The 65620-nt window shown below is 51.5% G+C and overlaps 1 protein-coding gene across 1 annotated transcript; it reads right to left on the bottom strand.

The window, feature by feature from the left end:
• Positions 1-490: 490 nt before the first annotated feature.
• Doc2b (double C2 domain beta) lies at positions 491-29798 on the bottom strand. The gene is made up of 9 exons (XM_051157979.1): positions 29265-29798; positions 17634-17713; positions 13334-13408; positions 11970-12079; positions 11694-11820; positions 8194-8351; positions 3132-3213; positions 1929-2025; positions 491-948 (listed from the first exon to the last, which is right to left on the bottom strand). Exons 1-9 carry the CDS (start codon positions 29635-29637, stop codon positions 812-814), a joined length of 1239 nt encoding a protein of 412 aa, XP_051013936.1. The 5' UTR covers positions 29638-29798; the 3' UTR covers positions 491-811.
• Between the last annotated feature and the right edge of the window lie 35822 nt (positions 29799-65620).

Raw genomic sequence — 65620 nt, forward strand, 5'->3', positions numbered from 1 at the left:
GGGTTTGAATAGCCAAGCTCTGTTTCCTTAGACTGCGTGTACACATCCCCAAGCCCAGCTCCTGCCTAAAAACCTAATGCTGTCCAGAGCAATCCTGGGCCCTCCTGGATCCTGTCCCTGTCCCCGGGACCCCCTTTTCAGGCCTCCTACTGTCTGTATTTGGCTTTCGCTTAACTTTAGAGCCACAGCAGCCTTTTCAAGGCCCTGCTGAGCCCTGAAGCCTCCGGGATGCCCCCGGCCTTCAGCAGTCAGCTGTACTCACAGCCCTTGCAGACAACCGGTTGGTCTTGGTATGCCTCACCCCTTTGTGGCAATGTGTATATCCAGTTCCCCTGCTAGCAGGTATCCCCCTGCCCCAGGGCCTCATCTCGTCCTATCTGCCCATCAATCCTGGCCAGATCAGTTGGCTACCCTGTCTGTCCTGTTGTCCTGGGCTCTTCCTCAGTGGTCTCCAGGAAGCCAGAGCACCACACCCCTATTTCTGCCACCCCCTCACCTCCAATAGGTCCTCACCCTAGATAGCCCTTCCTCTGGGCGGAACTGAGGTTGACTCCTCCCAGCTCCAGTCCACCTGGGCGCCAGGGGGCTGAAACAGGTTTAATGTGTGTCTTCCTTGTCCTTCGGAGGAGGAAGAGGAGGCCCGGGTGCTCCGTGGCCTCCAAGCAGGGGCTGCAGTAGCTATGTCCGAGCAGGCGACCTGGATCTTGCCCGTTTGAGGGCCATAGCCCTTGTTGGCAGCTGAGAAAGCCCAGGGCTGGAGACCTGTGTGAGCCGGGTGGCATGGGTGGGTGGCAGCAGATAGGACAGCCAGTCAGTCGCTGAGCACAGCCCCTGGGAGCTCGTTGGTGAGCGTGTGCCAGCGCTCAATCCTCTTGTCCTTGTTTTTCAGGCAGTCAAACCAGTGCTTCAGGCGCTCTCCCTTGGCGTTGATGCCCAGAACCACTCCACCTGCGGAAGAGGCGAGAGGGGCAGCCTGGGTACAGGGACCCCAGTGTCTGGGCCCTCTCTCCTGCATAGCCATGTGTAGACAGTGCCTGGCTTCCAGCTACCCCCTGCCCACTTGACCCAGAGTTTGATGTTCCTTCCTCTACTAGAGACCACAACAGCGTGGGGCAGGGTTCCCTGGCACTCATTGAGGGTTGAAAAGAGAAACGAAGTACTCCAGTGCCCACTGCGCACCAATATCATGCCCACCGGAAACTTGTGGTCACCTAGGCTCTGAGTCTAGCCTTGGGTGCCCACCGTCATGCTAGGTCACCACAGAGTGGTGAGGCCTTCCCTGGCTTCCTTCCCTCTCTGGGCCTGTCTTTTGTCCCATGAGTACAGTTTGGAGAGTGTCCAAGGTCCCAGTCACTAGGGATAAGAGGTTCTCAGGCTCAGCGGGGCGCGTGGTGGTGCACTCTTTTAATCCCAGCACTCAGGAGGCACAGGCAGGCAGATTGCTTGTGAGTTCGAGGCCAGCGTGGTCTACAAAGTGAGTCCAGGACAGCCTAGGCCACACAGAGAAACCCTGTCTTGAAAAACCAAAAAATAAAAAAATAAAATAAAATAAATAAAATGGGGGGAGAGGCGGCTGGAGAGATGCCTCAGTGGTTAAGAGCACTCACCGCCTGCTCTTCCAAAGGACCAGGGTTCAATTCCCAGCACCCACATGGCAGCTCACAAACTGTCTGTAACTCCAAGATCTGACACCCTCACACCAACGTACATAAATTAAAATTAAATAAAATATTAAAAAAAAATCTTTAGCCAGGCGTTGGTGGCGCACACCTTTAATCCCAGCACTGGGGAGGCAGAAGCAGGCAGATCACTGTGAGTTTCAGGCCAGCCGGGTCTACGAAGCTAGTCTAGGGCAGCCAAGGCTACACAGGCTCCTATCTGGCAAGGACAGGCACACAGCAAAGCGACATTTCCTTTGTATTCCTTACCGATGAAGTCGTTGGATTTCCCAATGTCATAGTCCCAGACAGTGACCTCCAGGGTCTTCTTGGCCAGGTCTCCGTGCTTGATCTCGTAACAGAACTCCTGCTGGCCAGAGGAGTGTGTTAGAGCCAAGGCCACGCGGGGGTGTGCTGAAGGTCGGTATGTGCCTCCAACCAACCTGCCCACTTCTGCCTGATGGGAGCCTAAGCAGGCTCCTCCCTCCATCCACCCGCCCTTCAGTCCCAGATGCTGCAGAGAGCCTGGCTGCAGCTAACTGTCCAGTAAAGAGTCTTTGTTGTCCTTCCCCCTGTCCTCTGGGACTGGCCTTGCTTCCCAATCACCTGCTACCCCGCCTCCTGGGAAGCTGTGGCCGTGTCAGGCCCGAGGCACTCTGCTTTTCCCCGCCACCTTACTCAGTGGAAGACCCCGCCCCTCATCTCCCAGTCTGTATCCCACTCTCTGCTCTGAGGACCCCTGGGCACCCACTTGTCCTGTCCTGCCTGTCTTCCCTTTAGGCACTGTGTCATGACCTTCCCATCTACAAAGTTGACTCTTGAAAACTGTGCAATTGAGTTACAAACAGAAATTGCAAAAAAAAAAAAAGCGGATGCAGTATTTTAGTAAGTTCATGGTACTGCAATCACTGTATTCACAGCTCTCTTGCCACATCTACTGGGATGTCTTGAGTCCTCACGACGCCCCAAGGTTATCTCCCCATTTTGCTTACATCTCTGGTTCCAACCCTGTCGTCCAGAAGGAAACTTAGGAGTCCCCCCCCCTCCCCCCCCCCCCCCCGTCTCTCTTTCTCTCTCTCTGGTTTTTTGAGACAGGGTTTCTCTGTATAGCTTTGGCTGTCCTGGACTTGCTCTGTAGACAGGCTGACCTCGAATTCACAGAAAACCCTGCCTCTGCCTCCCTGAGTGCTGGGATTACAGGTGTGCACCACCACACCGGCTTTCCTTCTACCTCCATCAGCATCAGCGTTCTAGAAGGTTCCTTATTCCCATGAGCTTCTCCATTGCCAAGCAGTCTGGTGGAGCCTTACCCACCATGGCTAAGGGCTCTTCTGCCAGCTGCTCCCCACTCTCTCTTACCACTTCCCTGTTCCCACTGTGCCCCCTTTAAAACTCAGGTCCCTCCAGACCCCCCACCCAGCCCAGGGGAATCCCAAAGCTCCTCATGAAGCCGCCCGCAGCCCGTGGCCATACCTCATTGAACTCTGGGTTTAGCGTTTTTTTTTTCACGGCCGTCTTATGCTTGGATTTCTTGTCTACATCTGGCTTCAGGTATCTAGAGTGATAATTGGGGACAATCAGAGGCGGGGGTGGAGGGGGGTGGGGGGGTTGCGAGCTGCAGAATGTACAGTGCTACGGGGCTCCACCCTGGAGCACCTTTGTCCTAACCCTGGAGTCCCCAGCCTGTCCACCTGGGGGCAACACTCAGGCAGCTGCACGATTGCCCACACACACCTGCGTCCCCAGGAGAGGCTGCCGTCTTTTCTCTGGAAACCTGATCTTTACAAAGCTCGAACCTCCCACAGGAGAGCCAGTTTTGTAAAGCAGAGTTTGCCTCTTGTTCTGGAATTGTCGCTTTTTTGGGGGGTGGGGTGGGGTTGTGTTGGTATGGGGGCATTGTGGTGCTTGACACTGAACCTAACGTCTCACGCAAGTAAGGCAAATGCTCTACAAACTGATCTCAGCTCATCCCAAGTGCTAAGAGCTCATGCATGTGCACACGCATGTGCACGCACACATCCAGTAGATTTATTAAGAAATCACACACCATAATAGCTGGGCGAGGTGGCGCATGCCTTTAATCCCAGCACTCGGGAGGCAGAGGCAGGTGGATCACTGTGAGTTCGAGGCCAGCCTGGTCTACAAAGCAAGTTCAGGACAGCCAGGGCCATTACACAGAGAGACCATTCAGAAAGATCCATTCTTCTCAACTGTGTGTAAAAGTCAACCTTTCAGTACATCCCCTGAGCAGGGCAAGCATCGCTCCTTTGCCAGAGCCTTGAGGGAGGTTCTCTTTTGTCAGTTATCAGGGAAATAGCAGTGGGGCCACGGCAAAGCTTGTGCCCTTCCCTCCTTACATTTTAATCCTCTAGGCCCAGAGAGGTGGAGTGACTTGCCCAAGGCCACACAGCTAGCAAGAGTGATGCTTGGAAGCCAGGCTCAGTCTCCTTTCTTGGGGGCTGGAGAGATGGCTCAGTGGTTAAGAACACTGCCTGCCCTTCCCAAGGACCTGGGTTCAATTCTCAGCACCCACATGACAGCTCACTATTGTCTGTAACTCCAAGATCTGACACCCTCACACTAATGCACATAAACTAAAATGAAAAAAAAAAATCTCCTTTCTTCATGACTGGAGGTCACTCACGTGGGGGTGTAGGAAGCCCTCTGAACTCTTTTTCAGAACCTCCCACCCTGTCGCTGCACACGTCACAGTTGTGTGATGAATGCCTTGTTTCTGCTCAGCGGGTGGCACTGGGGACCTCAACACAGTAAATGACCAGTTTCCCAGAGGTTTAAAATGTACATAGGAGGCCAGGCGTGGTGGCACACGCCTTTAATCCCAGCACTCAGGAGGCAGAGGCAGGCGGATTGCTGTGAGTTCGAAGCCAGCCTGGTCTACAGAGTGAGTCCAGGATGGCCAAGGCTACACAGAGAAAGAGAAACCCTGTCTCGAAAAACCAAAAAAAAAAAAAAAAAAACCAAAAAAAAAATAATAATAATAATAAAAATAAATAAAAAAATAAAATGTACATAGGCATGCTGATCAGAGCCAAACTCTTTGCCTGGTTTTTGCCAAACTTCGTCCTCGGAAAAGCTGAGTGCTGTTGTTTTAAAACCCTTACTGGAGGCCCGGCAGGTTGCTGGGGGGCTTAGCAGTCACTGCTCAAGGCGTGTGAGTTCATCGGTTCCATGCTCCCAGAGCACTGAAGTGGAAAGAGAGAAAGGATTCCTACAAGTTGTCCTCTGACCTCTGCACGCACACATACTGTTTTGTTCCCAGTCTCCTAGGATGGCTAGGGTGACCCTGAATTCCTGATCCCCCTGCCTCCGCATCCTAAGTGATGGGATTACAGATGCGACCACCACAATCCAGCCTTTGTTATACGTCTAATATTGGTTTGTTAAGGCAAGCATGAGGAAGTACGTGTTAAAGGATGGCGGTTGTGGGCTGGAGAGACGGCTCAGAGGTTAAGGGCACTGTCTGCTCTTCCAAAGGTCCTGAGTTCAATTCCCAGCAACCACATGGTAGTTCACAACCATCTATAATGAGATAGTGCCCTCTTCTGGCAGGCAGGCACATATGTGAGCAGAATATGTATAAATAATAAATAAATAAATATTAAAAAAAAAAAAAAAAAGGATGGTGGTTGCAATGGAGACTGATGACGATCCCTGTCGACACTTGGGGGTTTGTTTTATATTTGTGACATAGTCTGGCTCTACAGCCTGGCTTTCCTGGTTCTCAGTATGTAGCCCAGGCTGGCCTTGTACACTCTCCATCCATCTCTCTGGGCCTCTGCCTCCCAAGTGCTAAGATGTCACATGTTCACTGCCTGGCTTACTGATTACCAGCTAGTGGCCGTTTCACATGATCATCCAAAACGGAAACAACTTCATGTGCCCCCACCAGCTGGTAAACTGATTAACAACGAATTCACATTTTATGTCCATGCTGGAAGCTAGGCAGATGGCCATACCAAAGATGGCGTCTCTAGTGCATACACTGTGTGGGTGAACCTTGGTTCAGCCATTCATTGCAAGGAGAAGCCTGGCCTGAGGCTGCATCCACATGATGCTCGATGTGAAATCCTGGAAAAGGCGATGCTATTGGGATAGACCAGGCCAGAGGATGATGGCTGGAGCTAAGAGGCTTTGGGGATAAGAACAAAACAGCTTCTGTATCTGCTGGTCCTAGACCCTCAGATTCAACAAACTGAGGGTTGGGTCTGGTGACTCATGTCTACAATTCCAGTTCTCGGACGGCTGAGGCAGGAAGATTACAAGTTCATGGGCTGCCTGGGGTACACAGTGAGATCCAGCTTCTGCCCCAACCCCCCAACTCCCACAAAGAAAAGGGAGACACTTCACCAGTACTGAACTTCATCAGCCTTTCCCCACCATCACACAGAGGATAGACAACATGTTGACATGGACCCAAGGGGCAGGGAGGAACCCTGAGTGATGAACACTTCCTGCTACGGCTCCAGCCACTTTGTCTGTGCAAATCAGCACCAAGGGAGACCCTGGGCTCTGAGTCATCCTTCACATGACCTGGAGTTGGAGTTCGCCCAGCAGATTGGCATCAAACATGATTTTAAATGTTCACACCAGGTTGGTTCTGCATCTCATTTCTGCCTGAAGAGAAATGGACTGTGACAGGTGGAGGTGACACACACCCCGCAGACCCTCCAATCCTGCCGCTCCATACCTCCCTGTACCACCCAGGAACCCTCTGCACAGCTTAAGAAACGCAGTGGGGGAGGGGGGGCTGGAGAGATGGTTCAGAGGTTAAGAGCACTGTCTGTTCTTCCAAAGGTCCTGAGTTCAATTCCCAGAAACCACATGGTGGCTCACAACCATCTATAGTGAGGTCTGGTGCCCTCTTCTGGCCTGCAGGCACACATGTTGCATAAATAATAAATAAATCTTAAAAAGAAAATTAAATTAAAAAGAAAGAAAGAAAGAAAAGAAACGCAGTGGTCCTCAGTGCTGGTGGAGGATGTGCTCCAGGGCACATCTGTAGATGTTTGAGTCCTTACATAAAACGAGCTGACATCTGCACAGAAGCCCCCACAGCCTGCTGTATACTTCTGAGTCATCTGAGCCACTACAAACGCTGCACACATGGCTGCTGCTCTGTTGCTTAGGGAGTAATGACAAGGAAAAGTCTGCACATGCTCAGAGGGAGGCTTTTGTTTGTTATTGTTTTCTTTTTTCTTTCTTTCTTTCTTTCTTCCATCTTTTTGGGTTTCTCTTCTTTCTTTCTTTCTTTCTTTCTTTCTTTCTTTCTTTCTTTCCTTTTCTTTTTTGTGTTTTTTGAGACAGGGTTTTATCTGTGTATCCCTGGCTGTCCTGGACTCTCTTTGTAAACCAGGCTGGCCTTGAACTCACAGTGATCCGCCTGCCTCTGCCTCCTGAGTGCTGTATTGTTTTGTTTTCGCTTTTAGTTCTTTGAGACAGGGTTTCTCTGTTTAGCCTTGACTGTCCTGGACTCGCTTTGTAGACCAGGCTAGCCTCAAACTCACAGTGATCTGCCTCCGCCTCCCAAGTGCTGGGATTAAAGGCATGTGCCGCTTTGCCCAGCTCTTTTTTTTTAAAAAAGACAAACTTTTTTCTTTTATGTGTGTGTGTGAGCACTTGCATGTATGTATGTGCGCCATGTATACACACCTGATGCCCTCTGAGACCAGAAGGTAGCATCAGAGCCCCTGGGACTGAAGTTACAGGTCGTTGTGAGTCAGGCTGAGTTCTTCTCCAAGGCTCCTCTCGGGAGAGTAACCCTGTGAACTCGGATAGCATTCATGCCACTGTGAAGTGTGCCAGGCACTGACAGTGGGCTCTGTGGCACTTGCCCCCTTTCTCTCCCCAAAAGGCTGCCCACTTCTACCTGCCTCCTGGATCTTTGAGAACAGCCTTCCCAAGCCAGGTCTACTCTTGTGGGGCCCAGACCATTGGTACAACCCCTAGCCAGTGTCTGTCCACAGCTGCACTGTCAGTGGTAGGGAGGGGAGACACAGGGCTGGGGACACACACGAAGACTTGGCAAAGGTTGTTTGCCAGCGCCCCCAAGCCTTCTGGCTCCGGGAGCTGGTCCAGCCTCCTCTTTCAACTTGCTTATGAGCCTGGGGCACTAGTGACCTTGCATCACTGGACCTCACATTTGATCTCTAGGGCCACATGTCTGTGTGTGGTGGGTCACACTTTCAGTGACTGCGATCAGGAGGTAGAGACAGCAGGATCTGAAATTCGAGGAATTTGGACTTTAAATGCCAGGGTGGCCATGTCTCCCATCACCAACAAGAGATAACTATTCTCTCTCCCAGAGGGTGACCCTTCTGCAGGCGTTAGCGTCTCCATCTACGAAATGAGATGGCTGCACTTAAACCCAGAGTCACAAAAGGAATATAGAAGAAAACGCCCTGGTGGACAAAGACCCCCTCAGTGCCTGCCATGCTGGGCTCAGCCTCCCGGCATGTAGGACCCTGGCTCTTCTGGGTGAGCAGGGGAGTAAGGCGCAGGCCTGCTGCGTACTCACGTTTTCACGTAGGGGTCCGAGTAGCCGTTGGCATCCATGGCAGCCAGGTGTGCGCAGCGCACAATGCCCACCAGCAGACCCTGTCTCTGTGAGCTGTACTTGAGTGAGATGAGGATGCGACCTCGCTCCTCCAGGGACTTGTCCTCCGCCTTGTCCACCTGTAGGAGAGGGTGGTCACTCTGCCATCCTTGTCTGCCTCCACCTTTTTGGCTAAGCAGATGGTGAAATGGTCCATAATCTCACTCCCCTAGTGTCCATCTGGCGCGCTCAGCTAGGCTTGGACATAGCAAGATCTATGGAACCCAGCTGGCTGGCGGTGCGACTTGGTGGCACAGTGCAAAAGTGAGGTCCTTGGTCCATCTCTAGCTTGTTTTGTTTTTGGAGACAGGTTCTCTCTGTGTTAGCTTTGGCTGTCCTGGACTTGGTTCGTAGACCAGGCTGGCCTCGAATTTACAGCGATCCACCTGCCTCTGCCTCCCAAGTGCTGGGATTAAAGGCATGCACCACCACGCCCGGCTGGAGGGAGTAACTTCTGGGTCCTTAAGTATAATTTTTCTGCAACACAGCCTGGCCCCTGGCCCCTCCATTTCCATTTCTCACGAAGCTGCTTTTGCCTTCAGCAGAAATGAGTGGCAGTGACAGAGATGGCTTGGTTTGCAGATTCTGGGCAGGAAGTCCGACCCCCCTGTCGTGTCATGTCGTCCCGCCCCCCCCCTCTACCTCCTACCCGCCCCCCCACCTGCCCCTCTTCACACTCAAACAAGCCTTGCCAGTGCTGAGCTGGTGCCCTCCTCCATGACTGTCAGAAGCCCCTGTCCCTGAGGGTCCCTCCCCAGGATCTGCCAGGCTCCTCTTTCATAGGCTCAGCCTTTGTGTGCAGCTGTGCTCAGCTTGGGGCTGCCCCGAGGCCCCCATGTGGCCATGTCCAAACCTTCCCGAAGATGAGAGTCCTGTGAGGTGGGGAAGGGGATGCCTGTGACCCACAGGCCAGAGCAGACATGGCTAATTGATCCCAGAGTTCACCCTGAATTCATATATAGCCTTGGCATCTCAACACTCGGGCAGTCATGTCTGACACTGCAGGTGTGTGATCCTAGGCTCTGCGTGTAGTATGTGTGAGCAGAGATGTTCTCAAGGGCACACTACCATACTTTAGACTCTTTCATATGACAAACACCGAACCAGGTATTTACTTAAAACAAGTAATAATAGAGTATAAAATCTGAAAACCACCAAAACATGCCCTTAAACCAGAGTAGTTATCCCAAGCGTCAGTCCTGTGGTCACCATGTATCATCCCTAAGCTGGCCAATGAGCAACAAAGAGGCCAAAGTATGGCTTCTGGAACCCTTACGGCACAATACTCATGCATGCGCATTCACACACATGTACACACACATACACACAGTGCGCACGTGCACATAACACTCCATATGTACTCATGCATGTGTGTGCATACAGAGTCTTGTGATATCCAAGGCCAGAACTCATGGACACAGCTCACAGGGGCTGGTAGTGCCTTTCTGAGAGGTATAGGCCATTTGGGAAATTTGGGTCACCTCTGGCAAGTGACTAAATACCACATCAGCAAAGGTTTTCCCCGTGACTTATGCACCTGAGTGGAGAGAACGTGGCATATGAGAATACAGGGTGAGAAAGCCATGCACAAAGGCAGTGTCTCAGCTACTGCGTGGGTTCCTATGTCCCAGGCTCCAGACCTTGCCAAGCCTGGCATACAGGGGTTAAATACTGGCCTTCCTCCCCTCGAACATGTCCCTTTCTCTCTCTCTCTCTCTCTCTCTCTCTCTCTCTCTCTCTCTCTCTCTCTCTCTCTCTCTCTCTCTCTGTTTTTCGAGACAGGGTTTCCTCTGTGTTAGCCTTGGCTGTCCTGGACTCTCTTTGTAGAGCAGGCTGGCCTCAAACTCACAGCGATCCGCCTGCCTCTGCCTCCCGAGTGCTGGGATTAAAGGTGTGCACCACCACGACCAACTAACTGGTTTAGCTTGTCTCTCTTGACCCTGACCACTGGGGCTCCCTAGACCCTCAGCCCCTATAAACCAGAAGAAGCAGAGATGAGGTGAGGAGGCAGGCAGGAGAGTGATTGGAAAGGAACAGGCCCGAAGACTCTGGGAGGGCTCAGCTGCTAAAGGCCACCAGGGGCCAAATCTGTCCTGACATCATGCTGAGCAATTACAATGTCTGTGGAAGAATTATGCACTGTCTCCTCAGGGCATCTCAAGGCACTCCTGGCCTAACGGGTTCCAGTTGAGTTACCCTTAGAGAATGGCCTCTCTCCACGCACCCAGACAGACCCGGAGCTGCCCCGGCCCAGGTTTCAGTCCTCACTCCCCCAACCCCCAAGTCTATCTGGTTCTTGGCTCCAGCCCTCTCCTCCCTCCCCTCTCTGCTCCTGGCCATCCTGGCCTGTAAAAATGATCACCATACCCTGCCTTGTGGCACAGGCCTGTACTCTTGGCTACTGAGGAAGCTGAGACAGGAGGATGGAGGGTTCATTGCCAGCCAGGTGCTGGTGCTGGTGGTGCATGCCTTTCATCCAAAAGGCACATTCAAGACCAGCCAGGGATGGCTATACAGACAAACCCTGCCTCAAATATAAAAAACAAACAATGCAGAAAACAAACAAACAAATAAAAGAGTTCACTGTCAGTCTGGGCTTTAGAGCAAATTCAAGGTCAGTCTGGGGAACTTAGCAAGACTCTGTTTCATAATCAAAATTAAAGGGGCAGGAGGGAGGAACAGGAGGGAGGGGCAGGTGGGAGGGGCAGGAGGGAGAGGCAGGAGGTCTATGAGGGGGCCTGTTCAGTCAGTCAGTAGTAGCTTGCTGTGTACGTTTGGATCCCAGCACCATTGGAAAGCCTGGCACAGGGCAGAAACCTGTAATCCTAGCATTGGGAAGACAGAAAAATCCCAGCTCACTGGCCGACCAGTCAGTTAGTGAGTGCTGGCTTCAGCGGGAACCCTGACTCAAAAAATGAGGTGGAGAGCGACTGAGAAAGACACTCCATGTTCAACACAGGCCTACACAGTCACACATCTCCCCACTGCACACACACTCACATAGACTACACACACACACACATATATACATACATACACACAATACATACACACACACACACATACATACACACAATATGTACACAAACACACATTCATAGACTATATATACATGCATACACACACACATAGAATACAAAACACATGCACACACAGAGGCGTACTCACACACACACACACACATATATATGGCCACACAGGTCTTAGAGGTAATCCCTAGCACTGCAGAATTGTTACCTTGTCACCTGTGGAAGGTGAAATGCCCCCCTGCCACTTCTGTGCCATCCAGTCTAGGCTTGCCCCGCCCCTGTGCCATCTCCCATCTCCTGCAACTGTGCCTGGAACACAGTCCCGGCATGGCACGCAGTAGATGCTCAGTGAACGCCTGCTGGACTGCGGTGCCTGAGCCTTCCTGTACTCACTGGCAGCTGCTTCTCCAGGCAGATGCTGAACGTCTTAGTGTGGTTGGGTTTCAGCTTCTTCAGGGGCACTCGGGTCTCTCCGATGAACTCGTTGTGGCGGAACTTGTCCTCATCACACACGGAGATCCTGGGGGCGATTGGCTCCCACAGTCAGTGGGAATTCACAGGCGGTAGGGTGTGCCCGGGTGGGGTGCAGGCACAGGAGGGGGCCCTCACTCACTTCACCGGATGGAGCGCAGGCACGGGGGGTGGGGGCCGGGGAGGGACCTCACCCACCTCAGTGTCTTTCGGATCATGTCCTCATCTGTGATCCCGTAATAAGTGAGGGTCTCGTTCCACATGGGGTTCAGGGTGTTGCGAAGGGTTTTTGTTCTGAGCTTGTTTGCCTGCAAAAAGACAGAGTGGTCTTATTTTGGTCCGGAAGGGGTGTGGCCTTAGAGGCTGGACACCTGATCCCTCCGTTCGTTTGTGGAGGCATTATCTGACACAGAAAAGGGACCTAATGCAGAGGGTGAAACCAACACTGTTAATTAGCTGACTTAAAAACAGCAAACTTTCTGGAGGCATGAGAGAGGCCACAGAGGCCTTTGACAGCAAACAAAAGAAGCCAAGAGAGACAGGACTAGCTCAGCTGGCTTCAGACATGGAGCAGGGGCCTCAGCGGGAGAAGTGGACCACCTCTACTTAGAAAGGAAAGAGGGAATGACTGTTTCCAGAAAGGAGGCGGCCCTCTGGTCCAGTCTGTGCAACCTGTCTAGGTGACAGGGAGGTGATGGGTGAATTTAAATGGCTAAGCTGTGGGAATTTGTTGAGGTAGCCACTGGAAAGCTACCCTGAGGAGCATCCCGCCCCCTACCCAGGGCCCTGATGACAGGAGCAGGACAGAAGCCATGCCTCTGGGGTGGTCCTGCAGGGGGCAGGAAGTTGCTCTGTGACTCATTCCCACTGGGAAGTTGAAGTGTCCAACCTCATAAGCATTAGCTGCCCCGGCGCCCCTCTCTCCTCACTGTCACGAGAGAGTTCCATAGCTAGACCAGCCAGTGGTAGAAACGGACAACTTTCCTGGATCGCCCCCGCCTCCCCACCTTCCCATCCCCCCTTTACTCAGGCTCTTCCTTATGCCTGGAACCCATGCTTTCCTAGTGAAAGCCTGGTTGGTGGAATATCAGCCTCTGTGCTCCCTTCTCCTGCTGGGTCACCCAGCTGGGAAGCGGGAACAGGGGCTCTGTGGTCAAGCAAACGCCTTCCATTCAGCCACCTTACAAAACCGCAGAATGACCCATCAACAGGCTGAAGGCTCTGGCAGGTCCTGTGGGCAGGTGCTATGCATCCCTGCATCCTGGGCAAACCTGGGCTTCCCTATGTATGTAGACCAGCCTGACCTTTAACACATGGATCTGATTGCCTCTGCATCTTGAGTGCTGCCATTAAATGCGCATGCTATCACACCTGACCCCACAGAGTCTTCCCACCCCCCGCCCCCCACTGGATAATATGAACCTCAGCCTAAAATGGCTTTGTAGGAAATGTAACCTGGACATTCCCTGGGGCCCATTTAGCAGATAGGTAATGGACTCATGAGGTCCCAAGGAGGCCATAGATGCCAAGCTAGTGCCATTGCCGGTGCCGGAATCCCTCACCTTGCTGGCTCCAGGCAGCAGGTGTAGCTTGACGTAGGGATCAGCCAGTCCATTGTGGTCCATTGGCTTCAGGCCCTGAGCAGAGATCAGAGAGGGTGTGAGTTGAGAGCAAGGACACACAGGGCCTGCTGAGAGGGCCTCTTCCCCTGATATCTCCATTGTCCCTGAAGGTGGGAGAGTCTTGGGGACCAATCAGTGCTGGGGTAAGCTTCTCTCCCACACACTTTGGCTGTAAAGTCTTTTTATGTTCTGCCTTGGTGACAACTGAACCCAGAAGACACACCTCACTCTGCACTTGGGGAGGCCTGCCTCTCTTTCCACTGCCCAGACACTGCTCCTTGCTGGGCCTTCCGTTTCTCTGACCCCAAGCCTCCATGACTGGCTGTAAGCACACCCCTACATTCTTGGTGGTACCTGGGAAATCGCGTTGTTCCAAGCCTGGGAGAACAGCCACGACTGCCACTGCCCACTCTGCATTTGCCCGCTGTTGATTGGTGTCCTTAGAAGCCACAGGCTGCCATGGAGGGTCCTTCCACAAGATGGCACCCCTCACTAACTTTGATTTCAACTCAGTTCCTTTTGCCAGCCCCAGGAGCGTACAGCTCAGGGGAGGGGGGACCCACAAGAGCCTCAGCTAACCTTCTGGGGATTGTATTTCCGGGTGGGGGTGGGGTGGGTAGGGAGGCAGCAGAGGTGTACGTGGCCGTGGCCCTGTATGTGGCCGTGGCCGTGGCCGACACAGGTGTGGGAGGGATGGCTCGGCTCCTGGCCAGGTGGCCCACACCTTTTTACCAGGTCCAGCTCTGTGGGCTTGGAGGAGCTTTGAGGGTTGTGACCACAGGCCCAGGTTTGGGAGTCAGAGCTCAGCCTGTGAACTTCCTAGTTAGTGGAGCAGGCGATTGGCAGCCTCGGCTTTATCACAGGTAAAGAGTTAACCAGCCCCGCAGTTGGAGTGGAACAGAGCAAGGAGGAATGAAAAAGATGCAGGGCTAACGCGTGGGCCTTCCCTCCCCTGCCCACACCCTCAGAAGACATCGGAGGAGTAGCTGGGGGAGAGGGGGAGGGATTTAAGTTAGGCCCAGAACTGCTGGGGTTTGGCCAGGAGACAGTGCATGTGGTATGCCTTGGGAGTGGTGGCCTTTCACACCCAGCTCCCCTGCCAGCTCCTCACCACCCCCCCCCCAGGGAGCGAAGGACAACTGTCCTGGGGGGGATCTGGTGGCCCAGTCAGAGTAGGGGACAGCTGAGAGTTTCTGTCTTATTTCTACAATTCTCACACATCAGTCGTGTTTACAATGTTTTCACTGGTTTCTCTTTTCCCTTGCAGATCTTTGAGGCAGGGGATTACCCAGAGATACTGCAGGTTCCACTTCTGAGGCCCAGTAGGGGGGGCGTTCATAAGGGCTGGCTGGGGAGGGGGTGGTGGTAGGGGTGGGGCAGCTGCCATGCTAGGATGGCAATGAAGCCTGTTCTGCTCTTTGGGTCCCTTGACTGTGATGTGGTCCCTGCTGTTACTTTCACACCTTTCTACCTGGCAGGTGCCTGGGCCACATACAGGTCTAAGAGCTGGTGAGATGGTCTGACATACAGGAACAGAAACTACATGACTTTGCTTCTCCAAGGTCCTAGCTTAGGCCAGGTGAAGAGAGGCAAGAGGAGACAGGCAGCTGTTTTAGGGGCAAGAAGTTTCAGTTTGGGGCCTGGGCATGGTGGCGCACGCCTTTATTCCCAGCACTCGGGAGGCAGAGGCAGGTGGACTGCTGTGAGTTCGAGGCCAGCCTGGTCTACAAAGCCAGTCCAGGACAGCCAAGTGATTTTTTTTTTTTTTTTGGTTTTTCGAGACAGGGTTTCTCTGTGTAGCCTTGGTTATCCTGGACTCACTTTGTAGACCAGGCTGGTCTCGAACTCACAGCGATCCGCCTGCCTCTGCCTCTTGAGTGCTGGGATTAAAGGCGTGCGCCACCACGCCCGGCATGTGTGTGATTTTTAAAAATTTTTTATTTATTTTCATTTAATGTGCATTGGTGCTAGTCCTGTAAGTATGCCTGTGTGAGGGTGTCATATCCCCTGGAACATGAGTTACAGACAGTTGTGAGCTGCCCTGTGGTTGCTGGGTATTGAACCCGGGACCTTCGGAAGAGTAGACAGCACTCTTAACCATGGACCCGTCACTCCAGCCCCATGTGTGTGATATTTTATCTCAGTCAAGAAGTAATGCTGGTCTCCCAGTGCAATGGCTCTGTTGGGGTTTTCCTGGGCTAGTGCCCTAGGTCCCCCTGTGTTTAGATGTGTCTGATGCTGAGTGTTTTCCTCCTAAGTGGTCCAGCAGTCACAAAGGGTGGAGGGAGGATCCTGTTTACAGATAGCAAACTGAGACACAGCCTCACCGAGGGGGGAGGGTGACCAAGTGTCAACATGAGGCAAGCTAGGGTCACTAGAGAAGAGGAAATGGCCCGGACTAGATTGGCCTGTGGGCAAGACTGTGATGCGTGTTCTTGATTGATGTTGCATGTGAGAGGAGCCAGCCTAGGTGGTGCTACCCTGGGCTGATGGTCTCGGGCATGTATAAAAAAGGCTGAGCAAGCCACGGAGAACAAACCAGTAAGCAGCATTCCTTAACGGCCTCTACATCGACTCCTGCCTCCAGAGACCTGCCCCGACTTCCCTGGACGATGAACCACAAGCTGGGAAGATAAAATAATCTCTTTGTTCCCCAAGTTGCTTTTGGTGAGTGGTTTTGTTTGCTTGTTTTTGTTTTTCGAGACAGGGTTTCTCTGTGTAGCCTTGGCTGTCCTGGACTCACTGTGTAGACCAGGCTGGCTTCGAACTCACAGTGATCCACCTGCCTCTGCCTCCCCATGTGCTGAGATTACAAGCGTGCGCCACCATGCCAGGCTTTGGTCAGTTTTTATCACAGCAACAGAAAATTAACGAAGGTACCAAGTGAGAGTGCATTCTGGGAAGTCCAAGTCCATAGACTACAAATCCCTAGAGGGTCTGAGCCTGAGCTCTCCTGCTTACAGTCCCTGGCTCCCCGCTGGGGCCTCAGTAGCTCCCAGGCCTGTCCTTTTTGTAGACTTTTACCTCACCATGGTTCAGAGGCTTTTAGTCTCCCAGTCTGTGTACACAGACACAGAGTTACACACGCACGCGCACACACACACACATGCACACACACGCATGCACGCACACACACCTGGAACAGGGAGAAGGCAGCAGGAACCCCAGGTTCTGAGACGAGGAAGAAAAGCTGGGCTCTACCAGAGTGGTCTGACATATGGTCCCCAAGCACAGACAAGCTCTACGAAGCCAGCAGGCAAGGGAGGATGGGCTCTGCCTGGCCCCGCAGCCTGCGTCTACCTTGCCAGCCTGGGGTCACCAGGTGCTCAGCTCTGTTTCCCTAGGATGGAAAGGTATCCGAGGTGTGACCAGGGATGCAGGATGGAGTGGCTGGGCCTTCAAGAACCCAGCCTGGGCCCCCGAGCCCAATGTAGATGGTTCTCGCCCTCGGCCATGGTAGTCATGTACATGAGTGATCTAGGCTGGGTAGAGGTATGGTGTGGGGGGACCCCCTCTAAACACAGAGCCAAGGGCAGCCCCTCAGTGGCAGGGGGGTTGGAGAGAAGCCTAAAGAGATGCTGCAGGTTGGGGGTGCTGGGTGAGGTCTGGGTCTGGCGGCGCTTGGAAGCCCCTCCATGTGTGCTGGGTTGGCCTTCTATAGCCCTACAAGGTCTCTACCGGCCACGTGGGCCCTTACCTTTCGGGAGAACATCAACTTTGGCACCTTCCTCCCAGAGGGAGCAGTGTGAAGGGAACAGTGTGGTTGAGATCATGGAACAGACACAGGTTCAAAACAGAGCCACAGAAGAGCATAGGAGATAGGACGGCTTGACCACCAGGCCACAGGTCGTCTGCAGATATCCATGACTCCCCACAGCAAAGCTCAGAGGGCCTCTGGGGCTCAGACCCAGTGGTTGCCACCCTGCCTGGAGCCTAGTACCACCTGTGGCTCTCAGCATAGGAGCTGCTTAAGGGCTCCAGGGAGTTGGGAGTGGGGAAACCTGGAAACGGTGGCATCCAGTCCCCTTCCTCTCCACTCCCCTTAACTTTCCCTTTCCTCAGTGACCCCCTCACAGACTCTAAAAGCTGCCTGGCCTTCTGCAATCCCACCCTATCCTATTCTGAAACTGGCCATCTTGGATGTGGGCAGCTGTACCCCACATAGCAGGGTCCCCCAAGAAGGAGAAGCAGGACCCTGCCCACTTCCTGAGCCCCGAGCTGTGGGTGGCACTGGGCCTACCTTAGCCTTGCTGATGGTGCAGTGCAGTGCGTTGCTCTCCTGGTCGTAGAGCAGGCTGAAGTCCAGCGTACCCAGGGCAGCTGTGGGAGGAGGAGGACGGGTCACACACCGCAGCGTGGGAGGAGTGACACCCTCCCTGTGTGGCTTCAATAGCCGTGTTATTATTATTTTACACATGTTTATGCCGGGCGGTGGTGGCGTACGCCTTTAATCTCCCAGCACTTGGGAGGCAGAGGCAAGCGGATCATTGTGAGTTCGAGGCCAGCCTGGTCTACAAAGCAAGTCCAGGATAGTCAAGGCTACAATGAGAAACCCTGTCTCAAAAAAAACAAAACAAAAAAACAAAACAAAAAACCACAAAAACCAACAACAACAAAAACGTACATGTGTTTATTTGTGCATGTGCTTACACATGTACTTGCCAGGATATGTATGTGAAAGCCAGATGACTTTTAGGAGTCTGTTTTCTCCTTCCACCATGTGAGTTATGGGAGCTTTAATTCAGGTCTTCAGACTTGCCTGGTGAATCATCTTACTCCTTCCTTCCTTTTTCATTTGCCTTTCTGAGACAGGGTTTCTCTGTGAAGCCCTGGCTGTCCTGGAACTCACTCTATAAGCCAGGCTGGCCTTGAACTCACAGAGATCACCAGTCTCTGCCTCCCAAGTGCTGGGATTACAGGTGTACGCCACCACCATGCCAGGCCTCATTGTTTTTAAGATTAACAGATTTATTTGGTGGTGCCTGCTTTTTTTGTTTTGTTTTTTTTGTGACAGGGTTTCTCTGTGCTATCTGCCTGCCTCTGCCTCCCAAGTGCTGGGATTAAAGGCATATGCCACCACGCCTGGTAGTGCCTGCTTTTTGTTTGTTTTGTTGTTTTTTTGTTTTTTGAGACAGGGTTTCTCTGTGTAGCCTTGACTGTCCTGGACCAGATTGGCCTTGAACTCACAGCAATCTGCCTTACCCTACCTTCCAAGTGCTGGGATTAAAGGTGTGCGCCACCACCGCCCAGCCGGTGCCTGCTTTTAATCCCAGCACTCCAGAGGCAGAGGAAACTCACAGACTCTGTGAGTTTGAGGTCAGCCTAGTCTACAAAGTGAGTTCCAGGTTAGCCAGAGCAACGAAGTGAGATCCTGCCTTTAAAAAAAAAAAAGTATTTGGAACAAGAACCATAGGACAAATATGGCCATCACAGTCCTCAGAATATGGGAACATGGGGGTACTGGAGAGATGGCTCGGTGGTTAAGGGCACTGACTGCTCTTCCAGAGGTCCCAGGTTCAATTCCCAGCAAACACACGGTGGCTCACAACCATCTGTAATTCCAGTTCCAGGGAATCTGACTTTCTCTTCTGGCTTCTGTGGGCACCAGGTGCCACATGCAGACAAAATAGCCATTCACAAAAAATAAATAATAAGTGAATAAAATAAAAGAGAGAGAGAGTATATGTGAACACGAATCTGAGGAGAAGCTGGTTTCCTGGATGCCCATGTAGTTCACAGGTGATGACGGACTCTGTCCCCATGGACACTAGTTGTCCCCAGCTTCTGTCTTCAGGCAAAATAATGTTTGCTTCTAAATGGCTGGAATTAGTTAGGGCAAACAAAATACGGTTACAGCATAGTGAAGCCACGTGGGGAGGCACTAAAGCCACTTTAAGTTATACAGATGACTTCCGAGTGGACATGAAAGAAGCAGACAGACCCACAGTGCTGGGGCCCACCTGCAGGCACAGGCTCAAGGTCGCCATCACCAGGCCAATCCACAGATCTCGGGAATAAAGCAAAGATACAGGTGGCGGTGTGACCGAGGGGCAGATTGCTGGCCTAGCCTGTGTTTCGCCCTCACCTCCACCCAGATCACTGCAAAATAAAACACGTGCTTGAGTTCTACCAAAGACAGGGTAAAAGTCCACATGTGTCAACAGCATAATTGTTCTTTTTGGCAACAGGCGAAGGTTTTGGGGCGGGTAGGAAGATAAAAAAAAAAAAAGAATGTTGACTGTAGGACCAGAGAGATGGCTAAGTGGTAAGAACATGTATTGTTCCTGCAGAGGACCCGAGTTCAATTCCCAGCACCCACATCAGGCAGCTTACAACTGCTTGTTACTTCCAACTCCAGGGGATGCCCCCAACCTCATGCACAAATACAGACACATGTACATGTAAATACATAATAATAAAACTATTTTTAAAAGGAGTGTTACTGTAGTTGGGTGCCACCATGCCTGTAATCCCAGCACTTAGGGAGGCAGAGGCAGGCAGACCTCTGTGAGTTCAAGGCCAGCCTGGTCTACAAGGTGAGTCCAGGACAGCCAAGGCTACGCAGAGAAACCCTGTCTTGAAAAAACAAAACAAAACAAACAAACAAACAAAACAACAACAACAACGAAGAAAAAAAAAAGAAAAAGAAAAAGAAGAATATTCCTGTATCCAGCTCAATGGCTAGTACTGTGACAACTGAGCAGCTACAGTGTGCCAAACCTTTTTATATCTCTCTCCCACTGAAGTGCCCAACCCTGGGAGGGATAGCATCCTGTCCCTGTCAGATGAGGAGGCACAGAGAATCTCGGCGGATTACCTAAGCCCTGTGAGTGGTAACCTGATCACAACCATGTAGGTGGCCCAGAAAGGGGCTCTCAAACCTGTCCCGCGGTGGTGCTGTTGTGTATCAGACAGCTTGGGGTGCCATTACCTCAGCTGCCCCCACCACAGGCAACGACACATAGTGCTATGAGAATGCGAAGGACAAGGACAAGCTCCAAGAGGCTGCAGGACCTGACCAGCCTGAGTGGCTGACTGTTGACTGAGCCCCCAGATGACAAGCGACACGGCAGCCCCCTAGTCTCCCTGGCCCTCAGAGATGCTAAGTGGGCAGTGACAAGCCAGCTGGGTCCTCCACCTCTGCCTCCAAGTCTTCAAGGGCATTGATAACTCCCAAGGGCCAGGCAGGGGATGCAGCAATAATTGGGTTCAGCTGCCACCTTAGGAATAGTTACTTGCTACAGCTGTGGCCTGTCATGTCCCATGGGTTCCCAGCAAGAGAGCCAGGGTCTGAGCAAGGGAGACCTCTGAAGTCCCCAGACAGCAAGATACACATTGTCTGATATTGCCAAATCCCTGATCTGCTCCCAGCTGCTGGTCAGGTCACACATTGTCTGGTGAGCCAAGAACCATGAGAGCTGTAAGAGGGACTTTGGGCCTCAGCATGAATTGGCCCATCAGGGGAGGTGTCCTGGAGCAAGCAGTGTCTTACCTGACACAGGAGGAATTGACGAATAGTAGTTGGCCAGTGGTATGAGGAACTCGGAGGGAACACCATAACCATAGGTGTCTGTGCTGGGGTTGATAGCTGAAGTGATGCTGGGCTGGGAGTCGGTCCTTGTCAGAGTTCTGGGTTCTAAGTGACCATGCATCTGGGCTGTGCCTGCCTTTACTAACAAAGGCCACATCACAGCGTTTTTGTGTCTGGAAGGAAGCGGGTACATCAAGGACTATGCCCCTTGTTCTGAGAGACATGTGGAAATGTGTTGGGTTCCCTATATCCCAACAGGGTGATGCTTTTGTCTCTTTCTATAGTGCAGTTGTGAGTGTGGAGGATGACGCCTGCTGCTGCACTCCACAGGTTCAAATCCCAGCTCAGCATGTCCTTTTCCTCACCTGCAACCTAGAGACAACTGTACCGACCTCCTGGCACGTGGAGCTCCTCAGGGGATTATGGGAACAGCAGACACGCTCTGATGGTGCTTCTAGAGCACTGGGTTTGCCCCTCTAAGGACTTCCTGGAGGGGCCTGCCCTAAACTTGATCGCCTTCTCCCTACCTTTGAAAACACGATATATAAGCTGTCATTTATGTTCGGCTATGACTATTGCTTTTGCTGTGGGTCACAGTCATAGCCAGACAGAAGAGGTGTGAAGTGATCACTCCACCGGGGGTCCTAGGTAGTACCCCATTTTCCTGCCTCCTCCCTTCACTCCTGCCTCTGGTAGCACAGACTGCTCTTTCTCCCACAAACCAGGTAATACTGTTAGAACTGTGTTCAGACTAAGAGTTGCTAGGTCTGGAGTGAATACCTCCCCCTAGTAAAAAAATGTCTGCATTAGTGATGACCAAACTGGGCCCATTGCTACAGAATCCTCTCATATTTCCAACAGGTGAGCAGGTGAGGATGTGGTGGGTGAGAGTACTACAGATGAGGATGCTGTGAGACATTGCTGAGCGTGCTGAGGGTGCTGCAGGTAAGGATGCTGAGGCTGCCGCAGATGAGGATGCTGAGGGTGCTGCAGGGGAGGATGCTGTGGGGAAGAATGCTGTGAGTGAGGATGCTGAGGGTGCTGCAGATGAGGATGCTGAGGTTGCTGAGGGTGAGGATGCTGTGAGTGAGGATGCTGAGGGTGCTGCAGGTGAGGATGCTGAGGGTGAGGATGCTGTGAGTGAGGATGCTGAGGGTGCTGCAGATGAGGATGCTGAGGGTGCTGCAGATGAGGATGCTGAGGGTGATGCAGGTGAGGGTGCTGCGGGTGAGGATGCTGTGGGGAAGAATGTTGTGAGCGAGGATGCTGAGGGTGCTGCAGGTGAGGATGCTGAGGTTGCTGAGGGTGAGGATGCTGTGAGTGAGGATGCTGAGGGTGCTGCAGGTGAGGATGCTGAGGGTGAGGATGCTGTGAGTGAGGATGCTGAGGGTGCTGCAGGTGAGGATGCTGAGGGTGAGGATGCTGTGAGTGAGGATGCTGAGGGTGCTGCAGGTGAGGATGCTGAGGGTGAGGATGCTGTGAGTGAGGATGCTGAGGGTGCTGCAGGTGAGGATGCTGAGGTTGCTGAGGGTGAGAATGCTGTGAGTGAGGATGCTGAGGGTGCTGCAGGTGAGGATGCTGAGGTTGCTGAGGGTGAGGATGCTGTGAGTGAGGATGCTGAGGGTGCTGCAGGGGGGGATGCTGTGGGGAAGAATGCTGTGAGTGAGGATGCTGAGGTTGCTGAGGGTGAGGATGCTGTGAGTGAGGATGCTGAGGGTGCTGCAGGTGAGGATGCTGTGAGTGAGGATGCTGAGGGTGCTGAGGGTGAGGATGCTGAGGGTGAGGATGCTGTGAGTGAGGATGCTGAGGGTGCTGCAGGTGAGGATGCTGAGGGTGAGGATGCTGTGAGTGAGGATGCTGAGGTTGCTGAGGGTGAGGATGCTGTGAGTGAGGATGCTGAGGGTGCTGCAGGTGAGGATGCTGTGAGTGAGGATGCTGAGGGTGCTGCAGGTGAGGATGCTGAGGGTGAGGATGCTGTGAGTGAGGATGCTGAGGGTGCTGCAGGTAAGGATGCTGAGGCTGCCGCAGATGAGGATGCTGAGGGTGCTGCAGGGGAGGATGCTGTGGGGAAGAATGCTGTGAGTGAGGATGCTGAGGTTGCTGAGGGTGAGGATGCTGTGAGTGAGGATGCTGAGGGTGATGCAGGTGAGGATGCTGCGGGTGAGGATGCTGTGGGGAAGAATGTTGTGAGCGAGGATGCTGAGGGTGCTGCAGGTGAGGATGCTGAGGTTGCTGAGGATGAGGATGCTGTGAGTGAGGATGCTGAGGGTGATGCAGGTGAGAATGCTGAGGGTGAGGATGCTGTGGGGGAGGATGCTGAGGGTGCTGCAGGGGAGGATGCTGTGGGGAAGAATGCTGTGAGTGAGGATGCTGAGGGTGCTGCAGGTGAGGATGCTGAGGTTGCTGAGGATGAGGATGCTGTGAGTGAGGATGCTGAGGGTGATGCAGGTGAGGATGCTGCGGGTGAGGATGCTATGGGGGGGAATGTTGTGAGCGAGGATGCTGAGGGTGCTGCAGGTGAGGATGCTGAGGGTGGGGATGCTGTGGGGGAGGATGCTGAGGGTGCTGCAGGGGAGGATGCTGTGGGGAAGAATGCTGTGAGTGAGGATGCTGAGGGTGCTGCAGGTGAGGATGCTGAGGTTGCTGAGGGTGAGGATGCTGTGAGTGAGGATGCTGAGGGTGCTGCAGGTGAGGATGCTGAGGTTGCTGAGGGTGAGGATGCTGTGAGTGAGGATGCTGAGGGTGATGCAGGTGAGGATGCTGAGGGTGAGGATGCTGAGGTTGCTGAGGGTGAGGATGTTGTGAGTGAGGATGCTGAGGGTGATGCAGGTGAGAATGCTGTGGAGGAGGATGCTGTGGGGAAGGATCCTGAGGGTGCTGCAGGGGAGGATGCTGTGGGGGAGGATGCTGCAGGTGAGATTGCTGCAAAGCACCATCATCTTTACTACAGCCACCCAGCTTGTCTTCTGCAACATCATTCTGCAGAGCTGACGGCTTTGCATGATATTCAGTTTGCATGATGTCCTGTTCAGGTTCCCTGCTCCCTGAAGACATCACCCTATGAAGGCAGGACAATGCCTCAGGCACCCAGGGGCCCAGCAAGCAGTGAACGGTCAGTGTTCATGGTGGAATCACTCAATGGCTTTGCTTTCCGGTCACTTTCCAGGAGGAGGGCTTTGGGGTGATGCCACATGTAAACAGCACGCACTTCATGATGTCTTCCTGTGTCCCAACTCCAGAGGACAAGACAGGGAACATGGAGGGCTGCCTCTTGGGACGCTAACATCTTTTACCATCACCTGAGAGGGAACAGTGTGCCCAGTGTGCAGCCAGAAAGGACTGATGGGTGTCTAGTGGCCACCGAAGTCCTAGAGTTTCTGTCTTAAAGCCTAGTGGCTTCCTCAAAGTTTTTCTTCTCCGTTTTGTATAACTCTAGTCCCAAAGATGCAGCTAGAAAGAAAAAAGAAAAGGAAGGGGCTGGGGACATGGCTCAGAGTAGCGCTTTTACCTTATATGACCAGGGCCCCGGGGGTTCCAGCCTCAGCAGCCTCAGCACGGGGCGGGGGGCGGGGAGGGGGGGAGGCAGGACAAGGATGGGACCACATTGCTAATCTAAGGGGCCTGACTAGGTGGCAGTAGGACCAAGAGGACAAGACTGAGTGCTTCTCTGTGAGCCTAGGATCTCGAGGGCCCTGCCCTCAGAGCCACTCAGCTCATGTGCCCAGATGAAAGTTTACATCTTTGGAAAAATAATGAAGGTTGGTCACTAATGGGCCTCTGAGAGTTGTCACCGGCTCGCTGATAATTATAGCGCTTTAATGGGGCTAATTCAGAGAGAATCAAGAACAAGGCCCTGTTGCTTCCTCCAAGGCCAAGCGTTCCCCAACAGGGCTGGCGCAGACAGGCAGCTGGTCGTGACCTTGGTCAGCACTTGACCTCGCCTGACCCACTCACCCCCCCCCCCCCCCCCCCCGGGAATCAGAAATCAGTCCTTTTTGTTTTGTATTTGGAAGAAAAAACGTCAGCCTCTAAAATAGTTGCACTGGCTGATGAGATAGCCCAGTGGGTAAACGCACTTGCTTTAGGCTGACGACCTGAGTTCAATTTCTAGGATAGAATGGAAGGAGAGTATTAACTCCACAAAGTTGTCTTTTGACCTCTACATGTGTGCTGTTACAACGTGCAACACCTCATGGCACACATACACAATTAAAAATACAATAAAACATTTTGTTTTGTTTGTTTTCTTCTAGGCAGGGTTTCTCTGTGTAACAAGAGCCCTGGTTGTCCTGGACTCGCTTTGTAGATGAAGCTGGCCTTGAACTCACAGAGATCTGCTTGCCTCTGCCTCCCTGAGTGCTGGGATTAAAAATCATGCACTATTATACTCCTGGCTAATAAATTTTTTTTAGCTGGGCATGGTGGCACACGCCTTTAATCCCAACACTTGGGAAGCAGAGGAAGGTGGATTGCTGTGAGTTCAAGCCCAGCTTGGCCTACAAAGTTAGTCCAGGACAGCCAAGGCTACACAGAGAAACTCTATCTCAAAAAAAAGATTTTTTTTTTTTTAAGATTTATTTGTTATGTATACACTGCACATCAGATCACATTATAGATGGTTGTCAGCCACCATGTGGTTGCTGGGAATTGAACTCATGACCTCTGGAAGAGTAGTCAGTGCTCTTAACCGCTGAGCCATCTCTCCAGCCCTAAGATTTTTTTTTTTTAATTGGCAAGAAATCCTAGACAACTGTCAAACCTGATTTGAAAGCTTTTCATCTGATGTTCTGTACCCATATGCCCTTGGGAATAGGAAATCTGCCATGGTTTTCATAGGTGGGGAAACTGAGGCACTGTGAACTAGGTACGTACTATGGGGGAGGATGCAGAGGAATAAATGATATATTTCTATTCCACAGAGCCTAGAGACAGAGCTAAGCCTTCATACACATCTCTTTTCTCCTCTCACTTCAAGCTGCTCAAAAGTTCATCGCATCCTAGACAAGATTTGGCTTCTTTGGTTTGGCATTTAAACCCTTCTGTGTGATCACTTTCACCTGACTAGTCTCTTCACTTTGCCTCAGACACTTGGTTCTCTTGTGCCCCCACTAGCCTGTGTTTCTGATACTTCCGGTCCTTTGCTGCCCCACCCCCAACATCCCCTTTCACTATGCTAGCTTTCTTTCCCCTTCCGCCAGCCTCAGAGCAGAGGCCTCGAGGCCTCTGTGTACGTCTGCCTCCCTATCCCTCACTGCTGGGTTTCTGTGAGCATCCTAAGACCAGAGTTTGTGGTCCAGCCCATGCTTGGCCCCCCATACGGTGCCTGACACCTAGTTGGCGTTGTGTCGTTGTCTGGGCAGAATATGGCTGAGGTCAAGTAAGTTCTGGGTGAAGGAAGAGGTCACGCGATAGGTCACATCTGTCAGCAACTGGGATTTGCCCGTGTTCAGGAGAACCTTCTAGGAAGACCCAACAATGGTTCATCACTTCCTTCTTGCTCTGGACCTCTGTAGGGTTCTGTCCTGACCTAGCTGAGTGAGTCATTCGGGAACACAGACACGTGAGCCAATGAGATAAAAGGACAAGTCTCCTGGGAACTTCTAGGAGAAATTTTCTGGATCCTAGACTCGAGAGTAGAAAAAAAAATTAAAAAAAAAAAAAAATCAAACCTGAGACTTTATTGTGATGCCTGGACCCACAGCAGCCACCTTGGATCATGAGGGTCCTACTTAGCTGATGGAGACAGAGGCCACCACTGTGACTGTTTCACATCTGATGTTCCTCATCTGCATGCCCTCGGGAATAGAAAATCTGCCCTGGTTTTCAGCCCAGGAGGGAACGAGCTGGCTGGGTTGGAAGGACTGACTGACTGACTGACGGAAGCCTCCTGTCTCCAGACCTGCTGGAGGGCTGCTGCAGTTCCCCCTGGTGCCTGCAGCAGGACCTTTGCTGCCCTGCTAGTGTGAGCTACTCTGAATTGATTTAATGGCACTTGCTAGCCTAGAGCCTCTTAGTCATTGCAGCTTGCGGGGTGGGGTGGTCTGGGTTTCCTTTGCACATGGGGAACAAGTAGCTTGGGACACCTGGGAACAGGAGCCTAGGGTGATGCTGTGTCTTCTTCACTGGCCTTCTAAGCTCAGCAGAGAATGAAGGGTGTGTGTGTGTGTGTGTGTGTGTGTGTGTGTGTGTGTGTGTGTGTGTGTGTGTGTGTGTGTGTGTGTGTTTTCAAGTGTCCATACGTGCACACTTTGAGGTGACCAGCAAGGGAGGGAGCTTCAAAGAGGGGAACAGGGCTAAGCAAACAGGCTGTTCTTACCCTCTGCCCGGACAACAGAGCAACCGCCCTCGTTTCTTTTTGTCTGAACAGATAATCCAATAATTAGAGCAGCAAATAGCATAACCCTGGCTAAAGCCACAGTGAACCATCTGGCTTGAATCACTTAGGCTTATTCTAAGGGATCTGGTTGTCAGAGCTCAGCGGGTGCACAGCCTCGGGTACCAGGTACAAGGAGGTACAGGGTGGTCCTGCTCAGGGTTTCCCGGCCTAGGAGAGCCCCCCTTCACACGCTCTTATCCCCAGTAAGAAGCAAGGCTCCTGGTTCAGCCTCTGCAACACCCAGACCTCTTCTCCACACTTTGTTGGTGTGCCCCAGTGATCCGGGTGTGGCCAGCGCCCAGTTTCCAGCTGAGAAAGCTGTATCTAGGACCCAACTCTTAGGAGCCCGCAGTCTCCAGCTAGGACACCTGTGGCCTGAGCCGGTGGAGCTGACAGACAGGAGGTGGGGCCTCTAGCTTGTTTTATTCTTTTGGGTGGGTTTTAGGACAGCCAAAATGACTAGGTTTCTTCCCTCTTGGCCTCATGTAATGCCCTGGGCTGCTATGGCGCCTGGAGGGTGGCCTGAGGCTCGGGCACAAGCTTTGTCCACCTGGTCATTCCCTCGGCTGCAGGCAAACCACTTCCTGTCCCCTCTCCCCAGGGGGCTGACTGTGGTCCTACTTAGGGCCTCCCTAGAGACCAGCCAGCCTGGATCCTTGCACAGAGCGCCAGGCCCTAGTCAGGGAGTAAATCCAGGCCACAGCTCTGCCGACTTTAATAAAATTCTGCCCCAGCCTGCAGGACAGCAGAAGGCGAGGCCTGCTCCCCAGCCTTCATAGTTGGGGTACGGCTTTGATACGCCCCGAGTGAGAGGGTCCAGGCCTAGAACGCACACAAAAGGCAGTGTTCCCCACCGAGAGGCTTGATCTGACCCTGTTGATGGGCTTCCTGAAGTGAAATGAGGTGTCTGTTCCCAGGGTGACACTGTGAACTCCCATCCTTAGCTTGCAGAGGGACATGTTATGCTGGGGAAGGGGAGGGGGGGAAGCCAGGCCCTAGCCCAGAGGTCCTGGGGAACGCCCAGGCAAGGCACAACCACCAATGTTGCACCAGGGAGAGGTTGCATTTTTGCCTTGGGGAAGCTGCTATGGGACTCCCCTGCACCCCTCCACGGTCCCATGGCACCCATGACTAGGATTTGAAACTGACCTCTTTATTTCTAAGTGAACCAGGGTCACAGCTGGGCCGGAGCCCTTCCATGCAGTGATCCCCCAGCTCCAGCCCCAGCCCCAGCCCCAGATCCCAGCAAACCCATGGGGCAGGAACTGTGACCTCCTCCCTCTTAGGCTTCCTGGATGGTCCCTGGTGTGCCAGGTCAGGTACCACACAAAAATACCAGGAGAGTTCCTGGCCTGGCTGTGGGGACCCTGGTGTCTGCTGTTTCCCTGGGGCTGAGTCCGGGAGGAGGGGGCGCGGCTGGGGACCCTCCTGCCCCGGGGAAGCCAGCGTAACAGGTGGGCGAAGGTCCCTGGCCAGAGCCAGCGCCGTGGCAGGGTCCGCAGACGCGGGAGGAGGAACCGCCAAGGTTTTTCCAAAGGACAAGCGGCTCCGCGGTCCTTGTCCTCGGCCGGCGCATCAGCAAAGCCGCGGCGCAGTGAGGGCCGCCGGGCCCTCCCTAGCCGCCGCAGGGTCCCCAGCTCTCCCCGTGGCTACCCCGGACTGTCCGCAGAGGGCTCTGGGCCCGGGAGCGACCGCGCGGCCCGCAGCAACTGGTGTCTCTCCCCGGCGCAGCTCCGCCCTTCCCGGGAACAAAAGCCGCCGCCTGCGTTGGAGCTCCCGGCGCGCGGGCCGAGAAGGGGTGCGGGGCGCCCTCCGGGGAGCGGAGGCCCGGAAACTGGGCGCCCCAGAGGACGCCCCCAAACTTCCCAGCTCTTGTGTATGGGTGTGCCAGACGGCGGATGCGCTTGCCCTTCGGGGACCCGAGTGCGGGGAGGGGGCGCACGGCGGGCGACTGGGAAACTTACTGCAGTCGTCTGACTCGTAGCCGTCGGCGTCCGGCTCGTCCTCGGGGGGCTTGGCGGGCGGCCTTACCGGGCTAGGGCCCGGGCTGGGGCCTGGGCTGGCACCATAGGCTCCGAAGAGCTGGTCCACATCCTCGTCGTCGTCGCGGGCGCCGTCGGAGGGGCTGCGGGGGCCGGCGCTGGCTGCAGGAGGGTGCGCGGGGGCGTCTGGGGGTGCGGTGGCGCGGGGCGCGGCGGTGGGGGGCAGGCCCCGCGGAAAGCGGGGGAAGTAGTCGGAGATCTGCTTGATGGGCCGGATGGGCCCGGGACACACGTCGATGGCCATATGCTCCTGGATACTGATGGTCGCCTTCTCCCCACGCCGCCGGAGGGTCATGCAGGCAGCGCCGCGGCGCGCGGCCCGTTCCGGCCCGGTGTAACCCCGGCCTGTGGGCAACTCAGCAGGTCCCGCGGGGTACGGCGGGTGCTGCGGGCATCGCCGGCGTGTTTCCCGGACGGTCTTGACGCCGCTGCTGCTTGCTTGGCGGCTGCCAGTGCGAGTGAGTGTGGGGCGGGCAGCAGGGGGCGGGCCCAGCCCGCGTCACCCGGCAGCAACCAAGCGGTGAGTGTGCGGGCTGCGCGCGCGGGCGGGCGGGCTGGCGGGTTGGCGGGCACGGAGAGAGCGAGGGAGCGAGCGAGCCAGGAGAGCAACCACTCACTCGCGTTCACACGGCGCGCGCACACACACGTGGGAGACGCGCAGGGCCACTCGGAGCCTTCCCTCACTTACACTCGCAGGCCGGGACCCGCGTGGCATTCATTCCCCCCGTGAGGCAGCCCACGAGGGGCTGCATTCACCTGTGGGACATGCGCAGGTGTGCAGGGCACTGCAAACACACACAAATGTGTGTAAAGACACTCAAGTGACACCGATCGCCCGTTCCAGGCTACAGGCTACAGATACTTGCAGTGGTGTCAGATGCTGTGGCATGGTGCACCTCCCCAGCATGCACATACACGCGAGAAACACATATTCTCAAGGCTTCCTTACTGTGCTCAACAGAACCCACAGTTATAGAAGCCATTTGGGGACGTGAATATGAACTCCTTAACCACCCCCCCGCGCCCCCCTACCCTGTCCTGAACCAGGCATGGTGGCGCACCACAGCGTCTATAATCCCAGCACACAGGGAGCCAGAGGCAGAGGATCTCTGCGAGTTCAAGGTGAGCCTGGTCTACAAAGCACATCCAGGATAGCTAAGACTACACAGAGAAACCCTGTCTCGGAAAAACCAACCAACCAAACCAAACCAAACAAAACAAAACAAAAACAAAAAACCCTCCTATGTAGAGGGAAGTGGGCAGGAAATCAGGAACAGGCTGTTAATATGCTAGCAAGACATGTGCACCCAGGACACTGGTAGGACCCTCAGGTCACATACAAACAGAAGCATCCAGATCAAGGTCTTCGTTCAGTCCTGAGTGCTTTGAAAAACCCACAAGGACAGGCTGAGTGAGGACTTGGGCCACAGCATGGTCAGGGCCAGGGCAGAGGAGACCTCCTGGAGTATAAGGGCAAGGTTCCCCCGGCCCACTCGTGCCCCCGGCCCACTCGTGCTGCCGGCCCACTTGTGCCTCCCACGGCCAGGCAGCTAAACAAATCCCTGCCAGCCTTCTGGGAACAGCTGTGCTGGGAACAGGCTGCTGCTTATACAGGTGTCTCACCACTAAGTCCTGGCCTGGTGTGGATGGAATCCTGTTTACTCTGGTTTTCACTGGCGTGCGTCGGGGGAGAGGCTTAGTATTTTTGGCTGTGTCCTTTTATTGCAAAAGATTTTCAACCCCGTGGGTCGCGACCTATTGTGGGGCGGGGGTGTTGAGCTTTCACAGGGTCACCTCAGACCATGGGAAAACACAGATATTTACATTATTATTTATAATAGTAGTAAAGTTACCTTTATGAAGTACCAATGAAAATAACTTCATGGTTGGGGGTCACTACACCGTGCTGAACTGTGTTAAAGGGTCCCGGCATTAGGACAGTTGAGAACCACTGCCCTATTGAGTCTGACTGAATTAGGCATGTGGAGCGCTAGCTCTATGCAAGGTGAGGGCTGGAGATATGAGAGGAGGGGGCCTCTTCTAGTGCTCTTAGTTGGAGCATTCTGGGGGGGGGCGGTCATCTGTGAAATGGGACTAATTCCAGTTTCCCAGCGGTGTGGTGAGGCCCCACATTAGGCATGAAGGAATTCACTAAGCTGGCTTTGATTTTTTTCCTTCCTGTAAGAGACTGGACTCACTGGAGAGAAATGGAGATAATTATGTAATCTCTCACTCTCTCTCTGCCCTCTTTCATTTTTCTTTTCTTTCTTTTTTTCTTTTTTTTAAAAAAAGATTTATTTATGTATTATTTTTTTTAATTATTTATTTATTACATGTACAGTGTTCTGCTTGCATGTACACCTGCTCACCAGAAGATCTCATTATAGATGGCTGTGAGCCACCATGTGGTTGCTGGGAATTGAACTCAGGACCTCTGGAAGAGCAGACAGTGCTCTTAACCACTGAGCCATCTCTCCAGCCCTATTTATGTATTATTATGTATAGGTTTTTGCCTGCATGTACACCTGTAGGCCAGAAGAGGGCATCAGATCACATTACAGATGGTTGTGTACCACCATGTTGCTGGGAATTGGAACTCAGGACCTTTGTAAGAGCAGGTGGCACTCTTAACCACTGAGCCATCTCTCCAGCCCGAACCTAGGGTCTCACACACAGTTGGCGCACTCTGCTTCTGAGCCCATACATCCTCAGACCCCGAAGACTTTATTTTGAGAAAGGGTTTTGCCGAGCAGCCCAGTAGGCCTTAAACTCCTTCTGTCTGAGGTTGGTCTTGAATTTATTTGCACCTAGCCCTCTTTGTCTTTCTTATTTAGAGTCAAGGCGTCACCAGTTTGCTCACGCTGGCCCTGGACTCACTCTAGCTCTGGGCTGAGCCTTCAGCTTCTGATCGTCCTGCCTGAGTACTGGGTTACAGCTCCCGTGGGCCTGGCTTTTGTGCTGGAGTGATCACCACCTGTCTCTGGAAACCATGTCCTACTCGGCCAGCCGTGGCCCACCCACTATTTTACTGATTCTTTTACTGCCCAGCCTGGAGCCAGAAATTCTTTTTTTTTTTTTTTTTTTTTTTTTTTAATTTTTTTAAATTTATTTTTTTAATTTAATTTTAATTTATGTGCATTGGTGTGAGGGTGTCAGATCTTGGAGTTACAGACAGTTGTGAGCTGCCATGTGGGTGCTGGGAATTGAACCTGGGTCCTTTGGAAGAGCAGACAGTGCTCTTACCACTGAGCCAACTCTCCAGCCCTTTAATTTAATTTTTAAAAAATGTATTTTATTAATTTATTCATATAACATCTCAGTTGTTATCCCATCCCATGTATCCTCCCATTCCTCCCTCCCTCCCATTTTCCCCTTACTCCCCTCCCCTATGACTGTGACTGAGGGGGATTACCTCCCCCTGTATATGCTCATAAGGTATCAAGTCTCTTCTTGATAGTCTGCTGTCTTTCCTCTGAGTGCCACCAGGTCTCCTCATCCAGGGGACGTGGTCAAATATGGGGCACCAGAGTTCGTGTGAAAGTCAGACCCCGCTCTCTACTCAATCGTGGAGAATGTCCTGCCCATTGGCGAGATCTGGGGAGGGGTGAGCCAGAGATTCTTGTTTACACTTTGCAGCTAAGGAAGCTGAGGCCCAGGTGTAGAGAACAACCCAGGGGGACTGCTGGCTGCTGAGAGCTGCAACAAAGGCCTTTAATTCCAGTATTCAGGAAACAGGCAAGAGGATTGGCACATGTTTGGGGGCAGCCTGGTTTATACAGGGGTTCTAAACCAGCCAGGGTTATACAGCAAGACCCCCAACCCCTCCCCACCCCCACCCACCCCCACACTGTTTCCATTTTCTGTTCCCTTCCCTCCCCTTCCTGCCCGCTTACATAGCTGGAGTGGCTCAGAGTGGAGCTGGCTGCACAGGTAGCCTTGTTTTTCAGGATCCCCAGGAGACTTGTTGGATGGGGACAGCCAGATGGAGACAGGGTGGCAGTGGAGGGAGCCAAGCTTCAGGGATTACAGGGGAATGAAGTGGCATTCTGGGTGCTGGGAAAGCCTCCCCAGCCTTCTTGAGAGTCAAAGTCTGAGGGAGGGGGTGGGGGGGGGGCACCTGGGCTCAGCAGGCTCCCGTTTCATGATGACTGAAAGGGCTCGGTCCTTATACACACACACACACACACACACACACACACACACACACACACACACACACACTGTGACTTTTCCTGAGTCAGGTAGCTGCATCATAAAGTGACTATGGGTGGAGGGGGGGCAGAGGGGGGACAGACACAAGTATCAAAACACAGCAGCAGACAGTCTCCACAAATCTGTCGGGGAGGAAAAAGAACAGGTCATCCTCTTGTACACCAGCAAACAGGCTTCAGGTGGTCAAGTGTCTGGCAAGTGGGACTGGACGCAGGAACCGGGATATACCAACTCCTCACCCTGTGTTCTGTTTAAGTCCAAGTCTGACCCATGGGCTCATGGGGAGATTGGGCCTGGAGGAGGGGCTGACCAGTGTCCCCCGACTTCTTGACCTTTTGAAGGAGTGGCTTTCCGGGAGAGCAGCCCACAGTTCTTGTCCCTGTGGGAGCTAGCTCTTAGGAAAAATCTAGAAGAAGTAGGAAAGTGTGTTGAGCTAGGGAATCCCAAGATACCCACGGGGGAGGTGGTGTGTAGGCCAGGCTCCCGGCTTTGCAGCTCCAGTTCCGGGAGCTCTGCTGACATGGGATGGGACCCCAGGAAGCTGAGGTGTGCACTTGCTGTCATCTAGAGAGAGGTCCAGTTTCTGGAAAGACCACGGCTTACGACTGAGTTGTCCTCCCTGTGGCTGGGTGTGACTTTGTGTGAGGAGTTTCAGTCCCAGGACTAAAGGGAATCCAGGCAGAAGGTGCCTAGCATACTACCTGGCAGCCAGTCGGCCCACTTGCTGCGTCTCCCAGGCACAACCATCACCCTATGCTATGTGCCTGCCTCAGTTTCTCTATTGGGTGAATGCCATCAGCTGCTCTGTTGCCAGGATCAGGTGAGGACATAGACAGGAAACCTGTTGACAAAAGAACATTCTTGGTAGGCGGGGTGGGGAATCTCTAAGCAGCTGGGCCTGTCCAAGTCTAATCAATCACGTTGCTGGAGTGGGCTGCTCCCCCCCCCTCCCACTAAGCAAGGTTCATTGAGCACAGTCTGCTCACCCCCACAGACTCTCTCAAAGGCCCTCTGCAAATAAAATAGACTCCACAAAGGATGGCCAGGCTGTCTGTCTGTCCCACCTTGATGAATGTTTATGAATAATGCAGATTCCAGGGCCCTACCTCACACTCACTGACCCAGAATAGGTGTGTGCAGTTCCAGATGTGTCTAAGCAAGCACCTCTGGATTATTTTTACACACAGCAGAGGCTGGTTTAGGAGGTGCTAATGGGGTGGTACTGCGATGCTCAAATGGCAGCTGCCCCACCCTGACACCTGTCACACATGTCATCGGCAGCACCTCTCCCCTGAGGAAATAAGTGCCTAACAGAAGTTGTGGGGTATGGTATATGGGGGGCATTTCTAGAAGGATTTGCCAAGATCAGAGTTGGGGGTCTGATTTGGTTTGCTTCTTGGTCCAGAATGAACAGTAAAAACCTTTTCTTTTAGTAGGTGATGTGCATTTTTTTTCTTTTTTCCTTTTCTTTTTCCTCTCTTCCTCCCTCCACGCCCCCCCTCCTCTTTAGGTTTGTTGAGGCAGGGTCTCTCTGTGTAGCCCTGGTTGTCCTGGAATTCGCTCTGTAGACCAGGCTGGCCTTGAACTCAGAGATCCGCCTGCCTCTGCCTCCTGAGCGCTGGCATTAAAGGTGTGCGCCACTGCCAGGCTCTTTTTCTTTTTTGAGACAGGGGCTCAGGTAGCCCAGGATAGCCTGGAACTCACTGTGTAGCTGAGGCTGGCCTTAGACTTCTGATCCTTCCACCCCTGCCTCTAACGCTGGGATTGCAGTTGCCATGTACTTTTGAGGAAACAGCCTCTACTCAGCAGTTGGCTGGATGCCCTTAATTGATGTCCCTGCCTAGTATACATATACCTGAAGGAGGAAAGGCCATTGCTGGTTCCCACATACCCACCCTTCCCCCACCCTCGCCCCCTACCCCTCCCACAGCCCTGCCCAGCTCTGCCCCAGCTTGGCCTTCTTTCTCTGATGATTGCAGGGACTCTTGCCAGGTTGTGCTGATAGAACCTTCTTTGTATTAACGGGAATTTTTAAGCCAAAGGAGATGCCGTCGGCAGAGCAACTCCAAACACCGTTGCTGGTTGGTGGAGAGGCGCCTTTCCAGGGGTTCTTGTTTGTTCATTTATTCATGGCTCCACATTTCAGCAAATGTTTACCCAGAGCCGCCCCACCCCCATCCCCTCCCCCAGCAATAGCCCGGTGCTGCAGTCTGCAGGGGGCTGGCTATGATGACGATGATGGAGGGTAAATTAGGAGGGAGGGGAGCCAGGCACTCTGGGGACACCGGCCTCCTTTGTACCTTTGCATCTACTGTGGCCTGAGTGCCCAGCCAAGCCAGTTAGCTTCGGTGTTTGCCATATAGTTGGTGCCACTTGCAGGGTAAATGAAGTGCTAAGAGATTAAAATGCGGCTTCCTGATGATTTATCATGTACACTCTCAGCAACACATCACCCTCGTCACAGTACATTTACGAGTGCTAGGCCTAGCAGAAGGGACCAGTTAACACTTAGCGAATGAGGTTTCGCAGATGGCACATGCCTAGGAGCCTTTGGTAACGGGCTAAATAGCCCACAGAGGGGCTTTGTCTTCCTGCTCTCCTACAACCCCTGTAAAGAATGGGTCCTGGGGACCTCCTCCCCCACTTTATGGTCACAGACTAGCAAGTCTCATCTTGGTAGCTTGCCTATTCTTTCTTTGAGTGCCACCAGGGCTCCCCACCAAGGGGAGGTGGTCAAATATGGGGCACCAGAGTTCATGTCAGAGTTAGTCCCCACTCTCCACATAACTGTGGAGAATGCCCTGTCCATTAGTTAGATCAGAGTAGGGGTTTGATGCTTATGACTTATATTGTCCTTGGTTAGTGCAATAGTTTGAGCAGACCCCCGTGGGCCCGGATCCACCCATTACAATGTTCTCCTTGTAGGTTTCTAAGATCCTCTGGATCTTTCTATTTCCCCATCTCCTATATTTCTCTTACAAGGGGAATAGGGCAGGGGTGGGGTGGGAGGGAGGAATGGGAGGATACAAGTGATGGGATAACAATTGAGTTGTTTTTGTTTTTTGTTTTTTGAGACAGGGTTTCTCTGTGTAGTCTTGGCTGTCATAGACTCATTTTGTACACCAGGCTGGCCTCGAACTCACAGCGATCCACCTGCCTCTGCCTCCCAAGTGCTGGGATTAAAGGAACAATTAAGTTGTAGTCTGAATAAATTAATAACGACAACAACAACAATAATAATAATAATAATAATAAATAATAATAATAATAAAGTGGGTCCTGGAGCTCTCATCTTGCTTCTTCCCTGGAACTTGGGCCCTGGAGAGATGGAGGGTCAGGCTCCATGTTCAATGAGGCAAACCTGGGACTCACAGCCAAGTTTCTTGATATTTGGTCCCCACACACTGGAGGTGGGGAAGGCTTGGCTCTGTCCCTCTATATTAGCCAGGACTGGGCTCTGTCCCCCTCTATATTAGCCAAGACTGGGTTCTGTCCCTCTATATTAGCCAGGACTGGGCTCTGTCCCTTTACACTGGCCAGACTACCAGGTTGGACAAAGGCAGGTTCACCTGCAGGAGAGAGAAGAGATTGAAAACAGGCCATCTTTACCGGAGATCAGATGTCCCACAAGGCCCAGTGTTGTGTCCTTGGTAAGCCCTAGAAATGAACCATGGAGGGTAGGAAGGTTTGGCCTGAGGCTTAGGTTGGGACAGAACCCATGAGTCATGACTTCCAGGTTAGAGGTTTCTAGGGTTCAGAGCTTTGGTTCAAGGAGTCTTGTGCATGTGACTGACTGCTGCAGTAAGGTAAGTGGGCTAGGATGGCAGGCACATGGGCTCATTGAGAGGGCGCTTGCCTAGACTGTGTGAGGCTTCGGGGTTGATGCTCGAGCACCAGGTGAGGGAGGAGCAGAAAGAAACTGAAACTAATAATTTTGAAACCCGAGGCAAATGGCTTCAGATTAATGATGCAATTCAAAAGTATTAACAATGCAAGCAGTAACTTTCAATTATAGTTCGCTTCACTTCTTAAATTTAGAGGATGTCTCCCTCATGCAAAAACGCCTGGAATCTAGAGTAAATATTGTCTGCGCCCATCAGCTGCCTTTAAAGCAAATCATTCCAGTTCCTTGGAAAATAAATGTTGGACCCCGGGGGTGCTGGCACATAGCGTCTCGGGTACCTATTGTCTCGGATACTCAGGAGACTGAGGCTGGAGAATTGCTTGGGCCCAGGAGTTCAAGGCCAGCCTGGGCAGCACAGAAAGACTCTGCCTTTAATAACCACAACTGTACTGGTGTGCTGGCTCATGCCAGTAATCCCAGCACTAGCAATGTGGGGATAGGAGGACCAGGAAGTTCAAGGCCCTCTTTAGCTACATATTGAGTTGGAAGTCAGCCTGAGCTTTAAAAAAAAAAAGTTATAGAAAGAGAATGGGGAATGTCTTAATTAAGGTTTTATTACTGTAAATAGCTGCCATAACTATGGAAGCTCTTATAAAAACATTTAACTGGGAGTGGCTTGCAGTTCAGAGGTTTAGTCCATTATCATCATGGCCGGAAGCCATCTGGATCAGCAGGGAGCAGTGACACTGGGCTGGCTGGAGCTTCTGAAACCTCAAAGCCCACCCAGACTTCCTCCAACAAGGCCACACCCACTCCCACAAGGCCACACCCACTCCCACAAGGCCACACCTCCAATACTGCCCTATGAGTCTACGGGAGCCATTTCATTCAAGCCACCACAGAGAGTTATTGTTAAGTGGTACGGAGCTTTCGTAATGTGCCGAAGGAAGAAGTTTCAGACATAGCAATGACTGTTGCACAGCCGGCAGCCTGAAATACACACTTAGGTTAAAATGGAAGGGGTGGCAAAGGGCCCAGTGTCAGAGGGTTGTCTAGCATTCAGGGGGTTTGACCCACAGCAACCCAATGGGGTGATTAAAATGATAAACTTTTTAAAAATAAACTTTCTTATCTATATTTTAATTCTTCAAAAAGTTACAAATGTATTTGAAATCTCGGTATAATATTCTTCCTCCATCCCATTACTTTCTCCCAAGGCAAGGACTATCTTGAATTTGACTCTATTCCTTTACACACTTATTTTGTATATTATATAAATTTATGTAAATTTATCATGTGAATTTATTATGTAAATTTACATAAATAAATACTATCTGATATTGTTTGTGTGGTTCAGAACTCTCTTCAATAGTTTTGGTGTGTGTGTGTGCAGTGCATATATGTCTGTGTGTGCACAATGTGTGGGGGCTAGAGGTCAAGCTGAGGTGCTGTTCTGTAGGAACCACCTGCCTTGCCAGGTCTCTCCCTGGGACTATGGCTTGCCAATTAGGCTAGGCTGGTTGGCCAGGGAGCCCCAGGGATCTGCCTGTCTCTGCTTCCCTATTGCTGGCATTACAACTGCCTAACATCAGACCAGTTTTGTTTTGTTTTGAGACAGGGTTTCTCTGTGTAGCCTTGGCTGTCCTGGACGCCACTCTGTGTAGGAACCGGGCCCAACTGGGCTGCCTGCCTGTCTTGCTGTTTCATGTCCTGTTTCTAGCAGCTTCCATGTCTGGGTTTATCTTGGTTAGCTAGTCATGTTTACTGCTCTGAGAACGCGCCCCTCCCTTCCTCGAGACTTGTCCTCCTGTGTGCAATCACCTCTTGAGGGATTTCACCTGGGAGGAGGATGCCTGTTTTGCTGCCTATAAGAAGGCTCTTTGGAACCGTGGGGGAGGAGAAGAATAAACCACTGCCACAGCTGCTGCTGCGACTGTTGCTCTCTTAGCACGAAGGACCCGCTGTGTTAGTGTGTGTGTGTGGAGGGAGGCAGGCATGAGTTAAATCCGCAGTCGCTCGCCCTCGACTCGGTACCGCGGTGGCGCAGGCGCCACAACTCTGTAGACCAGGCTGGCCTCAAACTCACAGAGATCTGCCTGCCTCTGTCTCCTGAGTGCTGAGATTAACGGTGTGTGCCACCACTGCCCAGCTACACCCAACTTTTTATCTGGATGCTGGGATCAAATACAGATTTTAGTGCTGACTGAGTTATCTCCTCAGCTCTTTTTTCTTTCTTTCATTCTTTTTTGAGGAAAAATTTTATGTATCCAGGCTGGCTCTGCTGGTTGTTTCTGTCAGCTGGACACAACCCAGACATATCAGGGAAGAGGGAATCTCAACCGAGAAATTGTCTTCATCAGATGCTCATCCTATAGGTGAGTTAGTGGGGGCATTTTCTTGATTGATGGTTGATGTGGGAGGGCCCAGCCCCCTGTGGGTGATGCCATTCCTGGACGGGCGGTGCTGGGCTGTATAAGAAGACAGGCTGAGCAAGCACGAGGAGCAAGCCAGTTAGCAGAACCCCTCCATGGCTTCGGCCTCTGTTCCTGTTCCAGTTGCTGCCTTGGCTTCCCTTGGTGACGGACGGTGATCTTCCTCCTCCGGTTGCTTTTGGCTGTGGCACGCATCATAGCAGCAGGATGCAGCTGGGACTAGAATTTGCCAATCAACTTGCCTCAGCTTCTGAGTGCTGGTATTACAGGTACGTAGCACAGTTTGGAGAATAATCTACAATGGCCGTATTTTTGGTTTGGAAAGTGAATGAGTCGCTAAGTATGTAGCAAGCCAAAGTAAAAAGAATCAATAATGAATAGAATGTAGGTAAGAAAACATTTAATTGAGCACCTGACCCATTAAGACCATTCCTGGAGCACCCTCCTCCCCAAACAAAAACAAAAACAAAACAATCCAGGCAGAGGAGAGTGACCCAGGCGAGGTATTCAAGTAAAATATCGGTTTCTACAGCAGAGATGACATCTGTTATTGCCGTCAACCCGGTGCCCACGGCGTGCAGCAGAAACCAGCTTGGGAAGTTGAGGCAATCAACTTAAGTCTTTGGCTTCCAGCTCCTCTCCCACGTGTGTGCATAACTGATAGAACAGGGTTGGAAATGGCTGACCTTCAGCTAGAACCACGCAGTGTGTTCCCCCTTGGGCGGTTTTCCTGCCCTCTTCTATCGCGTCACGGGGTTAGGGGGCCAGCCCACATCCAGACATTGAAGGACACGTTGACAGGAACACGCTTGTGTCTCAAGTGGAGTTGGGCAACCCTGTTTCCAGACGCCACTTCCCAGCAAGTTCAAGCACTTGATGGTTTTTAACAGTGCAGTGCACGTTACAACCGCCGTGTGCTACCATGCCTGGCCTTCAGCTTAATTAGTTTCACATTTATTTATTTGTTTGTGTGTATGCGTGGGCATGTGCACCATGGTGCATATATGGAAGTGAGAGACAGCATGCAGAGTTGGTTCTCTGCCTCCACCTTGTGGGTTCCCACTGGCTCTTCTCCCTCTCCCCCTCCCTCCCGCTCCCCCTCCCTCCCGTTCCCCCTCCCTCCCTCTCCCCCTCCCTCTCTCCTTCCTTCCTTCCTTTCTTTTCATTTACAGGATCTCACTATATATCTCTGGTTAGCTAATGAGAACTTTTCTGTAGACCCAGGCTGGCCTTGAGCCCATAGAGATCCACCAACCTCTGCCTGCTGAGTGCTGGGATTAAAAGTGTGCACTATTTTACTATTTTATTATTTTATCATTGCTCCTAAGATTTATTCCAGTTGATGTATATAGCTACAATGTTTTCACCACTGCATATTATTTCATGAGGTGAACACAGTATAATTTATTTCTCCTTTCTTCTGCTTTTGAGCCGTCAGACTGCTCTCTGCTTTGCCTTCACCAACACGCTAAATACACTATAATGCTTATTCCTGTTGTTTCATTCCCTTTTCTTTCTGTGGTGTTGGGGAGCCAAACCCAGGCCCTGGAGCATGCTAAACATCTCCAAGCCTGTTTCTTAGTTCCCTGTAAGAATATCTCTTTAGACTTTCCCAAGTAGAGGATTGTTAAGCCCAAGGATTATGTGGCTTTTAATATATTATTTGCTTATTTATCTATTTATTAGAGTGTGCACAGCATGGTGTGAGTGCATGTGCGTGTGTGTGTATGTATGTGTGCATGTGTGTGTGTGCGTGTGTGCATGTGTGTGTGCACGCACACCTGGGCATGCATGTGAAGGTCAGAGGGATGTTGAAGGGTCTCACATGTGTTTGATGTGTCCTAATCAGTGCTAGCTCGTTCCTGCTGCTGACGGTGGGTGCGCAGCATCAATAGACGAATGTCGCAAGTTGAAAGTGAGCACGGGGGTGACTAAAACAGTACCATTCACCTGTATGGGCAGAACATCATACAGACTTTAAAATGAGGAAGCAGGCTTAGTGACCTGGCTTCTCTCAATAGCCAGGTTAGCCTCTGACTGTCACATGGATGCTGCCACTCAAATGGGCCCCTTCAACAAGTCAATAAAGAAATATAAAAAATATTTTTAAAGAGTGAAGTGGGTCTGTGCAGGCTGATCTGGAAGCTATATTGATATTCTGACGTACTAACAGCCTTTATTTGCTCAGATTTGCTATTTTATTTTATTTTAAAGATTTATTTATGTATATAAGCACTCTATTGAATGTATGCCCGCATGACAGAAGAGAACATCAGATAGAAGAGGGCATCAGATCACATTATAGATGGTTGTGAGCCACCATGTGGTTGCTGGGAATTGAACTCAGGACCTTTGGATGAGCAGGCAGTGCTCTTAACCGCTGAGCCATCTCTCCAGCCCCAGATTTACTATTTTAAAATATTAAACTACCTTTTAATTTGTGTGTATGTGTGCGCGGGCACGGGAAGATTAGAAGGCAACTTGGGGGAGTCAGTTCTCTCTTTATACCATGTGGGTTCTGGGGTCTGAACTCTGGTTAGGTTTGGCAGTGTCTTTACTTGCTGGGCCATATTTGTCGACCTCAGACTTACTGGTAAATAACAAAACATAAGGCATAAAGCAGTGTGTTTCCTTGGCATACAAATAAAAGGTCACACATTTCTGCTTTTCTATTTATGGCGAGAATATCTCTGAAAGAATTGACAGAAAATGAAAAGTCATTCCTTTGGAAGGGACCTGGGATGTAGGGACATCTTTGTGGGGGCTCATTTTCACTGAGTGAGTGCATGATCTGATTAACCAAAATATGCAAACCCAGGCTGGGGGTGGGGCATGGTGGTGCACACCTTTAATCCAGGATGGCCAAGGCTACACAGAGAAACCCTGTCTTGCCAAACCAAAAAAAATTAAAAAAGAAAAAAAAGAAAAAGCAAATCCATATAGTTTCCCAAAGGTTTAATGAATCCAAAGTTCTAGAAGGTTCTGGAAATGGATAATGCTGATGATTGGGCAGTGTTGTGAGCATGCTGATCCGTTCACATAAAAATAATCATGATGGAGCCGGGGTGTGGTGGCGTATGCCTTTAATCTCAGCACTTGGGAGGCAGAGGCAGGCGGATCTCTGTGAGTTCGAGGCCAGCCTGGTCTACAAAGCGAGTCCAGGACAGCCAGGGCTGCACAGAGAAACCCTGTCTTAAAAAACCAAATAAAATAAAATAAAATAAATAAAAATTTTAAAGCCTACACAAATCTAGCCAATGGACAGGACATTCTCCACAATTGAGTGGAGAGTGGGGTCTGACTTTCACATGAACTCTGGTGCCCCATATTTGACCACGTCCTCTGGATGGGGAGGCCTGGTGGCACTCAGAGGAAGGATAGCAGACTACCAAGAAGAGACTTGATACCCTGTGAGCAAATACAGGGGAGGAGGTCCCCCTCAGTCACAGTCATAGGGGAGAGGAGTAAGGGGAAAATGGGAGGGAGGGAGGAATGGGAGGATACAAGGGATGGGATAACAACTGAGATGTAATATGAATAAATTAATAAAATATATTTTTAGAACCCCAAACAAACAAAAACAAAACAAATAAACAAACAAAAACAAAAAACCCCACAACACACTCGAGATGGGCAGTTGCTTATGGAGACAGCACTAGCTGTGCAGCTCCTTTGGGTCGGCCAACTTTTCAGAAAAGTATTTTTCCTCTTTATCTCTTTCTTTCCAGGCACTGGCCAAAGCCCGCCCGTGTTTTCTCTGGCACACTGGGCTTTCCCCTCACTCCTCACTTTTGTCTTGTGGTTGCTCGTTGACTTCCGTGTTTAGCTCATAAGGCGTGCCCGCTGTTTTCTTTCAGACTCCGAGCTGTAGTTCCATGGGATCTGACCCCCGTTTCTTGGCCCCTCAGGCTCCTGCACCCATGTGGTACACATGCCCATGCAAACATACATGCACATGAACCAACAGCCAATGTTGTCCTCAAGCTTTAAAAAATGCGTACAATGATATAGTCTGTGTTACCCCCGTTTATTTATCTATTTATCTATTTCTTATTATTTATGGCCAAGTCTTACTAGGAAGCTTGGGCTGGCCTTAAATTGGAAATTCCCCTGCCTCACTTAGCATCCTGCGTGCTGGATTTTCAGGGAGCCACCACACCCAGTTTATGTTGTACCTGTTTTTACTACAATTTTTAAAAAGTAGGAAAAAGCCCATAACAAAAAAAAATTTTTTTTTTAGTTGTACTATTTAAAAAACTGTGTTTTAACCTGTGAGTTTCTTAATCTGCAGTCTCTGAGCACAGGGCGTCTCACTGGCAGCTGAGATGGAGGAGGTCAGGGACCAGGATGGGGGCCACAGGCAGGATGCCCCATGCTGTGTTTCCCAGGGTCCTCCCACAAGGTAGAGACCCCAGCTCTCCACTTGCCTCCTAGGGGCTGTCCAAGGCAAGGCTAGCGTCTCCTAACTGCTGCTCTCAGGCCTGCCCTCACCTGAGGTCTGCTTCTCTGTATACAGATCCAAGATGGGCTGGATTTCACCACCTTTTTCCTTTTATTCAACCCAGACCCCATCCATACTGCCCTCTGCCCTCAGTAGTGCTATTTCCCCACTTCCCTTGGATGCTTTACTGCGATGTTGCTGCACATACTGCTGCACCCGGCACATCAGCTGCCACTGCTGCCCCTGGTACCCTCTACGCAGCCCCTGGATGCTTTCTATGGTTAGCATGGACTTAGGTCTCACAATGCTGGCTTTCAGCCTCTTCTGTTGCCATCCAAGTGGCCACCGGCTCCTGCAGTGTCTCTGGCTCTGCCCCATTGAGGCCACAGAGAAATCTTTTGGGAATTGTTCCCTTGACCTCCTGGTTCTAGTAGTCACCTCTGACAGAACCAGAGAACACTTAGTCCTTAGAAAGAATCTAATTCTGTTTATTTTTTCCTAAGCCCCATCTCATGCCTGGCTAACCCCATAAACTAAAGCCCAGGCCTCTCTCAGGGCCTTTGTACCATCAAATTCCCTATCTCTGGGATATGCTCCCGTCAAGTCACCTCAAGGTGGCCCTTCCTCATTTTGTAGGTCTCAGCTCAAGGCCAGCTTCGGGAGCTGCCCGACACCAGCCATAGAAAGCAGCTGTGTTCCCTCCTGTTTACTGCTTGATGTCTGCAAGCTTCTTGGGGACAGGGACCTAGTGCTGGCTGTCTCTCAGACGATGGACACTCAGCTCACAGTGATAGGAGGCAGCCGATCCAGGCCCTAGGATTACAGGCTGGGCATCTGGAAGGAGAAGCCCGCAGAGGCCCACCAGCCTCTGGCTAGCCCTGCTCCTCTCTGCCCGCACCAGCGCTCCCACTCCAGCGGGTGGCCTTGGAGACAGCAGACAGCGTTCAGAGGGAGGAGGAGGAGGCAGAGTGGAGGGTCATCCGTCAGGCAAGACGTGGAGAGCCTGGGAAATCAGGGAGGCTGGCTGAGGCCCCTTTGCAGCATCTGCCTGGCACTCCCCGTCATCTGAGAGCCTGATGGGTGGGCTGTCCCTGGGCACTAGGGACAGCCACGGTGGGGGAGGGCCTAGCCAGAGCTCCTTGCCTGCTACCTTCCTTTTTCAATCCAGACATTTACTTCACAATAAAACGTTTAAGAACACATAAATCTCCCAGAGGTGGCAGACTCCTTCTGGAACCTTCATTCCATCTCATGATATAGACTAATATAATAAACTCCTGCCCAAATCAGGATTTTCATCTTTTTTTTTTTTGGTTTTTTGAGACAGGGTTTCTCTGTGTAGCCTTGACTGTCCTGGACTTGCTTTGTAGACCAGGCTGGCCTCAAACTCACAGTGATCCACCTGCCTCTGCCTCCTGAGTGCTAAGATTAAAGGCGTGCGCCACTGTGCCCGGCTTCATGTTTCTTAGAGAGTTTTTATTGTTGTTGTTGCTGTTGTTTTTATTTTGTTTTTTCCCAGTTTTTTGAGATAGGGCTTCTCTTGTAGATCAGGCTGGCTTCAAATGCACAGTGATCCGCCTGCCTCTGCCTTTCCAAGTGCTAGGATTACAGGTGTCTGACACTGTGCCTGGCTCCTAGTCTTTTTTTTTTTAAAGTTAGATTTATTTTATTTTTAATTATGTGTATATGTGTGTGGCTATATGCAGTGGGTGCAGGTGCCCTGGGAGGTCAGAAGGGTGTTGGATCTCCTGGAGCTGGAGTGAGTGAGAGGCCATGTGAGTCACCTGACAGAGGTGCTGGAGTGAGTGAGAGGCCATGTGAGTCACCTGACAGAGGTGCTGGAGTGAGTGAGAGGCTATGGGAGTCACCTGACAGAGGTGCTGGAGTGAGTGAGAGGCTATGGGAGTCACCTGACAGAGGTGCTGGAGTGAGTGAGAGGCCATGGGAGTCACCTGACAGAGGTGCTGGAGTGAGTGAGAGGCCATGGGAGTCACCTGACAGAGGTGCTGGAGTGAGTGAGAGGCTATGGGAGTCACCTGACAGAGGTGCTGGAGTGAGTGAGAGGCCATGGGAGTCACCTGACAGAGGTGCTGGAGTGAGTGAGAGGCCATGGGAGTCACTTGACCGAGGTGCTGGAGTGAGTGAGAGGCCATGGGAGTCACCTGACAGAGGTGCTGGAGTGAGTGAGAGGCCAGGCCATGGGAGTCACCTGACAGAGGTGCTGGAGTGAGTGAGAGGCCATGGGAGTCACCTGACAGAGGTGCTGGAGTGAGTGAGAGGCCATGGGAGTCACCTGACAGAGGTGCTAGGAACCAAACTCCGGTCTTCTACAAGGGCAGTACATATTTTTAATTGCTGGACCATCTCTTCAGTCCTTCTCCTGGCCTTAAAAAAAAATACAGGGAGATGGAGATGAAGAACACTTGCTGCTCTTCCAGAGGACCAGGTTCAGTTCCCGTCACCCACTTCAGGTGGCTCATAATTACCTGTAACTCCAGCTTCAGGGAATCTGATGCCCTCTTCTGGCCTCTGTAGACACCCACCAACACAAGTGTATAGATACACACACACACACATACATACACACATACATACACACATATATACACACACACACAAATACATACACACACATACACACACACACAAATACACACATACACACACATACACAGACACAATACACACACACAAATACACACATATACACACACACACAGACACAAATACATACACACACAAATACACACACATACACACACATACACACACAAATATACACACGTACACATACATACACAGACACAAATACACACACACATACAAATACACACACAGACACAAATATATACACACACACACAAATACACACACATACACACAAATACACACACACAGACACAGACACAAATACATACACACACACACACACACACACACACGCAGGGGTGGAGAGAGAGAATTTAAAAATTAAAGTGAGGGCTGGAGAGATGGCTCAGTGGTTAAGAGCCCTGCCTGCTCTTCCAGAAGTCCTGAGTTCAATTCCCAGTAACCACATGGTGGCTCCCAACTATCTATAATGAGATCTGATGCCCTCTTCTGGCATGCAGGTGTATGTGCAGGCAGAGCACTGTATACACAATAATAAATAAATCTTTCCAAAAAATTAAAGTGAATGGTTTAAAAATAAATAAATGCAAATGTAAATATAATAAACTATGGCAGGTAAAATTTTCTCTTCCTGTGTTCGAGCCTCACTCCAGGAGGCAGGCCCAATAACGGAACTCACATAGACCATGCCAGGCCAATACTGTATTTTTTTTTTTTAATTTATTTATTTATCGTAAGCAAGTGCTTTATCTGCAGAAGAGGGCATCAGATCACATTACAGATGGTTGTGGGCCACCATGTGGTTGCTGGGAATTGAACTCAGGACCTTCGGAAGAGCAGCCAGTGCTCTTAACCACTGAGCCATCTCTCCAGCCCCCAATACTGTATTTTTAACATGTAAGTTTATTTTGCATAGTTTAAAACTTTGCATAAATGACAGCACTTCTGTACCTATGAACTCTGCACACTGTATTTTCACCAACCTCTAAATGGTCTTCTACAAGCTGCCCTGCTGAGGTATAAGTTATGCACCGTGAACCAAGTGTACCACTGGACCACTTTGGGTCCCCGCACAGAGCTGTGCATCCATCAGCACCATCCCCATCTCTCTCCCACAGCAGCCAGATGCATCTCATTTTCTCCTTTTTGCTTCAAGTGCTTATTGGAGGGATTTTTATTCCTGTCCGTCAGGAAGCTCCCGGTAGGAGCCAACCCGTGCTCTGGGGACATGATGCTGCCTTGGTTAATCCTCCCGACAACTTGAAAAAAGTGCCTTTTGGAGACAGTGATGGGGGCACAGAGGGGGGAAGCTGCTAGTCACCCTCCCAGAGTCCGCCACAGAGGCTGAGCACCAAGGCCAGCCCCAGTCGGCCGTTCAGTCCTGGGACCACAGATTTCCAGTACTGGAGTGGGGACCCTGAAAATGCTGTGACCCCACACAGATGGTAGATGGGCTTAAGTAGATTTGTGGCCAGCTGGGGACCCTGGGGACAGGCGGTGGCAGAGCTGGGACTTGGAGCAAACCTGTGTGACTCACAAGCTTGGCTGACCCCTGGCTGGGCTCCACGGTCACTTCTCCCCCTCCTCCTCCTCCTTCCTGTGTGTGTGTGTTCCCCCCCCCCCCCCCCCCGTCCTTTCTGCCCCACAAGACTTTGCTCTGTGTCTCTGATTAGCTGGGTACTAGCTATGCAGCCCCAGGCTGGCTTTGAACTCACAGCTATCCTCTTGCCTCAGCCTTCCAAGTGCGGAAATTATAGTGTGTGTGCCAGTCTGCTTCGTCCTTTTTATTTTTGAGACGTATCACCAACACATCATCATAACCCAAGCTGGCGTGGAATTATATATGTGGCCTAGGCTGGCTCCGAACCTACGATCCTCTTTGGCTCAGCCTCACATCTCTGCCACCATGCTTGGCTCACTTGCCTTTATTTGTGGCAGAGAAGGAAACAGGAAAAGAAACTATGGTCGGGTGAGTGTTGAGGGATGGGGAGAGACATGCCAGGCCAGATCCTTACACTCAAAACTACATCTGCAAATGCACTTATCCATGTGAGTGCGTGTAAATGCACATGCCTGTCCACAATATTATGGGCACGCATGTAACATAGGTGCACGTGGTCATATAGGTATGCATCCACACAGCTGTGCCCACACAGGCACAGGCATGCACTCAGCTGTACATACATTGATCCGTAAATGCTCAATTAGTTGCCACTGAGATTCTTTGTTCTGCAGAGTGTGTGTGTGTGTGCGTGCATGTACATGCTTAAGCATGTGTGCTTTTTGGTGTGTGGGTAACTGTATGTTGAGCTGGTGTTGAGTAGACGATGGGGTCCCCTGGTGTAGCTCTGACAGAGTCTCTTCATGAAGGATACCTTCATGTGTGGGGCTGGGCCTCAGGGTCCTAGTATTCCACTCAGGTGCATGGTTCAGGCCTTCAGAAGCAGAATTGGGCATGATTTCCTTACTGGCTGGTTCCTCACTCTCAGAAACAGGATCCGGAATCTATTCAGGTGGCCTGCGTGGTTTCAGCCAAAGATTACTCCTGCGGGTGGACTCTGAGCTCCACAGAGCTGCAAAAGGCTATAGGGTCCCAGCTAAAACACAACCTCAGGCATGGAGAGAGCACACACAAGTCTGCTCAAGACTCCAAGAGGTAAACTGGGTGTGGTGGCACACGCCTTTAATCCCAGCACTCAGGAGGCAGAGGCAGGTGGATTGCTGCGAATTCGAGGCCAGCCTGGTCTACAAAGCAAGTCCAGGACAGCCAGGGCTACACAGAGAGACCTTGTGTCAAAAAACCAAAAAAAAAAAAAAAAAAGAAAGAAAGAAAGAAAGAAACAAAAGACTCTAAGAGGTGAGTATAGTGACTACTTCCACTACTCGGCTGGGGAAACTGAGGCACAGAGAAATCCGCAGGGGTCTGTTCCAGCAAGAGTAGGTTCAAAGCTAGGCTGTGCATAGACAGGGACCTTGTCCAGACTGTGCAGTGGGTTACCCTAGACCTGGAACTCAGGAATTCTGGCATTTGGTTCCCAAGGCATGGTCCTGCCTGGGGAGATTGGGTCGAGCTGACAGACTTCTGACGAAGTGCCACCTCACCCAACCCAACTTCAGGAGAAGCAGAGAGAATGGAGCAGATTAAAGACTAGAACAGCTGTGTTCTCAAATTGATCCTGTTTTCCCAAAATGGGGTTGATTTTATCTATGGGTTTGGTTTTATAGTCTTCTTTTTAGACAAGGGCTCACTATGCGGCCCAGGCTGGCTCTGAACTCAAGATCTTCCTGTCTGACTTCTCAGATACTGAGATTATAGGTCTGTGCCACCACACCTGGTGGCTTTTTTTTTCCCTTGGGGTTTTGAGACAGGGTCTCTTTGTGTAGCCCTGGCTGTCCTGGAATTCCTCTGTAGACCAGGCTGGCCTTGAACTCACAGTGATCCACCTGCCTCTGCCTCCCGAGCGCTGGGATTAAAGGCGTGCACCACCACACCCAGCATGGTGGCTATATTTGTATGTTGGCAAGTTAATTTTTAAAAATGCATTTATTTAAAATATTTATTATTTACTTATTTATTTTATTTATTCTCTCTCTCTCTCTCTCTCTCTCTCACTCTGTGTGTGTGTGTGTGTGTGTGTGTGTGTGTGTGTGTGTGTGTGTGTGCGCGTGCGTGCGCGCGCACGCGCGCGCAGTTTGGAGCATGTGGAAGTCAGAGGACAACTTTTAGAAATCTATCTCTCAACCATGTGGGTTCTGAGTTGGGGGATCAAATTCAGGTCACTAGGCTTGGCTGCAGGAGCCTTTATGCACTGTGCCATCTCGCCAGCTCTTATGTGACAAGGTAAACTGTGAGCCATCCAGCCTTGAGGCTCGGTATGGCTATGACCTCACCTCTGCCATTTGCTGTCTCATGGAACCCTCAAATTTCAGCCTCTTTGGGGTATCCTGTACTTTGTTTTCTGTCTCCTTTCTGCTAAGACCCCCATTTGCCCTCACAACCCAGTTGAGGAAGCCTTCCTCGGGGGTCTGAAGTCTCCATGCTACTGGCTCTGACTGTGGATTGAGTCGACAACAAAAGTGAGCAAAGCTTTTTTTCTTATACAGCAGTCAACTCCAAGGCCACTCCAGTCCCGGGAAGCTAGCCAATTGCTGGGAAGTGAAGGAATCAAAGGCCTCGAAGCAGTAAGAGCTAAGAACAGAGCCCGGTGCAGCAGGCAGCAGGTGGCCTTGCCGCAAGCGCAGAGCAGTGACCCGGAGAGGCCTGTTCACTGTGTGGAGGCCTCCCTGGTGGTTCTGCAGAGGAGGGAGGGCTTTGGGCCTGGCCTCTTGGTCTCTTAGTGCATCCATTTAGGAGCTTGCTGGGGCTCCAGCTCCCTGGAGCTAGTGTGTGTGTGTGTGTGTGTGTGTGTGTGTGTGTGTACAAAGAGGTCCCCTTCTTTCCAAAGCACCATGGGAAAAAACCCTCAAATTTTACAAGACACACATTAACTGGGAAGATAATGAAATAATGGTCCTTGGTCATCCTTGAAAACTCCCTCTTGAAGGCTTCGAGTGCAGCTCAGGGCCGATTGCGTGCGAGGCCTTGTGCTCCAACCCAGCACAAAAAGAAAGAAGAGTTTTTATAAAACTAACTAAAATGCAATCACAGGGGCCCCCGTGAGATGGCTCAGCAGGTAAACGGTATTGCTGCTAAACCTGATCTTAGTTTGATTCCTCAGATCCCCTGTGGTGAGAGGAAAGAGGCTTCTGCACGTTGTCTCTGACTTCCATTATGGTACATGAACACACACACACACACACACCCATACACACACACACACACACATACACACACAAATAATAAATAACAAATAAATACATAAATAGTTTTTTAAAAAAGGAGTCATAAAACCAAACAAAATCCAGACAGGTGAGGGAATAGTAAATTTCAGTTATTTGAAAGGAGAGAGAATATGCTTAGGTGGATATGGCTGGGGGGAGACAGGGGGCCAGGCTGAGTCTTCCCAGAATGGGCAGTGTTTGAGCCAGCAGCTGTTCTGTGCCCCTCTGCTTCTGGGAGCAGGCACAGAGGGAGAGGGGGATGAAGTTGGGTGGCCAACAGCTCTATTCCAGTGTGCCACCCTGAGTGTGTCCATGGGCTACCTACGCTGAGTGTGTGTCCGTGGGTTACCTACGCTGAATGTGTGTCCGTGAGTCACCCGCGCTGAGTGTGTGTCCGTGGGTCACCCACGCTGAGTGTGCGTCTGTGGGTTACCCACCCTGAGTGTGTGTCCGTGGGTTACCTACGCTGAGTGTGTGTCCGTGAGTCACCCGCGCTGAGTGTGTGTCCGTGGGTCACCCACGCTGAGTGTGCGTCTGTGGGTCACCCGCGCTGAGTGTGCGTCTATGGGTTACCCACCCTGAGTGTGTGTCCGTGGGTTACCCACCCTGAGTGTGTGTCCATGGGTCACCCACGCTGAGTGTGTGTCCATGGGTCACCCGCGCTGAGTGTGCGTCTATGGGTTACCCACCCTGAGTGTGTGTCCGTGGGTTACCCACACTGAGTGTGTGTCCGTGGGTTACCCACGCTGAGTGTGTGTCCGTGGGTCACCCACGCTGAGTGTGTCTGTGGGTCACCCACCCTGAGTGCGCGTCCGTGGGTCACCCACGCTGAGTGCGCGTCCGTGGGTCACCCACACTGAGTGCGCGTCCGTGGGTCACCCACACTGAGTGTGTGTCCATGGGTTACTTCATGTCACCCTCACTATTGTTACTTGCAGAAACCTGAGCTCCGAGAGGTTAAATGCTTGTCTAATGTTGGGATGGTGTCAGAGCTGCACTGACTGGGGCCTCAGCCTCCTGTCCTTAACTCCCAGCCTCATCACATAGTTGGTGGCTTGGGACTTCTAGGGAGAACATGTCTTTTTGGGGCCAGCTGTGCACCCAGCCTGGCCTCACCTCACACTGTCACTCATGTCTGGAGACCGCGATACCAGCGGCAGGCTGAACCCTTGTATCTCTCTTCTTCCAGGTCTCAGCTCTAATTCCTCCAGTGTCTACTACAGCCAGTGTTTTCTCAGTCAAGCCGGGTATAAGGAAAATCATTGTCCCCCTGGACTCTTTATCAGCCTGTTATTTCCATTAGCTGGCACTGTGGGAGCCCATTCCATCCTTAGCTATTTGAATTCTCAGCTTGGAAATCCGCAGGCCTGGCAGTACTATTCCCCTGATCACCCTCCCCCACCCCCCTCCCCGCTACCCCCCCACCTCCCCACCCCCACCCCCAAGGGACCTACAGAAGTGAGAGATGCTGCCAGCAGGCCCGTGGGGGAGGGACAGGACACAATTAGGAGGGGTGAGGACAGAGGCCAGTAGGCGTTTTTTATTTTTGTGTCCCAAGGCAGCGATACTGTGGTGGTCCACTAGGCTCTCTCTGATGGACTTGGTGAGGCAATGGGCTGCTGGGGTCTGTGGCTGGGTGTTGGGGAGACTGGTCCAAGGAAGGCAAAGCCATTGGCATGAAAAGGCTAGAGGACTCTAGGGAAGACACTGGGACAGTAAATTAGCAAGGCTGAGAAGGCTGCCCTCAGGTTTTGACAAGCTTAGAATCTTTAGATGAGGGACATGGGTATTATGGTCTGGCTGTTAAGTGTGCTCCCAAAAGCTCAGGTGTTGAAGCCTTGGTACCCAGGGAACGGCACTAGGGAGACCGAGGCAGGTTATTGAAGAGATGCCTGAATCCTGGCATCGCCTCTCTCTCTCTATTTCCCAGTCACCTTGACCTGAGCAGCTTTGCACCCACCATGGGATGCTTAATCTCGGTTGTCAACGTGACTGTGACCACTTTGGCGGTCTGCAGTGAACTAAAGCTCAGACAGCTGGGCACACCTGTGAGGGATCTGAACTGGGAAGACCCACTTTTAATGCGGATCTTTGAGGTGGGGTCTGCGTCAAAGGGGCCAGAGCTTCCTCACCTGTTGCTCCTGCTTCCTAAAGATGTGGCAGTACAGGTGCAGGTGCGGGTACAGGTGTGGGTGAGGGTGGGGGTGCGGGTACGGGTGTGGGTGTGGGTACGGGCTCCAGCGCTCCTGAACTCCCACCTACTTCTCCTCTACCTGCAAGGCTCCTCCCCTCTCCTTAAGGTACTGTGCAAGTGTGTGTGTGTGTGTGTGTGTGTGTGTGTGTGTGTGTGTGTGAGAGAGAGAGAGAGAGAGAGAGAGAGAGAGAGAGAGAGAGAGAGAGAGAGAGAGAGAGAGAGACAATGCTTTGCTATCTGCAGAAGACAGCTGGCAGGGGGGCGGGGCGGGCTGGTGTATGCAGTTTGGGGCCCTGACCCAAGAGGGAACTGGAGCCTGGGGGCTTTTCCCTGCCGCAGAGTTCAGTGCCCAGTATTGCAGGGTGCATGGACCTGATCAGCCCCTCTCCCCACGTGGTCTGGACAAAAGCCTTTTGTCTCCATCCCAGTGTATGGTGCTGTGGCTAGCACTCAGAGGAGCAGTGTGACCCCTTGGTCATATTATTTTGCAAATAGTTGAATTTTCCTGTGTTAATATGTCCTAACATGTACACCTGTTTATGTACACATACATGTATGTTGTATGTATGTGTATATGTGTGTTTATGTATACAACTTAAATTTTTTTAAAATTTAATATGTGTGCAGCACTCTGCCTCATGTACCCCTGCACGGCAACAGCGGGCACCAGATCACATTATAGATGGTCATGAGCCACCATGTGGTTGCTGGGAATTGAACTCAGGACCTTTGGAAGAACAGTTAGTGCTCTTAACCTCTGAGCCATCTCTCCAGCCTGTATACAACTTTTTATATGTGGTGTCTTCTGGTGAAGTCCTTTTCTTTCTTTCTATTTTTAAATTTGTTTTAAAATTTTTACATCATAATTGTAGCCCCTTCTTCATTTCCTCCTAGTCCCACCCTCTGCCCCCCCCCATTCCTCTCCCCCAGTCCTCAGAGAGGGGGAGCCCTTCTCCTCTCCCAACTGACCCCAGCCTATCAAGTCTCATCAGGATTGCTGGCATCCTCTTCCTCTGTGGCCTGGTGAAGGCTTTTTCTGCTGTATTTCTAGCTGGTGTTGGGGGAAAGCTGAGGCAGCATGGGATGGAGAAGCCAGCCACGTCACTAGACAGCCTTTGCTCAACCTCCCGCCTGCTAGGAGCCTAATTTTATGGTAGGACATTTCCTTTTCCTTCTGCCCACCTTAGTTCATTGCCTGGGGCCCCTGCACAAACAAACAAACAAACAAAACAAAAAACAAAACAAACAAAAAACCAGATTAATAAGAGAAAAGCATAGCACATACATCCTGCCTAAGAAGATGATGACACAGTCAGGGTAGAGGGGCTGAGAGCGCATAGTGGGGACTTAAGGGACATCTCTCCTCAGAGTCCTCCACTTCTTTCCCGTGGTGATCTGGAAGGTCCCTCTCACTGAGATCTTCTGATCTGCTTCAAAGGGAGGTTAGAGGTCAGGGCAGGGTTAGAAAGGATTTCCTGTGTGGGCTATTCCTTAGATTCCTTCCATTTTAAGCACCCACTATACTAAGGTGCCACAATTTGGGGTGCCACAGGCCAAAATCTATCATGCTACAGTGGATGAATTAAGGGGGAGCCCCAGTGTTGGCATCAGGGCTGGGACACACCCCAACCCAGCCATTGGAACGTCCCATCCTCCTCCTCACCTCAGGAGCTCTGCAGAGCACAGCCGCAAACTGTTGGGTTCGTCACTCTCATCTCACAGGTCAGAGTTGGAGAAAGGACAGTGGCAGGGCCAGTGTTGAGGACATGCAGACATACAGTCAGGGTCTCAGCAGCCAGGCTGCCCCTCAGCAGGGAGTTCAAGGTCTCACCTGGAAGGCTGTGGCTCTACTGCTGGCTCTGCAATTTTACTGGACCTGCCAGGACCTGCTATATCATCTGCAGCGGCCAGGATCCCTTCTTCAAAATTATTTAGCACTTCCATGTGGTAGCAGAAGATTACAAAATACAGTATGGGCCACCCCCCAACCCCCCCGAGAGACGATGGCACAGGTAGCAGTGTGCCTATGCAGCCAGCACCAGGGGCTAGCAGGATGCCTGCCATCTGCATCTCAGCCCAGACCTCCTCGTGGCTACCTGTTCTGGAGCTGGTGGGGGGGGGGGCCAGTGGGGGTCAGTTAGTAGACTCATTTAAGTGGGACCATGGGATACATGCCCACTCTGTGTGCTGATTTCACTTAAGATGATGTCCTCAAAGTCCTTCCACGTGATGGCACGTGTCATTTCAGATCTCCCCGCTGAGACACCCGCTGAACCATAGTCCCCTGCATGATGGACTCTGAGCCACTCATCTCTCTATGGGCATTTGGCTCACTTCCATCTTTCCAGAAGCCCTCTAAGTCGAACCCACCCTTTCACCAAGCCCGGGCATAAAGGGGAGGACCAGCTGCTTCATTAGGGTCAGCCCAATGAATAAAGACAGTTGTTAGCCCTGGGCACTCTCAGCTATCCTGGGCCGTGGACACCGGGCAGTTTCCAGCACAAGGGTGAAGTCTGTGTGTAGTGACTGGGCTTTAAGCTCACTTGTCACATCAGCAGTAGGAAATTCTCCAGTGGGACAAAGGGTTGGCCTTTCTCCCCTTCCGCCTAGAAGTTTCCGTGTGTTGGGGTACACAGCCAGGCTGCCCTCCTGAACCTGCTTCCTTCACTCTCAGAATCCTGATGTGTTTTCACTCATCCTGGGTCCCCACTTCGGTGTCCTTGGCACAGCACGGTCATGGGCATCTGTTCACCTCAGGTGCATCTGAAGGCTTTCCTTCTCAGTGCAATGGGAACAGTGGAAGTGCCTGACTCTGAGGTGGGTGATGACTTTCTAACGCTGGTAGTGGGTGTCAGACTCAACAAATGGCCATGGTGGCTGTTATCTTCCCCTTGAAGCAAAAACAAAACAAACAAACAAAAAAAAAGCAAAACCAAAAAAACCGCTTCAGGCCTCTCTGGCCTTGGCTGGGTGGAATTGGAGCTGTTTGTTGTCAGCAAACAAAGCCAGCCTGGGATGAGGCGGGGTGAAGGGAGCAGGAGTGAGAGGGGGTGCTGCCTGGAGTCCTTGATGCTGGCCTCCGTGGCTACAAGCTTTGCAGCTTCAGCTGGCTGCACCTTGCACTCAGCCAGAATGCAGCGGACAACTCACGTGAGGGGCAGACACAGATAGGGTAGGCTTCTGAGTACCAGCAGGTACAATATCAGACACTGTGTGTGTTTGCATTAGGGAAGGACACCAGCCCCCATTTTTTGGGTGTGTGTAGGTGTGTGTGTGTGTGTGTGTGTAAATGACCCAAATGTGTGAGAATGGAACTCTGCTGTAGATGGTTTTCTGTGCTGGGGCTGTGCCAGCTTGGCTGGATGCTGAGGAGCTAGCTGAAGCCGGATACCCTCCTGGGCCTGTGAGGAAGATATGCTTTCTCTGCTGGCCTGGTCTCATCTCCTCTACCAAGGTCTGTACCAGACCTAGGAGATGCAGGTAGATTGCCTCAGGGCCTAAGTGGGCTTCAAAGTGAGGTCCCAACAGGGAGGTCTCCCGGAGTGTGAAGATCACCCCCTCCCTCCCCCGACCCCCTATGGTAGCGTGACCTCTCTGAGCAATCCTCATCCTCATCAGGGCAGCTGGGATTACTTGCCAGGGACCCTACAAGTGGGGCCTGTCGATCTTGAGGCTCCCTCATGGGAGCGAGGTGGGGGGGGTGCGGGGGGAGAGGGCATTGGCTCCCTCTCACACCTCCCAGCCAGCTAGCTGTATGTGGTTCTGCCCAAAGTATGCATGACCCCGTGCTCACAGGCGGCTCCAGTGGGTTTAAAGAGTAGAAGAGCAGCTGACGGTAGAACTCCATTTCTGTAGTTATGGCCAGTGCTCCGGAATCACCTGTACCTGGGAAGGGAGCCCAGTAAACTCATGGGTTCCCCACCTAGCCTTTGGAGGAACCATACTTTGTCTTGCCAGTGCGCTGTGAGGACGGAGTAGCCATCTGTTGGTGCCTCGCCAGGGAAAGAGTTCTGCTAACAGCCTCTAATGCCGGAGATGCCGAGGAACGCTCCCAGTTTGAACAGTCTGCAGGGCGATTCAGCAGCGGGTGGAGGGTAGAGGCTGTGTCTGTTTTGTATACCACAGAGCCCCAACCTCTAGCTGCCCCTGGCCCCATCAGCTACCTGGCAAGCAGGCGATGGCCAGACCAGCTCGGTGAGCCTCACCGTCCCAAAGGTGCAAAGGGCAGAGCAGGGGTCTCTGTTGTGCTTGCAGCGTCATGCTTTGTAGCCGAATGGCACCCGAATGACTGAGGCTTGCACCGTGCTTGGGTCCTGCAGGATTCACAGCGGGGCTGATGGGTTAGGAACGCACAGCGTCTTTTATGCTTTAAGTGCCCACAGATGTCCTGTGTAGGGGGTCTCCCCCTTTTACAGATGAGAAAACTGAGGCACTGAGATCAACTGGGAACTCAGGCGCTATATGGTGGAGCTGAGATTGAAAACCAGGTGCCCCAAGTTCATGAACATTGTCCCCGCTTCCACTTTCCAAGGCTACCAGGTCACCTGCTGTCTGAGATGCTTCCAGTTTTTACAAACATTATAGATAACCCTCAACTCCTCACCGTGAAAAGCTCAGTGCCGAACGGTGAGTTGGCTGCTTGGGACTCTGAATGCATCTTACAAAGAAATGATTTATTGCTTCTACAGCAGCTTAGAGGACTCTGGACTCAGGAGCAGCCCCTGACCTTGTAGACAGGTCTGGATTCCATCTCAGCCTTAAAGCTGAACTGTCCAGGATTAATTTGAGATGAACCATCTGCAGGGAGAGCTGCAGAGGGTCAGGGCTAGGAGGCTGTGGGGCCCGGGGTCTGGTGGGGTGTGTGTCCTGCAGCTAGGCTAGGAGGGCTTTCATCCTTAGAGGCATGGGAAAGAGCCCCATAGCTTTTAGGGTAGAGGTAGGGGACAGCCACCTACAGGCTGGGTGTAGATGGGGGGACTCCCAGATCTAGGATGCGTTCTGTTCCTACAAGCCTGTCCTAAGTTGAAAGGATCCTAAGATGACCTGACTTTCTGAACACCACAACTTGTCCTAAGACAGGCTGTGGGGCGTGGGTGCTCCCCTGGTGTTCTCGGTGCTGGCCAGGTGTCGCTGCTCACTGCAGCCACCTGTCATTGCAAGGGGACTTGGACTGTGTAGAGTTAACTAGTGTGTGGAAAATTAAAACAAAACCAAAAAACAAAGAGCAACAACAAAAGGCCCTCAAAGTTTTTTTGGGTTGGGGATATGGCTCAGCAGCTAAGAGCCCTGGTTGCTCCCGAGAAGAGGAGAGGAAGAGAGGAAGGACGCCATGGGTTAGATGGAGGAGGAGCACATGGCCAGTGTGGATGGAGGATTCAGCCCAGATGAAGAACATGAGCAAGTATTTGGGATTATGGATGGGAAGTAGCTTGATGGACGTTATTAGGAGCAGATGGCATGGGATCCCATACCTGCCTCACTATGGGAAGTAGTTTAGAGGATTAATGTCTGCCCTGCCCAGGTTAACTAAGGCTATTTTAAAATATACCAAGTGTCTGTGTCTTAATTGATTGCTAGCTGGGCATACCGACAATACAAATAATACAGGTGATTAAAAGCAATTACATATTGTATGCTGAACATACCCACCTCCCCTTCCTCATCTCCCTGGTTCTTGTCCCTCCTTTCCCATGAGTCTCCTCTGTTCCCTCAGAGCAGTGCTTCTCAACCTTCCTAATGGCGTGACCCTTTAACGCAGTTCTTCATGTGGTGACCCCAAACCATACAATTATTTTCCATGCTGTTTCTTTTTTTTCTTTTTTTTTTCCTTTTTTAAATTTTTGTGTGTTGGTGTGAGGGTGTCAGATCTTGGAGTTACAGGCAGTTGTGAGCTTCCATATGGGTGCTGGGAATTGAACCCGGGTCCTTTCGAAGAGCAAGCAGTGCTCTTAACCACTGAGCCGTCTCTCCAGCCCCCTCGATGCTACTTCTTAACTGTAATTTTGCTACTGTTATGAATCATAATGCAAACATCTGATATGCAGCTGGTCTTAGGCGACCCCTATGGAGGGGTCATTTGACCTTCCAAAGGAGTTTCAACTCACAGGTTGAGAACCAGCCACCTTAGACAATCCTGCTTCTCCTTGCGTTACCATATAAACACATGCTTTTGTGTGACTTTCTGGGGCCTGGCTTTGTGACCGGCGTAATTTGCATAAGGGTCTCTGTGAATGTGGACTTTGGCAGCATTGCTGAGCAGCCCTGGGTTGGCTGCACTAAGGCAGGACTGTCTGCAGAAGAGGTTGCGGTGCAGCGCATGCCTGGTTCTGTCTGGCAACCCCTCACCACTTCCCCCCTGCTTTGTAGGCCGAGAGCACCTCATGGCCACCAGCCACACTCCCTGGGCTTCCTAGGTGGTTGTGTGGATGATTGCCGTACACGACTCCAGGGGCCAGCAAGATGGCTTAGTGGGTAAAGCCCTCGCCATGCAAGTGCAATGACGGAACTCACATAAAAGTAGAACAGAACATGGTGTTGTCCCCTGACCTGCACATGTGCTGTGGTGTGTGCACCACGCCATTGTACATGTCCAGCATAAGGAAGATTCCAGTGTTTCAAGCGTCCTCTGATGCTTGCCGAATGGGCGGCAGTCTCTGTCCATCGCAAGCGCCTCTCCAGGCACCCTTGGAGACGTCTAGTTCCTTTGTGTTTGCTAGATTTTTTTGTTTGTTTGTTTGTTTGTTTTTGGTCTTCCAGATTGCCGAATGGACGGCAGTCTCTGTCCATCGCAAGCGCCTCTCCAGGCACCCTTGGAGACGTCTAGTTCCTTTGTGTTTGCTAGATTTGTTTGTTTGTTTGTTTGTTTGTTTTTGGTCTTCCAGAGGTCCTGAGTTCAATTCCCAGCAACCACATGGTGGCTCACAACCATCTATACCCTCTAATGGCCTCTTCTAACATGCAGGTGTACATGCAGATAGAACACTCATATACATAAAATAAATAAATACAATATATTTAAAATTTTTATTTTTTGGTTTGGTTTTTCCAAGACAGGGTTTCTCTGTGTAGCCTTGGCTGTCCTGGCCTTGCTTTGTAGGCCAGGTTGGCCTCGAACTCACAGAGATCCACCTGCTTCTGCCTTCCAAGTGTTGGAATTACAGGCCACCACGCCTGGCTCTGGCTTTAACTTTTTAAAAAAATCATTCTTTCACAATTTAATATGTACATAGAATGTGCTTTGATAATCTTGTCCCATTATCCCATCTCCTCCTCCTTTCTGCTTCTTCCACCTTCTCTGTGTGTGTGCACGTGTGCACATGTGCATGTGCATGTTTTATCTGTGCCCCTGGATATTACAACTGGGTTCCTGCTTCCCGGCTGCCAGCATGCCTTCCATCTTTCCCCCTTTAAGTTGGTGTGTGTTGGTGCTTTTGGTCACAGCAGTAAGAGAAGTAATGATTATGTTAATGAATTAGTTAGTGTGCAGTGTGCTGAGGATTGAAGCCAGGCCCTCATGTATGACATGCAGATGCTCTGTCACTGAGCTATAGCCTCAGCCACCCATTTGATTTTTAAAATTTATTTTTTAACAGACACAAATATGAGAATTGTATATATTTGTGGCATACCATGTGATATTTCAACACTGTGTAATGTTTTAATTAAGTTAAATATGTCTACATTTAATATTTACCATTTTTCTTTCTTTCTTTTTTTTTTTTTTTTTAACTTAGACTGGGTATGGTGGTGCATGCTTTTAATCCCAGCACTTGGGAGGCAGAGGCAGAAGGATCTCTGTGGGTTTGAGGCCAGCATGGTCTATAGAGTGAGTGAGTTCTAGGACAGTGAGACCCTGTCTAAAACAAACAAACAAACAAACAAACTTTTTGTTTTTGTTTTCTTTCAGACAGGGTTTCTCTGTGTAGCCTTGGCTGTCCTGGACTTGCGTAGATCAGGCTGTCCTCAAACTCACAGTAATCTGCCTGCCTCTGCCTCCTGAGTGCTGGAATTAAAGGAGTGCATCACCACACCCAGCCAAACAAACTTTTAAAAACTTTATACATATGGGTGTTTTGCCCGTATGTCTGTGCACCATGTATATGCAGTGCCCACAGAAGCCAGGAGAGAACATTGGCTCTCCTGGGACAGGAGTTACAGATGCTTGCAAGTCACCATGTGGGTGCTGGGAATTGAACCTCCTAAGTCCTCAACAAGTGCAGCAAACGTTTTTAAATGGTGGAGCCACGTCTCCAGCCCTCATTTTTCTGAAGCTGGGGAGTTTGTGTGTGTGTGTGTGTGTGTGTGTGTGTGTGTGTGTGTGTGTGTGTGTGAACACATGTATAATTTAAAGACAGGGCCTCACTATGTAGGTGCTGTGGGGTGGGATCCGCTAGAGCTGGAGTTCCAGGCAGTTGTACGTCACCTGACACAAGTGCTGGCAATGGAACCAGGTTGTCTGGAAGAGCAAGAGGTGCCGAGCCATCTCTTCAGCCTCCTCACCATTTCTGGATGATGAAAGCATCACTTCTAGCCTTTTGAGTGGGGGAGGGGGTCCTCTGCAGTCACCCCACTGTGCAGCGGCTGCAAAGGCTTCGGCTTCCATCCCATTAACTCCTGTGCCCCCCTAGGAGATGCTCACAAGTCCCTCTCATCACTTTTCTCTCCTCCGTGATTTTTCTTGTTTATTTTTATTTCCGTGTGTATGCCACATTGCATGAGGGAGTTCACAGAGGCCTGAAGTGGGCAGTGGGTCCCCTGCGGCTGGAGGCTGTGAGCTGCTAGGCGTGGGTGCTGGGAGCCAAGCTCAGGCCCTCAGATCCTGCGTAAGCCACAGCGCTTCGAACCGCTGAGCCATCCTTCCAGCTCCTAATGTTCACGGTTCTCGCACAAGTTTCTATCTTTTTTTTTTTTTTTTTTTTTTTGCTTTGAAAATTCTCTTATTGAAAGTTTTATGTTGCTGGAGTTTTCTGTTAGCCCCTTTTATTTCCTACTGTGCACCCCTGTGAGTCAGTCTCTCGTAGCCCAGGCTGGTCCCTACTTGCTATATAGCTAAGGGTGGGCTTGACCGTCTCCTCCGGCCTCTACTTCCTGAGTGGTGGGATTATAGTTATGCACCAGGCCTATGCTAGGCGTGCTAGGGACAGACCTAGGTTTCTAACAGCTGGCCTCCATCCCCAGCACTTTCTTTTATCTTATTTTTGGTTTTTGAGACAGGGTTTCTCTGTGTAGCCTTGGCTGTCCTGGACTTGCTTTGTAGACCAGGCTGGCCTCGAACTCCCAGGGATCCACCAGCCTCTGTCTCCGGAGTGCTGGGATTAAAGGCATGCACCACCACGCCTGGCTAAACCCCAGCACTTTTATACCTCTGGCTTGTCATGTTTTGCTTTTTGGGAGAACATCTCCCTTTCTTCTTCCATTTCTTAGTTTACATTTTAAAATGTACACTATTGCACAGAGGTCGATTTCAGGTGTACTGTTTCTTATGTGCTCCTCACTCCTGTTTTCTGAGGCAGAATCTCTCATTTGGCCTTAGGGGTCTGCCTGTCTCTGCCTTCCCTGGGCTGGAATTATAAAGGCATGCATTGCTGTCATGCTCAGCTACTTCCCGTGGGTTCTGGAGATCAAACTGGGGTCTCCATGCTTGTGGGGTGGTGTTGACTAAACCTTCTTCCCAGCCCCCATGCTATTATATTTTTGTTTATTTATTTATTTATTGGTTTTCCAAGACAGGGTTTCTCTTTTGTGGCATTGGCTGTCCTGGACTCACTTTGTAGACCAGGCTGGCCTTGAAGTCATAGCCATCCACCTGCTTCTGCCTCCCGAGTGCTGGGATTAAATGCGTGCGCCGCCACCACACCCAGCCCTATATTTTTAATTCTGAAGAACAGTAACTTCTTTTCTAAAAAGTAGCCTTGTTGTCATTCATTTTTCTTTTTTTTTTTTTTTTTTTGGTAGCACTGGGGATAGCAGCCAAGCAAGTACCCTGCGTCTGGGCCCTAGCTCCTGTCTTTGCTTGTTTCTTGCAGGAGAATGTTCAGAGGACCTACTTTCTTCTCCTGTAGGCTGAATGCTCTAGGTGTTTAGCTAGGCTCTGGGTCCCTTGTGAGAAACAAGGCTGGCTGGCTCTATGTGGATGGGGCTTACAGGCTGTGGTCCTCCCCAGTGAAGAATGCGTGTGTACTTGCTGTCTGGGGATTCCTCCATGTCAGGATCCATCATCAGTTGCCCAGAGAAATTCAAGTGCCTTGCTTTGGGGGAGGGGGGAGGGCCATAGCTCTGACTGTTTTCTTATCGACCATTCTAGATTTCAGCAGGGGACCTTACCCAGCCTTTGGTTGTGCCCGGGTCTCTGAATTATGTTTCTAGTTCATCTCTGGCCAGCAGTAAACCTGTTACCAGGGTCAGGAAAGGGTAGTCACCAGGCCAAGTGGGCTAGGAGTCCATGGGGTAGGCACAGGGACGAGGGGTGAGGTCGGGGCTTGAACCCAGGGCTCCTACATGCTACACAAGCACTCTGGCACTGAGTTACAACCCAGCCCCTGTGGCCAATTCTTTAAAATGCCAGTGCTTTTGAGACCCTTGCTAGACTTCCTGGTCTCTCTAAGTCCTGAGTTTTTCCAGTGAAGATGCAGAACGAGTGGGCGGGTTTGTGATTGGCTCCTCCCACCTGAGTCCTGGGCGTGAGGAAGGCTGGCTGCAACTTAGTGTCCCATCTTTGTAGTTTCCCAAATAGCTCTCATCTCCTATCCTTTTGTCTTTGTAGTTTAGTCCACTTTTCATTTCTTTATGTTGTGTTGGGCAGGACAGGCGAAATGATACAAGCTGCCAGAAGTCAGCGTCTGTTTAGGAAGCATTTCTGTTACAAGCCTGTCGAACCCATTTTGATTAGGTTTGGCCTGAATGGGCTTGCTTTAGCGTGAGGGTTGGGAGCTGCATTGAGACGCTGATCTAGCTGGTTCCAGGCTCTGGGAGGGTTTTTTAATGAATCAGCAGTGCTTATTTTAACCCATCCACTGCTATCCTAACACAGTGGGATGTGGCGAGTGTGGTCCAAAGATCAAGAGTGGCACTGTGAAAATTCTTGTGTTTATTATTTTAATGCTGAAGTGTTACGCGTCACAGGGAAACGGTGAGTTTGCCTTCGGCCAGAAGCAACGGCAAAAGGCTAATGGCCTTGGAGAGAAAGCCTTCCAAGGGTGAAGGGATGGTGGGGGGAAGGACAGAGACTCTCACACACCCCACCCCAGAGAAGGGTTGTCCAGAAGCATCTGTATTTGGGGTATTTTTCATGCCTTCTCTGGCTTGAGATTGCGAAGCTCTCAGGCTGGGCCAGGGAGCACGGGGTACGGTGGAAGCCTTAGGGGAGCGGTGTGCCTAGGCGGAGCTTCAGGGAAACTGCAGAGCTGGGTAAACCCAGCTCCTGGACTAGCCTGGGGGTAGATAGGACCCTGCTCAGGCCTCCCTCAGCTAAAGGAAGAAGGAGCCCCCCCCCCCCCCCCCCCGCCTGCTCCCGGCTCACACTAGGGGGTTGTTCAGCTTTGCAGGGTCACACACAGGTTTAGATTTCTCACCATGAGTACAAAGAGAGCCCTGTGCGGGCCCCACCGAAACTTCAGTGCATACAGGAAGGCCCTTCCAGCCCAACCCAAGACCCAAGTGACTCAAAACATGGGAATGGCTGGGTGGGTGGGTGGGCATAAATAAAGGTGGGAGGGGGAACTGAGT

This window comes from Acomys russatus, chromosome 16, assembly GCF_903995435.1.
Source record: "Acomys russatus chromosome 16, mAcoRus1.1, whole genome shotgun sequence".
Classification (NCBI taxonomy): domain Eukaryota; kingdom Metazoa; phylum Chordata; class Mammalia; order Rodentia; family Muridae; genus Acomys; species Acomys russatus.

Excerpts from the sequence above, each read along its gene's own strand:
- Doc2b (XM_051157979.1), bottom strand. The coding sequence starts at position 29,637 with ATGACCCTCCGGCGGCGTGGGGAGAAGGCGACCATCAGTATCCAGGAG. Across the intron at positions 13,409-17,633 it reads GCACCATCAGCAAGGCTAAG|GGCCTGAAGCCAATGGACCA; the intron begins GTAGGCCCAGTG and ends ATCTCTGCTCAG. Across the intron at positions 949-1,928 it reads GAAATCCAACGACTTCATCG|GTGGAGTGGTTCTGGGCATC; the intron begins GTAAGGAATACA and ends CCTCTTCCGCAG.